This window comes from Candoia aspera, chromosome 2 (assembly GCF_035149785.1).
Source record: "Candoia aspera isolate rCanAsp1 chromosome 2, rCanAsp1.hap2, whole genome shotgun sequence".
NCBI classification, from domain to species: Eukaryota; Metazoa; Chordata; class Lepidosauria; order Squamata; family Boidae; genus Candoia; species Candoia aspera.
Window position 1 is genome coordinate 163634066 of NC_086154.1, and position 69121 is coordinate 163703186.

Sequence of the window (69121 nt, forward strand, 5' to 3'; positions counted from 1 at the left end):
GACAGGCAAAAAGGAAACCTAGAATTAATTTTATTCTAAAAAATTGTGTACTGTCCTTCAGGACCATCTCCTCCACTCAATTTCAACCCGCCCTGTGGGGATCCCAGAAAGCTCAATTAGTAGTCTCCCATTTCCAGGAGATGGGTGGATGGAGGCCCCTCCCTACCCTCTGAAGTCCATCAGCTCCCACCTTGTTAGGCTTCCAGCAATTAATAAAAACAGAACTGTTTAAGAGGGCTTTGAGTTTTAATGTCACCTTCTGCTTCTATTGCTTTTGATTGGTTGTTTTATGATTTTATCCATGCTTCAATTAGTACTTATCGTTATGTAGAATTATTTATATTATGTAGATGCTTCATTTTTGAGACTGTAACTCACTGGGCATATCTCAATTGTGGTGGATAAAATAATTGAACAAAAACAAACAAATGAACACCAGCTCCCCCACAATGTAAACTTTTGGGGTCAAAAGACTCAGCGGCACATGCTCCATGCACCCTACATAAAGTGCAAGAGTGTTGATACTGAGATACTTATACACAAATACACCTACAAAGAATTATTCAGATTTCACACCAGTATGTAGCCATCATCCTGCAGAAATTCAAAACAAGGAACATTAGCAGATTGAGTTTCCTGAGGATTTTGGCTTATATTGTCTCAAAGCAAGTTTTTAGATAGAACGCAGTAGCTTGAAAATCAACCATTTTGAAAGCAAGTAAAATGAGTGTGTGGAAAATAAAATATTGCCAAAATGGGGGGCAGGGTGGTGTTGGTTTGCATTCATATCACAGGTAATCAAAATGGTTGTACATACTATCTGGTAAAAACATTTCCTATTGAGAGTGCATGATTTTGAAGGAAGCTTACAAAACACTGTGTCCTATGCCCTAAACCTCTAGATTCAGAAAAACATCTGGATAACTCCCAATTAAAGCATGATCAAGATTAATAAAATAAATAGCATGGCAGCTTAGAGATTATTGAAAGAAGTATTGCTTCATGTGTTGCTCCTTCTGTTTCCACTAACATCCTGCTTAAGGCAGTGTGCATGGAAGCACTGAGGCAGTCATCCTCTTTCTAACTATTGGAGATACAAACTTGCTTGATGTCACAAATTCCTCAGGTTACTAAGCTATCTTCTAATTCTATCCCCATGCCACTGTCTTCTAATAGATAGGAAGAAAAACATCTAGCAACATTTCCCCAACCATTTCTCAGAGCTGCTTATGCATGGTGTAGTTCTCAGTGAGATGGTAACCTATGCCAGGCTGTCTCACTGCAGACTACAAAGAAAGGCTTACAGGACTTCATGCTCCCCCATGCATAGAAAAGACGTGCTTGCCAGGAAGAAGGCAGGTTCTAAAAATTGGCTCCCAGGTTGATAAGGATTCAGGATGTTGGAGATGTTAACAAATCAGCTTGCCTCATCAGCATATAGATTTGATCCCATGAGGCAATTTTCTATGTGCGAGGAAGCTGTTTGTTGCCACTTCCACTTCCTCTCCCTCTCTTCCTCCTCCTTCCACCGTCTAAGGAGGCAGCATGCTTTTGCAGCTCCCTCCATCTTGGCCACATGGACAGGCCTAGGGAAGGATTCTGCCCCTATCTGCATGCAGCTTTTGGCAGCAATGAGGGCTGAGAGTTCATTAAATTTAGGGAAAGAGCAAAAGAAGAACAAGAAGCCATCTCTCCATTGTAACTGGACCGAATAAAATGAGTAAGATATTCTTTTTCTTACTTTTAAACCTACTTTGTCTAAGTGTGTGATTTTTTATGCTTGGGAGGGCTGAGTGTGTAAGATCAATAACTTGTATTTCTCTGACATGCTCATTAAAGCTATTTAAGATAATATTCTTTTTCTGTGTGCAGCTTCTCTGCTGTGTTGAGCTCTGCTCCATTCAGTGGTCCTAGCTGTCCACTAATGGCTTCACAGGAGACTATACTGTTAACAGTCAGTGAAAAGACCTGCCTCCTCACCAGATCACAGGAAGGCTGTTGGAAAGAAAATAAAAAAGAATGTAACCGAATGCACATGGAGCTATGTTGTTTCTAAATGGGAAATAGTTTGGTTGGTGTCATGATCACCGTTGTGATGCTTGTGACATTGCAATGGCTCACATGACAATACAGGGAAATGGGTCCCTGGCGGATTAAGGCAAAGGCAACTATGAAACACAAAGGAAAGCAACAGGTGCAGGAAACTAAGTAGCAACCGAGACTGGCGGCACGGAAGACAGCGATACAAAGTTGCGAACAAGCAATTGACTAAACAACAAGAGAGGCACACCCGAGCTGTCAAAGGATTAAGAGCCTGATCACCCGGCAATGACTCATTACCGTTCAGGAAGGCGATCGAGGCGATGCCTGGGGCGCAGGGGGGCTTAACGACCTCTCACCTGACAGGGACGGAACCGGTGGGACTCGTGGGATGCACCTGGAATAAGGTGGGGTGGAGCGCTGACCAGCGTGGGCTATTTAAATCCCGTTCCGGCGTGCTCCCCTCACTCTCAGCTTTTTAAAGGCATGCACTCTGTTCCTCAATAAAGCCAGAACCTAAGCCTACGCTAGCATCTGTGTCTTTACTGGATCGCAGGCAGAGCCTGACAGTTGGTGGAATTCCTGTACCCCATCTCTTTCTTGAAATCAGTGACAACAGCAGCCTTGGATCAGATTGCACCTGTTTTGATTAGTTTTCAAAGGCACACAAAACAATGCCAGACACACTTAGAGCAGTGTTTCTTAACCTCAGCAACTTTAAGATGTGAGGACTTCAACTCCCAGAATTCCCCAGCCAGTATGCTGACATTAAGATTTGGTCAAAAATGCAACAGTCTACCTACAGAGGTAGTCTACCTTCATCTGTGGAGATTTTTAAAAAGAAGCAGCTAGACACCTATACCTACTCTGGGTTATTTGATTTTCCTGCACATCACAGAGATCCTTCTGGTCCCTTTCAACTCTGTGAGTCTATATGTTTTGGATAACAGTTCCAAGCATAAGAGCAGCAAGGGAAGAAGAGTAGTGTTATTGATAGGGACTGTCCTAACAGTCAGAAATCACGCTGAGATGAGGAGTAGGTCTCTAGTGTTTATTACTGCTACATAAAACAGAATCCTAACAAACTGAAGAAGCGTGGGAAAAACCCAGCCAGATAAACCCCAAAAGTTAAGGCGGGTCTGTTCTGTGTCTCCTTGAATGGCTGCTTAATTCCTCAGTACTATGCATGCGTTTTCCACCCTGGATAGGGGCCCCCTCCTGCTCGCCATCAGTGCTCATGACATCACCCTCCCTCCAGATTCACATTCCATTTCAGCCCCCTCCCTTCCAGAGGCTTGATAAGAGTCCATGTCTGCTTCTAAGCTCCCAAGGGAACTGGGCAACGATGGAAAGTCTTCAAAGGGAAACTCCTCCAAGGACAAATCCGTGCTGCTCTCCAGGTCTGATAACTCTTCTGGCCCAGGTGGCTGCTGCTGGAAAATAGCTAGATAATTAGAAGAGTTGTCCCCCCTCCCCCCTGGGAAATGCAAGCCTGAGGTGGAGGGCTGTGGTTCCCCCCCCCCTCCTCTGTTACTGGTGTCAAGGCTTCAGGCGGGGGTGGAGTCTGCCAACTTACAAACTCCTCTGCTTGGGATTCCTCTGCTTGCTCAGCCAAGTGAGGAATCTCTGGTAGAGTGCGAGGTTTGGGTTTGTGAGGGAAAAGCTGATGGAATCGATGAACCAGTGTTGGTGCATGCACATCTCTGGTATTCTCCCATGTGCGCTCTTCCTCAGGGTACCCTTTCCAGTGTATGAAATATTGGATGCCCCTTCCCCTCCTCCTAGAGTCCAGAATTTCCTCAACTTCGTATTCCTCCTCCCCCTCCACAATTACTGGAGGTGGGGGGGCAGTTGTGATCATAAGGCACTTGGGGGAGGGTCCTTGGCTAGTAAGGCTCTGTGAAAGACTGGATGGATTTTCATGGATGCTGGCAGCTTTAAGCGATAAGCCACTGGATTTATCTGCTCTACCACAGTGAAAGGGCCCACAAACTTCTTGGAGGGCCTGGTAGAGGTCAAAAACTTGGTAGAGAGCCACATTTTGTCTCCTACCGCAATCGCTGGCCCCTCTTGTCTGTGAGCATCTGCAGCTCTCTTGTAAGCACTCTTTGCCCTGTTCAGCTGCTCCTTTAACAACTCCTGTGCGGCTTGTTGCTCTTTAAGAAAATCAGCTGCCGCTGGAACAGCTCCCTGCTGGGAGGAGGTGGGCAACACCCGAGGGTTAACCCCGTAGAGTGCTTGGAAAGGAGACATCTTGGTAGAGGATTGCACAGAGTTGTTATAAGTAAATTCTGCCAAGGGGAGCAGGGCTGGCCAATTGTCTTGCTGATAAGTGGTGTAACACCTGAGATACTGCTGTAACCATTGGTTAATTTTCTCAGCTTGCCCATTACTAGCCGGATGATGCAATGATGATAGGTGGATCTGGACCCCTAATGACTGGAAAAGCGCCCTCCAGAACCTGGAAGTGAACTGAGGGCCTCTGTCACTCACCAAGTGATTTACCATGCCTCTATACCTAAAAACATGGTCCATGAACAACTGTGCTGTGGCTTGCGCAGATGGGAGGCCCTTGCACAGAATAAAATGCACCATTTTAGTGAAAAGGTCCACCACCACTAGTATGGAAGTCAGCCCCTGGACCAGGGGTAAATCAGTGATGAAATCCATGGAGATTGTATCCCAAGGCTGACTGGGGGTGGGTAGGGGTTGCAAGAGTCCTGTGGGCTTCCCTGGGAGAGGCTTGGCTCGTCTACAGGTATGACAAGAAGCCACATAGCCCTTTATGTCTGCAGTCATCTTAGGCCACCAGTAGTCTCTCAGAGCTCTATGGAGAGTTTTGAAAACACCTCCATGGCCTGCCGTTTGACGGTCATGGCAAAGTCTCAGTACTTCTTCCCTCAATGAGGGGGGAATGTATAATCACCCACTATGCCAGAGGATTCCTGCCTCCACATTGAATGGCGAGGCAGTGTCTTGTGGGCCCCTCTGGAGGTCATCCATCCTGGCCCTGGCATACGGGTCATGTTGCTGCTGAGCTCTGACTCTTGTAAATAGGTCCTCTGCTTGTCTGCCTGCTGCTAAAATCTCTGTCTGGTTCCCCCTCATAGACTGATCAAAGTTGTGAGGTTGTAATATAGTAGCCTGTACCTCCTGGTGAGTGGCAGGGGTTGCCTGAATGGATCGAGAGAGGGCATCTGCCAAGCAGTTTTGCGCCTCGGGAACATAAGAAATAACAAAATTGAAACAGGAGAAAAACTGGCTCCATCTGATATGGCGTGGGGTGAGGGATCTGGTGTTTTGTAGAAGCTGTAAATTCTTGTGATCGGTGCAAACTTTCACAGGAAAGGTTGCACCTTCTAGCCAGTGCCTCCACTCTTGGAGTGCTGCTTTAATTGCTAGCAACTCCTTGTTAAAAACATCATAGTTTCTCTCTGCTGGTGAGAGTATGCGTGGAAAAAAGGCACAAGGAAGTAATGTATTCTCAGTTTTGTTTGTATATTGCAATAACACCACCCCAATGGCAATATCGGAAGCATCTGAATGCATTATGAATTGCTTCGTGGGATCAGGGTGTTTTAACAGCGGCTGGGATGCAAAGAGTTGCTTGAATTCTTGGAAGGCTGCTTGCTCTCTCTCCCCCCAAATGAATTTTGATCCTTTCTTCAAAAGCTGTGTGAGGGGTCTAGCCCTGTCACTAAAGTTTTTTATGAACCGCCTGTAAAAATTGCAAAACCCTAGAAATCTTTGTACATCTTTCACATTTCAGAGGGGTTGCCAAGAGAGAATTGCCTGGACGTTAGAAGGATCCATGGATATGCCTTCTGTTGATACCTTATAGCCCAGGAAATGTAATTCTGTTAAATCGAAGGCACACTTCTCTAGCTTGGTGAACAGCTTGTTCTCTCTCAGTCTTTGTAAGACATTACGTACATGAGTTACATGAGTTGTAGCATCCTCAGAGAATATTAATATGTCATCTAGATAAATGACCAGATACTTATCTAGTAAATCAGAGAAAATTTGATTCATAAATTGGGAAAATATGGCTCCTGCATTAGACAAGCCAAAGGGCAAAACAAGGTACTCAAATTTACCAAACCTGGTGTCGAAGGCAGTCAGATATTCATGCCCCTCTTTCATCTGGATCAGATTGTATGCATTCCTGAGGTCCAACCTAGTAAAAATGCATGCTTTCTGTAAGTGATCCAGCAGATCAGATATTAGGGGGAGTGGGTAATTTTCTTTGACCGTGAGTTTATTGAGGGAACTGAAATCATGTACCACTCTCATGGGTGCCTCCTGGTTTGCCGGTGCCAACGGGTCAGGCTTCTTTGGTACGAAGAAGGTAAGAGCAGACGCTGGGGAAGTAGATGGTCGGATGAACCCCTTTTGGAGATTAGAATCCAAGTAATCCTTTAAGGTGGCTAGTTCTTTGGGGGACATAGGATATTGTTTCCTTGCTGGAATCCTGGCTCCTGGTATCAACTCAATGGTGCAATCACAGTCCCTATGGGGGGGTAGTGCTGTGGCCTCTTGTTCGCTGAAAACGTCTGCGAAATCTGCATACTTGGCTGGCAACTGGACCCCCCCCTGCTTCCGTGAGTGCGTTGGTTGCTGGAGAGAGGAGAGCGGCTTGAATCTTGTGGTGCTGGCATTCCTTAGCTGGGAAGGAGATTGCTCCCGTAGTCCAGTTCAACAATGGGTTGTGGATCTTCAGCCAAGGTGTGCCCAGGACTACAGGCACATTAAGTGATGCAGTAACATAAAGTTGGATCCACTCAGTGTGGTCTCCCGTTGTTAGTTGCACAGGTTCTGTGAAACTTCTAATCGGCCCTGCCTTGAGGGGCTGGCCGTCAATGGTCTCCACTTCTATGGGATGTGGCAATTCTATGGTTGGGATGTTGAAGTCTTGTACGGTCGGTAGATCAATAAAATTGGTGGAAGCTCCGGAATCCACGAGGGCCTCTAGCTTGACCTGGTGCTCTGGGTTTACATGCATTATGACTGGTAAGTAGTAAAAGGATTGTCTGGAATCCTCGGAATGAGCCCTTCTTAATTGATTGATGGTCTCCCTGCTGAGCTCTGTGGAGGGAGACCGACGGAGTTTCCCTGGTTGGAAGTAGAGGTGGAGGTGGCTCTTGTTTCAGCTGCTTGCCCTGGGGCTCTTACAGAATTTGCTTGGCTTCTCACTGGGCAAGCTTTCACCCCTGGACTCCACAGTAGAAACAGAGGGCTCTCTCTCTCCTTCTCTGTCTCTCAGCCTCAGAAGTAAGCCTCCTGCTCACCCTGATCTGCATTGGCTCCTCTGGTCCTGAGTAAGGAAGTGCTGTGGAGAGAGCTGGAAATCCTGGAAGCATCCTGATGCCCCTTCCTCTCCCCGGCTGCATCTGTCTGAGCTCTTCTAGCCTGGCATCTATGACCACAGACAACTGATATAAGGCTTCCAGGGTAGCTGGTGTTCCCTGGCACACTAATTCATTCTTAATTTCTTCATCCAGCCCGTTTGAATTGATCTTTCAAGGCACTCTCATTCCAGTCCAGATCTCCTGCTAACAGCTTGAAATCAGCAATGTAGATTCCCACTCTCTTGTTGCCTTGCTTGAGCTTCCGAATTTCCTGGCTGGCAGTGACCTCTCTGATCAGGTCGTCAAAGTGTGCTCAGAACCCTGCCAGAAAATTCTGGTAGTCGTTGAGAATTGGGCCATTGTTCTCCACCATGGGAATAGCCCATTTGGCTGCTGGTCCCTTTAGCAGACTTAGAATGAAGGTGACTCTGGTTCTGTCTGTGGGAAACTCTGCCGGTCTGCTGTCGAAAAACATTGTGCACTGTGTGAGAAAGGTTCTCAACTGTCCTGCTTCTCCTCCAAACTTCTCTGGTAGACTGCCCTGGGATCTCAAGACTATTGGTGGAGCTGCTGCTGCTGCTGCTGGCACTGGTTGTGGGTTGATCGGAGCTGGTTGTTGTAACTGCTGTAGCATGGCAGCTTGTAATGTGTTGATCTGGAGATCTACTTGTTGGTGGTGTTGTTGCAGGGCTGCTGCCAATTGTTGGATGGCTTGCCGAACTTCCTGGTTTTCCGAAGACATTTTCCAAATGTCTCTTCTTTATTTTTCTTTGTTCCTCCCTCTTTCGATGGGAGTAGGAGTTCGTTAGGATTGATGTCCTAACAGTCAGAAATCATGCTGAGACGAGGAGTAGGTCTCTAGTGTTTATTACTGCTACATAAAACAGAATCCTAACAAACTGAAGAAGCGTGGGAAAAACCCAGCCAGATAAACCCCAAAGTCAAGGCGGGTCTGATCTTTGTCTTTTTGAATGGCTGCTTAATTCCTCAGTACTACGCATGCGTTTTCCACCCTGGGTAGAGGCCCCCTCCTGCTCGCCATCAGTACTCATGACAGGGACCTTCAGAAGAAGAAGGATGGTAGAGCAGCAGGAATGGAAAGGGGTGTACATGCAGAGATATAAGGAAACGGAAGGTGTTTGATAATATGTGATTTAATCACAGAGGAGGGGGCAGACCTGGCATGTATCACCGAGACCTGGCTGGGCTCAGAAGGGGGTGTAGCCCTCTCTGAGATGTGCCCGCCCGGGTTTCAAGTGTAGCTCCAGCCGAGACACCAGGGCAGGGGAGGAGGGGCAGCAGTTGTCATCAGAGAATCTTTAGTGGCCTTCAGGGGCCCTGCTCCACAAGTGGCCAGTTGTGAGACCCTGTTTTTCAAGCTGGGATCCCGAGAACAGTTGGGGGTGTTGCTGCTGTACCAGCCTCCCTGCTGCGTAGCCACCTCCCTGCCTGAGCTGCTGGAGGCCGTCTCAGGGTTGGCAGTGGAGTTCCCCAGGCTTATGGTTCTGGGGGACTTCAATCTGCCATACCTGGGACATGCCTCAGAGACGGCCTGGGAGTTCATGGCTACCATGGTGGCCATGGGCCTGACTCAGATTATTCGGGACCCGACTCAAGACAGTGGTCACACTCCGGACTTGGTTTTCTTGTCAGAGCAGTGGCAATGTGATCTGAGGGGAGAGCTAGATCTGTCCCCATTGTCATGGCCAGACCACGCCCTGGTGACCCTGAGATTCTATTGTGCCACCCCACTCTTCAGGGAGGCTGGACCCATTCGATTGGTCCACCCCCAGCGACTGAGGGACCCAGTAGGGTTTCAGAGGGAGCTGGGGGTTATTCCCGAGGGCCTGCTGCACAGTCCAGTGGAGGACTTAGCCATGGCCTGGATTAGGGCCGCAGCCAGGGCCTTGGACAGAATCGTGCCTGTGCGACCTCTCTTGCCTCGTTCAACCCGTCACTCCCCGTGGTTTTCGGAGGAGTTGAGGGTTTTGAAGAGGGTTAAGAGATGTCTGGAGCATCGCTGGAGGAAGACGAAGACTGAATCTGACTGAACACAAGCTAGAGCTGCTATTAAGGCCTACCTTGTGGCAGTAAGAGCGGCGAAATGTGAATATTTCTCCACTCTTATTGCATCCACAGAATGCCGTCCAACGGCCCTGTTCAAGATCGCTCGATCTCTTCTGGGTCAGGTAGATCCAGGGACCCACCTACAGGGCCGTTCAGAAGAGTTTTCACAGCATCTGCAGGATAAAATCACTCAGATCCATTCTAAGTTGGACTCTAAGCATGAAGCGGAGTCTGGGGAGATGCCAGGGGAATGTACTTACCCTGTTATCTGGGAACGATTTGATCCTGTTGGGCCTGACAGGATTCTCCGGACTGTGAATGCTACCACATGTCAGCTTGACCCATGCCCTTCCTGGCTGAGAAAATCAGCCCGGGAAGTGACTTGTGGTTGGGTCCAGGCGATGGTTAAAGCATCCTTGAGGGAAGGGGTGTTTCTGGCTGCCTTTAAGGAGGTGCTGGTGTACCTCCTCCTCAAGAAGCCATCCTTGGACCCTACTATACTGGGCAATTTTCGCCCTGCCTCCCACCTTCCCTTCTTGGGAAAGGTGGTTGAGAAAGTGGTTGCACTGCAGCTCCAGAGAATTTTGGAGGAAACGGATTATCTGGACCCCTTTCAGTCAGGTTTCAGGCCAGGATATGGGAAGGCGACTGCATTGGTCGCACTTATGGATGATCTCTGGCGGGAGCGGGATGGAGGGAGTGTATCCATCCTGGCTCTCTTGAACCTCTCAGCGGCTTTCGATACCATCGACCATGGTATCCTTCTGAAGTGGCTCAGGGGGTTGGGAGTGGGCGGTGTAGTTTTGCACTGGTTTACCTCCTTCCTCCAGGGCTGTTCCCAATTGGTGGTGATAGGAGAGGAGAGATCCGGCCCTCGACCCCTCCATTGTGGGGTGCCGCAGGGTTCGATACTCTCTCCTCTCCTTTTTAACACCTACATGAAACCACTGAGTGAGATCATCCATCACCATGGGATGAGGTATCATCAATATGCTGATGATACCCAGTTATATATCTCCATCCCGGGTGAAGTAAGTGATGCGGTCTCCACCCTTTCCAGGTGCCTGAAGGCTGTGGGGGCCTGGATGGGGAACAACAGGCTTCAGCTGAACCCTGGTAAGACAGAGTGCCTGTGGATTGATGGCCCCTCGGGTTCCAGGAAGTTGTCATCTTTGGTTCTGGATGGGGTGGCACTGCCCCATTCGGAACCAGTGCGGAACCTGGGGGTCCTCCTGGACTCGCGACTCCTGCTCAAAGAGCAGATGGCAGTCGCGGCCAGGAGGGCCTTTGCACATCTTCGGGTGGTGCACCAGCTACGCCCATTCCTGGACTGAGATGCCCTCCAAACAGTCACTCATGCCCTTGTCATCTCCCATATAGACTACTGCAATGTGCTCTACATGGGGCTACCCTTGAAAAGCATTCGGAAGCTTCAGCTGGTCCAGAATGTGGCTGCACGGAGTTATCGGGGCTGTAAAATCAGCCCATGTGACACCACTGTTACGCGAGCTGCAATGGGTACCAGTTTGCTTCTGGGTCCAATTCAAGGTGTTGGTTATCACCTTTAAAGCCCTACATGGCATGGGTCCAGGGTACCTAAGGGACCATCTCGTCCCCATGACATCGACCCGTCCCACCCGGTCAGGCAGGGAGGGCATGCTACGGACCCCATCAGTAAAGGAATTTCATCTAGCGGGGTCCAGGAGGTGAGCCTTCTCTGCAGTGGTGCCCTTTGGAACATCTTGCCCCCGGAGTCGAGACAGGTTTCCTCACTCTCAGACTTCCGGAAGAAACTGAAGACCTGGTTCTGCCGCCTTGCTTGGGAGGGGGAGAGTGATAGCTCCACTGGGGATGGCTGGCGCCATAGCACCTCTTAGTGATTGTGTTCCATCTCCACTTGGATTTTACAGTTGTTTTTATGTATATTTTAATGGCAATTTTTACGTGGTTATGTTTTTAGTGCTATTTTATTGTAAACCGCCCAGAGTCCCCCATTGGGGGAGATGGGCAGTGATATAAATTTAATAAATAAATAAATAAATAAATAAATAAATAAGTTTGAAGATGAAGATAAGGACCTTGTGCTGGATCTGAGATTAGAAAAGCAACTGAAATAGCCATTTCCCTGCTGCTTTGCTTGTAATTTTCTCAAGAGCATAAGTCTGGAACAAATGGCCAAAACCTTATTTTGCTATTACTGTTGTAATGATTTTTTCAATGCATATTTCATTTATGTTTTAAAATCTTGTTGTAAGTCACCAGGTACAGACAGTAAGATGGGATACAAAAATTAACTGTGAATATTGTGCTAGTTTCAGGGAACCTTTGATTTATGCCAGAAAGGAACATTATATGAGAAAGATGCAAAAATGGCTTTCATGGAATTGATTCCAATTTAGGAATGTCACAAATATCTGTGATTATTCTGCTCATATAGTCAAACCGGTACACTTGCCACATGCCTCAGGATGCAATTCTGTGCTGAAGAGCAACTGTCTGAATGACACTGGGAAGCAGCAGAAGGCTCATTCTGCTAGTGTAGACAACTATGATGGCACATATTGCCAGTGAAATTGCCCTGAAGGTCCACAGATCATCAACCCCATGTGGCTATTCTTCCATCAGGATGCCACAGAAATGCCATGAATACTTTACAGATATATCTCTATATACAGTATCTATACATACGTCAGCTATATTGACAGACTCTTTACTCTCACTGAAGCCAAAAGGAGAAGAAAAGCTAAGGATGCTGCTTCATCAGCATCTCATACTATCGTTGTGAGTATCAGCAGCCTGCACTTCATATATACTACAGCAACTGGTGACATTGAGTTATAGGCAGCCATCTTCGTGAGTAAATGAAGACATGAGTGGAAACTCATGAAATGGCTGATGTACGGTCAGAACCTTCTGCTCAGCAGCTGTGGATAATAAAACCAAAGTCACCTCTACACAGAAACCAAATAAATGCCAAGGCAAGGAAAGAAATGTCTTTGTAGGTGGAAGTGAAGCCTTTATTGCACCAGACTATTGTGCGAAACTGGTTCCACCTGGAATGGGCAAAGACAAATTATGAGAATAACAAAATTCTCATAACAGATTTTTTTTCCATCAGATTTTTTTCCTGCATGTATGAGGATACTCATACATGCAGGAGATAATGTTTCCAAAGCAAAGATTTATCTAGAGCAGTGTTTCTTAAACTTTTTTTTCTCTCAGGACTCCTTCCCACATTTTAAAATTATGGAGGACCCCAAAAGAGCTTTTGTTTGTATGGGTTATATTTATTGATATCTACCATATTAAAAATAATACATAACGTTGTATTATTTTTCAACATAGACTGGCAAATAATTTTGATTTCACAGACCCCTGAGAGGGGTTTGAGGGGTCCCCAGGGGTCCTAGGACCACACTTCAAGAAGCACTGATCTAGATCAACACCAGATTCCTGGCAATCAACTGACCAGCTTATGGGCTTGAAAAAAGAAGACTAGGGATCTGATCTCCTTGTCTGGGATGCAAATGCACTGACATCTTTCTATATAATGGAGAAGCTGAGAGAATGGACATTTAGAGCTATGAACATCAGGCAGCTGGACATAACAGAAGCACCCTCTCTCTCCAAGAAGAACTATCACGGGAGCTTATTAATCCAAAAGAGATCAGAAGGTTCCCTCTGCAACCATGGGAGAGCTCATGTAACATCCCATCTTCTCCATCCAGCCTCACCTTCCTTTTGGGCTATCCACCCAAAGTGTTGTGATGTAAGAATGGAGGGATTGATTGAAGGACTTAAAGAATAGGTCCAATTGCCATTTCATATTAAACTCTGCTCATGCTCCATATTTTGTATTGTCTGTCTGACTCTCTCTCATCTCCTGCAATAATACAATAGTGTACCAATATATTTAGGTGATAATCTGTTGTTTGATGGTGGTGAGTACCATACCGCTTCTAAGTACTTTCTCCCCCTTCACATATACAGTCTTTTCATCCATAACAGGTGCTCTTCCAGCTGTTCTATATCTCTTGACTTACTTGTATACTTATAGAAAATATTTCCATGTTGCTTGTCATGTACTCCATATCCAGGTGGTATACAATAATAAAATCCCAATATAAACATGCATTATAAATAAAAACAAGCATAATTATATAACATAATACGTAGCCATAAATTAAAGCATTAATCTCCACAAATTCCTAACATTGAGTTGAATTTTTAAAAAGCTTTCAGCATATGCCTGAACTGCAGCTGGGTCAGCACTTGCTCTTTCTGGGGGAAGCTATTCTAGAAAGTGGACGTGACAAGAGGAGATCCACATCATAACCGCAATAGCAACTGCGCTGGGAGGACAGATTACCTTAGATATTCTGGTCTGAAATTGTTTAGGTAATCTCAGTCCCATCCGAGAACAAATCAGCAGTTCTTTCAGTGGTGGTTTATATGGCTGCAGCAAGGCAAAATGCAATCTTGTCTCTGCAGCTTGCACCAGCTGCAGCTTCCAGATTTTGCATAAAGGCAGCCCTATCTAGGGCACCTTGCAATAATAGAGATGAGAGGTTACCATCTGTCAGCCCTCTGAGGTAGCCAGGTCAGGAAACAGAGCAAGGCTTTCAGGAACACTATTTTACTGTGGTAGGGTATAACAACACAATCTTGAAAGCCTAGCAGAGTATCTCTCTGCCTCAAGGCAAAGTTATTTCAAGTCTCTTTCTCATACCTTCTCCTTTCTCAGGACTGAGTTGTCATTTACTTTCTCTTAATGGTTTTTGCATTCCTTCATCAAGGTTCTCTGTTTCTCTACATCAGCACACAGACCCGTAGAGACTAAGCTATCCCTGACGGGGACCAAAGCCAATGCTACCAACCAAGGTAGTAAAAGTTCTGCTTGTCAACACAGATCCCTAAGCCTTCAGTCACAATGATAGTTCACCTAAGTTTCCTACCTGACCCTTTAGAAGGAACCTGACAGCCCTTCGAGGTTGTCCGGATCAGGAAAGAGGCTCCGCGAGAAGACCAGAATTTAGCTTTATTGAGATAGGACTTCTTAACAGAATTTTGCAAGTCTGATTATATTTTTCCTCCCCTCCCTCTTATACCCCAGTGAATCATCTCTTCCTAATACTACCTCCTTTCCTAGGGCTCAAGGAATGCTTCTGCCATTTTTGTTTTTGTAACAGCTTCTGGATATTTCCTTCAAGGCCATCTCCACGGCTCTCCACAGAACTGTATGATTATGGAACAAGTGGTTCCATCCCAATTTCTTCTCTGTTTGTCAGTGAATAATTTTACTGACACATTTTAATCAGAGTTATACTGAGTTGGCATTTCTCATTGGTTTCATTCCTACATTTTCTGTTGCATTGGTTTAGTTTCATGGAGAGTTCTTTGCTCTTCCATTTACCTGTGGCTATTCAGGCTTGGGCTTGGGCTTAGGTTCTGTTTGGCTCACTTTGGGTAATTGCACCCTGCCGTGTTGTTCCTGACCTGTGCGGATGCAAGCTGGGTCCTAAATTAGTTTAGACATTTCCTGTGCAAATATGTTAGCTTCGTTAGCAACTGGGGAAGTGTTCAGTCTGGACTGCAGACTGCCATGGGCTTCCATTGGACAATTCCCCTGCTGTTGTGCCTTCCCATCCCTGGAGCATCTCCTTCTGGCTCTGCCTGAGGGCAGGCACGTGAGGGCTACTGTTTGCAAGAATATCTGTGCCTGTTGGCAGACCACTTTTCCCTTTCATTTTTTTCCCCTAACTTCTCTCTTCTGCAGCCTCTGGGCTGAACTGGAGGGCTGGGTGTGAGATGGCACCTGAGAGCAGGACGGTGGCTTGTAAAACAGCTTGCTTCACTTCCTTCCTAACTTCTGGGGGCCAAGGGAGCAGTTGCTAGAAGGCAACATAAGTCTCCATTCCCGAAGAGAAAATCTAGAACTTGGTATTACACTTGATTTTTCCTTCCTTACCTGCACATCTTCCTTTTCCCTTTGCTTCCTTCCACCTCAGACTTAAAAGTCCCATCTCCTTTTGAATGTTAGAGATTTCCATGTGCAAAGAGCAGAGATTACTCTCTGGAACACAATCTGTTTGCCCCTCACTCTCTCTTTCTCTTTCCCTCTCCCTCCTTCTTTTTATCTTGACTTCAACCTTTCAAAAAGAGAAAGAAGAGAATGATTGATCCTGCTCTCTGACATCAGTAAAAGGGGGTGAGAGGGAAAGTGTTTCATTGTTCTGCGTGTGAACTTGTGAAAGAAGAAAGCCGCTCATTGGTGAAGCAAGAGTAAACCACAGAGTCAATAGTCCAGGTCCAAATGGCCCTGCAGGGCAGTGGTTATTGGCCCAGGAGGGTGGGTGTTTCTGGCACTGCTACACACAGCAGCCAATCACATGGCAGGGGGTTGCCTAGGAGGAAGTAAGCCACAGCCGGCAAAACAGACAGCATCATTTGAGCCAGACTAAGCCAGAAAATACTACTTTGAACACAGAGCAGGAATATATGGGCATAGGTTGCACTTATGGTGAGCTGGGGGAAAGTAGATGACACCTACGTCCATTCTTGCCCTCCAGAAACAGTTGGTGGCCTCCGAACACAATGGAACTACTTGGCTATGTGGACCACCCCTTTGTACACTTGTCACTAGGTCCACTAATTTCTTTTTTTCAGTTTCACTGTCACATCTACACTGATGACATCTATGTGTATTCTTCTGCCCTGGTCTTGGATGAGACGGGATGTTTTCCTCTCCAGCTGCTGCGCTGGAGTTTCCGATTGGATGTCTTATCACCTCCTAAGATTCAGTCTGGGCAAGGCTGAGCTTATTGTTTTTCAACCAGAACAACCTTCTTTTTCTTTTTTTGCTTCTTTTTCTTTTCAGGACCAACAGCTGTGGATATTTTCTGTGACAGAGATTTGGGAGTTCTTATCAACAAGGAACTTTCTTTAAAGTCTTTCATCAGTAAAACAACAGGATCTTGTAATTTTCATCTTCTAAATATTCTGTCTTTTTAAACAGCTGTAAGCTAGGAAACTTTGGCATATTTTATTTATTTATTTATTTATTTTCTATCCCGCCTTTATTATTATTTTTATAAATAACTCAAGGCAGCGAATACACCTAATACTCCTTCCTCCTCCTCTTTTTCCCACAACAACCACCCTGTGAGGGGGCTGAGAGAGAGGGACGGACCCAGGGTCGCCCAGCTGGCTTTTCATGGCTAAGGCGGGACTAGAACTCCCAGGCTCCTGCTCCCAAGGGACGCCTCACCTGCAGTAGCTTTTTGATAGGCGTATCTGCTCTCTGTCTTCTGGTTCATTTCCAGCATAGCATGATTTGTGTAATCTTGAATCTCTCTTCTTCCAATTCACCTCTACTTCTTTCCATCAACCCTTACATTGGCTGGGTCTTCAGGAGCATTACTAGTTTTAATTGTTGGTACTGACCTTCTGGGTCATGCATACAGTAACACCTAGTTATCTGAATAATTTTATTACAATTCATGTTTCTGTGCGCTCAGCTCATTTGTGCAATCAGGGTCATTTCAGAATGGCCATTTCCTATCTAGTTCCTACTCTTTGGAATAGACTCCCCTTACATTTGGAGTCCAGTCTCCTGAGGTTTAGAAAGGACATTTCTGAAGTTGTGACAGAATTTGATACAGATTTAAATTATGGTAGTCTGGGATTAGAAAATGTTTTAAATTGATTATTATATTATTATACTGCTGGTACCAATCAATACTGTGTTATATTTTTATTGCTTTTCTCATATTGCACTTAGGTATATATCAAATTCCAATATTATCCCATTTAGACCAGGAAAATTACTTAGACTGGGAGAGCAACCATCTGTAGGACCCACATAGAATCCAGTCTCAGTTTACTGGCCCCATCCAGTTATTATCTGCACAGCATCTCCTAATTCAGCCATGACAGAAATATTTTGCTAGGATCTCTGGCATATCGATGCTCTATATCTTCAAATGACAATTCCTGGGATTTCATGTAAATGTTAAATAGCATTACAGATAATATGTTATTTCCTATTGTTGTCACAAGTTTGGTCTAATGGTGAAGGTGCTGGGCTAGAAACCAGGAGACTGTGAGTTCTAGTCCCGCCTTAGGCACAAAGCTGGCTGGGTGACCTTGGGCCAGTCGCGCTCTCTCAGTCCAACTCACTTCACAGGGTTGTTGTTGTGGGGAAAATAGGAGGAGGAAGGAGTATTAGGTATGTTCGCCGCCTTGAGTTATTTATAAAAGTAATAAAAGAGGGATAGAAAATAAAATAAAATAAAATAAATAAATAAAATAATATTCCTGATCCTAACTCATAGTGATGATCCAATAAGGAACCATGGTCAATGATATTACAATGAAAAGTCAAACAAGAGAAGCAGGGATGCTTCCCCTTCTCTCTCTCCCTCTCCAAAGAAAGGGCAGTGGTTGCAAAAGACATCACAAGATTAAAAAAGAGTAATAAATGTTCATGCTGATGAAGTCATCTACCAGATAAGAACTATCAGGGTGACTAAGCCCAGATCTGGAACCAGACTGAAAAAGGTCTAGAAGCTGTATGTGACAAACCCCTAGTTTTACTAGAGCACAACAGTGCTCCCTAAAGCATCAGATACACTGACCTCATGCTGAGAGGCCAAAATAGATGAAATTTAACTTTTGTATTCTAAAGGGGCCTCTCCCATTGTAATCCCATTTATACAAACAAAAAAGTTGGTGAAATGTGCCTTTATCATTCCACTAAGTATTGTTAAGAAGGTTGGTTGAACCCTAGAGAACTTATGATTTGCTGGCAGTCCTTGACTGGGCAAAACAACCATCAGACTCACCAGAGGCTGGCTTTCACTTATTGCCTATATTGTATACAACTGGGGAGAACCTTTTTCCTAAAAGTGTCTGGAGATGGATTGCTATTTCCCTCAAAATGAGGCATGGACAACTAGACAATTTCCATCTATTGCTTCTGGGACCAGAATAGTCTTCTTCAGGAGAGGTTATAGATCTCCTTTATGATGCTCTGCAGTTTCATGCAATAATGTGTTTGTCACAATCTGGACACAATGAGCCAATTGCCCTCCTGCTAGTTCAGTTGCCTGTGGTTGCAATGGACCAGGATTGAGACAATGTAGTTACAAGAACCATGTCTAATTCTTAGTCTGAAACAACTAAACTGATTTGACAAATGGAACAGCTGGAGTATTGGACTCAGCAAATTGGTCACTTCAGGCCAAGGGTTTGGACACTCAATCACTTGGGCAAATGTTAACAATCCCCAAACCATATGAAATAATTATGATAGATGACTATTTGCAGATGCGATGCATGTCTTCACCATCATCCATTCTGTTTCATATCCTGCAATTCTTCTGAATACTACGATGTAATACAGACTCTGTATGATCAGAAAGTCACTCAGGGGTTATTGTTACAATAGTCTACACCAGTACAAGACAAGTGCCATAATGACCATTTGTTACTCTTTCTTTTTATCCCTTCCCTTTTTTCCCCATAGACTGCTATCCCAGAGGTAGATGCCAAGCATGAATTTTGAAACCTCTATACAAAATTTGCAAGATTCCCACGTACATATATGTCATGATCCCACCCCATTATTCTCATGTCACAAAAGTAATTATTACACTTTAATTCTGAAAATAGTTTTTGTACATTCCTCAAATTACACCAGCATGAACACTAGAATTGTTATTCCATAGCAAAAATGTCCTCTTAAACTATTTTGGTTGATTATAGAACTGAGCCTAAAGTTCAGTGTTTAATTATTATTTTGCAACTCTAAAGGCAGCATTCTCATTTTTCTGCTTTTGATTTTTAAAAATTCTAATTATGTGATGTAGTTGCAAACATATAAATAAACCTGCTCATTTAAAAACATTATTTTTTTTCTGTTCTTTTCATTAAAAATAATGAATTATCTCCCCAAAGTCAATTTCTGTTGCAAATTCACACTTGATAAACAAAAGAGCTGAGCATTAAGTTAACTATTCTCCAGCCAGAGTGGAATGCCTGCAAGGTTTGGTGAGAAATTTCTCTTATCTTCTCCTGTCTTTGACAGCATACAATAAAACTAGAGGATTATCCATACTTCATTGAAAATCTGTTACAATTTTTGTAAAATAAGTATGGATAATCCATACAGTTTTTTCCAAAAGTAGACTTGAAGGCACATATCGCAAAGAAAACAGTATCAAAATAATCTGCTGACTAATACTTCTGAAGTAGATATTTAGAAGCTTCTTCTAATTCCTCCACTGCTGCTATAAATTGTATAAAACAAATCTGGGACCCAAGTCACAGATAAAACTGTCCAAAGATGTATTGTAAAAAACATTCCTTCTGAATAAAGATCAAGGTTCCTTTTCAGAAGTGTAGGACATCATTCCTATGAACAAGATACATCAGTAGAGGGAAGTAAATTTTCATTAATGCTCTGAAGGACAATCTATGATTCAGCCTCTGTTTTCGTTTCGCATGGAAATCAAAGTGTCATTTGACCTGCCCCCCCCCCATGGAAATCCAGACTTTAATAAGCTGTACCTCTCCCTACCCAATGCAGCCACACTTACTCCTACAATTTGTTTCTGTCCACAGATGCAGGATGAACTTCTCAGCTCCATTCCTTGAAAATAACAGGGAAAGGAGGCCTTTCCTGCCGGCAACAGCGCAGAGAACATTTCCAGCTGCTCTCCTTGAATTATTCTTGAACTGCTCCCTCCAACTACAGACTTCTGTTCCTTTGCTTGCTCCACGGGAGATGCTTAGTTAACATGGGGCTGATTCCACAAGACCCAGCATCTGCAATCCTATTGCCTGTCAGTGGCAGAGAAGTCTTACTGAAGCCATCACTATACCTGTGTTCCCAACAAAAACCACTCCGTTTGCAAGATATTGGCCTGACAGTCTGCAGATTCATAAAAGTCAATGATACTCAAATTAATCAGAAGAATATCTAGGCATTTGGATAAAAGAAATCAAATCAGCAAAAACAGAAACATTACCATTTCATTTAATTTAACTCAAGGAGAAATTGTTGTTTATTCGTTTAGTCACTTCCAACTCTTTGTGACTTCATGGACCAGCCCACGCCAGAGCTTCCTGTTGGTTGTCAACATCCCCAACTCCCCCAGGGACGAGTCCGTCACCTCTAGAATATCATCCATCCACCTTGCCCTTGGTCGGCCCCTCTTCCTTTTGCCTTCCACTCTCCCTAGCATCAGCATCTTCTCCAGGGTGTCCTGTCTTTTCATTATGTGGCCAAAGTATTTCAGTTTTGCCTTTAATATCATTCCCTCAAGTGAGCAGTCTGGCTTAATTTCCTGGAGGATGGACTGGTTTGATCTTCTTGCAGTCCAAGGCACTCTCAGAATTTTCCTCCAACAAGGAGAAATTACTTGTGTTTAATATGCCACATAAGGTAAAGGTAAAGGTTTCCCCTGACATTAAGTCCAGTCGTGTCCGACTCTAGGGGGTGGTGCTCATCTCCATTTCAAAGCCGAAGAGCCGGCGTTTGTCCGTAGACACTTCCGTGGTCATGTGGCTGGCATGACTAAACGGAACGCCGTTACCTGCCCACTGAAGCAGTACCTATTAATCTACTCACATTTGCATGTTTTCGAACTGCTAGGTTGGCAGGAGCTGGGACTAGCAACGGGAGCTCACCCCGTCACGTGGATTCGGACCGCCGACCTTCCGATCGGCAAGCTCAGCAGTTTAACCCGCTGCTCCACCGCATCCCACAATATGCCACATACTTGTAATTAAAATGCATCTGCCCAGGGCTAGGTAGCATTAAGCTGACCTTGGCTGAACCTCCAGGATCAGACTTAGTATTTGGATAGCACACTACCAGGAAATCCCTGGCCTGCAAACTAGGAAAGGGAGCTTTAAAAGATCCTTGAAGACAGAGGCCAGCCACTTTCATATTGCTGCCAAGAAAGCTCCAGGAATGGGTCAATAGAGTCATCAGGAGTCAAGCACAACTCAACTTGATTTTTACTTTCCCCTTTTCTTCCTTGCCATTCCTTCTCTAGGAATCAAGTTCTTGCATGGCCCAAGCAATGAAATAAGCTTGTTTTTTTTAAAAAAAGAAATAGCCTGAATTAAATAGGCAGCTATTATTAAATAATAGCTACATTTGCAAATATACCGCATTCTTTACAGTTTTAAGACCCATTTCCACAATAGTGATTTACAGTGCCTTCTAGCATTATCCCACCATTGTTGCACTGATATATCAGTAATAGACAGGGTTAATATTGTCACTGCACTGTCCCATCAGAAAGAATGTTGGAAGAAATACTGAAGGCTGTGCAATGCTTCTGCTTCTGTGTCAAGAAGATGCCCTGGAATGTATAGCAGGAGGAAAGAGCACCTGTCTGCAACTCCTTAAAGCAGCTGCATCATTTCCCAAGGATTACATAAGTGTCTGCATGCTCCAAGGTTGCTTCTGAATCAGAAACATTGCACAGTTCTAGTACTTAAATCATGGCCACAGATTTGAATCCAAGAGGGACGTGGTAATAGTTAACTCCATCATTAATGAGAAAATTCTGAGTTATTTTAATAATTATTGTAGTATAAGCCTTGTGTGGTGCAGAGTGGCAGGCAGCAGTATTGCAACCGAAACTCTCCCCACGACCCGAGTTTGATCCCAGAGGAAGCTGTCATGAGTAAGGATGGCGAGCAGGGGGCTCCCATCCAGACTGTTAAGCGCATGCGTAGCACTGAGGAATTGGTCAGCCATTCAAAGAGACACAGATCGGGACCGCCTTAACCTTTGGGGTTTATATGTCTGGGTTTTTCCCACACTTCTTCAGTTTGTTAGGATTCCTGTTATGTACTAGCAATAAACATTAGAGACCAGTTCCTTGTCTCAGCGTGTTTCCTGGCTGTTAGGACAGAAGCTGGATTCTCAGGTAGCTGGCTCAGGTAGCCTTCCATCCTTCCAAGGTCGGTAAAATGAGGACCCAGCTTGCTGGGGAAGGTGACGACTGGGGAAGGCAATGCATGACTCGGTGCTTGCACAGGGGTTCTTTCACCTTTTTTTTTCCATTGTAGTGTAACAACTTCAGTGCATCTCTGCTAACTTCCCTAATTCTTTATTACAAAACTATTTACAGACTTAGTGCTCGTTCATGATTGATGGACTTTACTCTGCCTTTCCATTTCCTAACTGCTTGTTCAACACAGTGAGCAAATTAATTTAAAAAAGAAAGAAAACTAAGAAAAGTCACACTTTGAAAAATAAAATATAAGGGAGCAACAACCTTGCATTAAATATGAATCCAAACACTGGTAAATAATAAGTAAAGACAAAGGGCCTTTTCCCACTGCTGAGTTAAATGGCTCTCCACCTGTCCCTCAGCTGACAGAAAACTATACCAGCTGTGCTATGAAATTTGCTGTCACTATTGCTAATCTCTATTCTGCCTCTCCATTTGTTCTGACTCACTGCTGAATGGTACTGTCCTGACTATATGTGTGCAACATGTGATAAGTAAAGTGATTGGCTGAGCCCCCAGCTCCGCTGCCCTCCCTCTTCTGCACAACAGCTGGCAGGAAAAACATCCACCAGTCACAGTGCATGGGAGGAAGGGGTTGGGTTTGAGTGCAGAAGTCTGTCCATCATCTGAAGCTCTTTCCCGTGTCCCTCCTCCATCACCCCATTTTGTCATAACCCAAATTGAATATAGGTTTTAAAAACACAACAGGTAAGAGTCATGAAAGGAGCTGAGTCACAAGCAGCAGTTTTATTTAGGATTTTTCTCACCTCCCTTTCCTTTTTTTATATAAGCAACAATTGCTGATTGTGGGATAGGAGAATTGATACCAAAGGAACCAGTCACATTCTCTGCCCACTTTCTCCTGTCACCCATGACAAGAGAGACTAGAAGAGAGAAGACACCTCTTCCCCCCCCCTTTTTTTTTTTACTGCCTTCACTGGCTTTTTCCCCCTCCCATCAGTATCAGCTGGCAGTGAGAAAAACCACACCAATATACAGAATCTCAAATAAAGTAAACAAAATCAATCTAACCAAGCTAGTTTATCTTACTTGCTTCAATGGGATCATGTTTTCCAGAGCACGTGCTGTCTTTATTGCAGAACTGATGGTCTGAAAGAGAGCATTCACCTGTTCTTCTCCTTTCAGACCAATTGTTGCATACATTTTTTCAAAAAAGAGGAGGTAAGTGAAAACCTGCATTCTGTTGCTCAGGCAAATAATACATTCCTTCTTTGATGTCAGAGATCTAGCTAAAAATCAGAAAATTATCTGGTAGTTCCAACCACTTTCCCAATGATCCTACTATTAAATGACTCACATAACATAACAGGGTCAATCTGTTTTAACTGAATAAATGTATGTGGGAAAAGAGGTTGTGTCTGAGATGCATGCTAGGAAAGAAATACATTTTGGACTGTTCTGGTTCCAACATGGGGCCAACATGCCAAACAGGTTAGAAGGCCTTGTCATGCCATAGTAACATATAAAAGATGGGCCACATATTGTAATCAAATTCATGGACAAGTGACTTCCTCACTCTCTTCCATGAATAGCCCGAATGCTCCCTCCCGGTTGCACCTGTGCACCCCAGTCCAGTATGCCAGGAGAACCTCAGATCCTTTCTGGCTTTAGCTTCCCAACATGGATCAGAAGCCTTGTAAACAGAGGCTTCAGTTCAGTTCAGTTCAATTTTATTACTGTCACTGACCAGTACAAGATACAATTCTATAAAGATATACACATTAGCCTTAGCCTTAAGATATGAGCCATCTGATTTAAAATAATTTTAAATCTGAATTTGCAAGTTCCAATTAAAATGTTAACATATGTTTAGATCACAATGTAAATGAGCCCCTTAATCAAATTTGAAAACGATCTTATTAATTGCATTATCACGACTAATATTCTATCAAATATAAGTGTCTATAAAAATATGATATGTAAAATTTTAAGAAGAGTAATAAAAAGAGTAAAATGCCATATATAAAATGTGAAATATCACATATAAATTGTATCTTGTACTGGTCAGTGACCGTAATAAAATTGAACTGAACTGAACAGAGGCTTCTGGTCCTGTCTCAGCCACGGAGTTTGGAGAGGTACCAGTACAGGGATCTAATCCTCCATAAGAGATGTGAAATCCCACAGCAGTACATAATGAACCAAGCAACAACTGCACTGTTATTCTTCCTTCTCGAAGCAGAACGCATGACATAACTCTTGAATTCCTCCAGGAGGGGCTTGGCCATGCAGCTCAAAAATGCAACAGCTTTTACTCAAAATTATTTTCTCTGCCAAGTCTTATTCTGCCCCAATTATTGCTCACTTTTTTCTCCACAAAATGTAAAAAGAGGGCAGAACAAAGAAGCCAAGTAGTCTAAATTGGTAGCTGTTTCACTTTGCAGGGATCTGAAGTGTAACAAATACTGTAATGTAACAGCTGTGGCTTGGTGCTGGTGAGTAAAAAGTAATTAGCTGCCTATCCTCCAGTAAAGGGCAACATCATGTGACTGGCTGCATATCACTCAGCTTGTGTGACTCTGTGCAGGTTAGGGAGAGTATAGAAGCCTTGAATAGGCACTGACCTTAATTCCCTTGGATTTTGTTATTTTAAAAAAAGTTTCTAGCCCCTATGGTTTTCCTGTGTGTTAGTTTTAGTGAGATGGCAAGGTGGGTTTCGAAGGCTAGCATAGTCATTACATTTAAAAAATACTTAAGAAAACAAGGTTTAAGTCAGCTGGAGAGCTGCTATGGCTTTCAGATATCTAACAGAAGCAGAGTAAATTATAATTATCACCATTGGCTTTTTGCAAAGAGTTTAGGGGAAATTAATACAAAATGCACACAGGGAATAGAAATTATTGTAAAGTTCTGACACGGTGTTTAAACAAACAATTTAGCTCTTCTAGGCATTGAAAGATTTGATACATCTTCTACCCCCCACATGGCACCCATAGGCATGGCTGGGGGAAAAAAGTAGCAAAACAAAAGATTACAAAGGCTCAAGCTTCCTGCCATGTAATTCCCCAGAATGCCTTTGGGTCTTCTGTGGGCTTCAGAGCAAGCCCTGCCAGTTAGTAAATGTATACATTTTAAAAAGGCAGGCCACTGTGCAAACCGAGGAGAAGCTCTGTGCAGAGCTAGCTGGGCGGTGACAGGAATCAGACAGTGATCAAGAGGTAGGAGGAGAATGGGCAAACCGGCCAGCCATAGTGGGAAGAACTGGGGCACAGAAAGGGCAGAGAGAGAATTTAAGAAAAAAAGAAAGGGGAGAAGAAATGACTTATACAGACAGATGAGTAAAAACTGGATACGGTAATTCTGGACTAGCCTTGCATTTGATATTTTAAGAGAATCCCTTTAAAAGCACTGAATCATAGATTCTCTCTGCTTCAGGGTTGAATGGAAAAAGTACAGAACTCACCACTGGCATTGGCATCATTCAAAAGCATGGGTTTCTGTTTAGAACTTTCAAGTCACAGACCATCTCTGCGTTCAGAGACACGGTTGTGATGTGATGGTGGGCTTGATCCTTTGGTCCTGATATTAACAATCATCAAGTTAACATTTGCTGTTTTCACCTTGGACAGTAGAGTTATCTAGCAAGCAGTACTTCTGTTGTGTGCACAAGTGTTTAGAAGCACTGAGTGTGATTAAGCTGCAAGTGCTCATAGGTGTAGGTAAGTCACAAGGCTCCAAAACATTACAAGCATATGCCACTGAAAGGCCATCCTTTCACTTCTCCCAGTTTCTAGCTTGATGCCTTAGCCCAGCATTTCTCAACCCTGGCAGATTGAAGATGTGTAGACTTCAACTCCCAGAATTCCCCAGCCAGCCATGGGGAATTCTGGGAGTTGAAGTCCACAAACCTTCAAGCTGCCAAGGATGAGAAACGCTGCCTTAACCACTAGACCAAACTGGCTCTCTGCTAACAGTATAACCAACAACATGCTGCAGTGGTTCACCATTCCTGAAAGACTCATGGCCCCAGGGTCCGTAAACAGATGTTTGCCACTTTTGCACTGCGTTTTTAACATATAAATATCTGAAGGGTCTGTTGGGGACAATGTAAAGTGACCCAACTACTTCTCAGTCTCCAAGAACAGTATAGCCGCCTTCAACTCCTGGTGATTTCAATATTTTTGTGGCCTCAGCATCTTGTCTGTTTTTCTCCTACACCTCGAATATTCCCTGGAGATCTCCCCTCCAAGAATTAGCCAGGCCAAACCCCATTAATGTCTGAGCCCAGAAGCTCCAGATGGGTAGACCGAAAGCCTGGTGTCTTCTAATAACAAGTTCTCGAGATGCTCATATCGGTATTTTAGGGGAGCCAAACGCAGTGCTGAAATCCTCCCAGCATAGCGTAGGGACCGGCCCAGACTTCGGCCTCGCCACGCAGGTTCCTTGCTCACCTGCTGGCGCGAGATGGCTCCGGCATTTCTTCCCACGGGGAACCTGACACGGCAGGTTGCTCGTTTTTGACAGGGGAGGCTTGCAAAAGAGGCAGAGAAAAGTGGAGTGATGCTTTGGGGAAAAATATTCCCTCCCACGGCAAGGCGCTTGGGAGACGTTTCTGGACAAGGGAGGTGGGGCTGGGCTGGAGGGAAAAGGCAGGACTGGAGAGTCGGGAGTCGGAGGAGCACCAGAGAGGAGAAACGCTTAGCATTTTGTTGTGCAAAAAAAATCAGAACGGCGGAGGAACGGGAGTCGAAGAAAGTGCAAGGCAGAGCTTGACGGCCGAGCTCGCTCTTCCGCTTAATTGTTGCCTCGCTAGCCCCCCTCCGCCCGTTCTTGGCCTCTTCTTCCCCTAGCGAGGGGAGGGGGCTTCAGCCCCACCCCTTCCCCAGCGGACAAACTGGCTCGGAGGCTGAACTGAGACAGTTTCAGCCACAGGTGCTGCCTGGTATGTCCCTTGGAGACGCATCGCTCCATAGCAACGCACGAGAAAGAGGCTGGACTGCCGGGGAGGATTTGAGAGAGAGAAGGAAGAGGGGCACCGAAATGAATCGGCGAGACTAGCGCGGGGGGGGGGCGGGGGGGGAGAGACCGAGGGCAGTATTGCTACACGCGGATCCTCCCGCAAGAAGTCCCAACAGGGGCTGCAGTCAGCCCGTAGCCTGTGAAAGGGAGCTACCCGGCCCCTTGGCCCTGGATGGAGGGCGGCGGGCGACTCCGTCGTCCCAAAAGCGGAGAGAGCTCTCTCGCGCTATCCAGAGGTGTGGCCTGCGGACAGCAGACTGCACACTTTGCGTGTGCTCAGCGTCATGCTCTAAAGAATCCGACCTTGCTTGAACAAACAAGCAGTCCTTTAGCAGGGATGAACTGGGGGGGGGGGGGGTTCTGTCCGTGGGAAAAGTGTAACGTTGGTTGCAAAGATGTTAGCCCCCACCAGCACCACTCCCCACGCCGTCCAGGGGAACTCCAAGCGGCGGGGAGGGAGCTCGCTTGCAACCGCTACACGCCCGTCCCCAAAAGGTGGGACCCACGTGCTCTCTGTCCCCGGCGCCCGAGGGTCTTCCCCCTGCGCCGATAACCCCGCCCGCCCCGCGCGCTCGTCCCTCTCTGCCCGCCGCTCTTCCGCCCGCTCAGTCTCTCGCCAGCAGCGAGAGCAGCAGACACCCCACGCGCGAGTCAGTCGCTCGAGGGGGCGGCCTATCGTGGCACGCAGCGCAGGGCTCAGCCAGCAGTCGGAGGGTTAACAGGGACCGACGTGTGAGCGAACCAGACAGAGAGACGGACAGACAAGACAGCCGCTGCGAGGGAAGAGGCTGGAGCAGGCGGCCCGCCACCGCCTCTGCCTCCTTAGCCTGCCTGGCCATGGAAGGCGACGCCAGCTGGAAGAAGGGGAGCGGCAGCTGGACTCCTCCAAGGCTAGCCGGGTCCCTCGGCTCGCCCGCCAAGGTGAGTTGGAGGCTGGCTCGGTCCTCCGGGCTTGGAGAAGAAAGGGGAAGGCAGAGCTCGCTCGCCCGCCGCTGCCCGGAGACTGCGAGCCCGCCCGCCGTTCTTCGCCTGCTCCGTCGGCTTCATTCGGCGAACCGCCGTCTCCTGTTTCCACAGAAGGGGCTGCCGCCGCCGCCGCTCCTCGTAGGTCAGCGTTTCCCAAGCGGGGCTGGGCGGCGTCCTCGCTTCCTCGGGGGCCGAGGGAGTGTGGAGAGAGGGGGACCGGGCGGGGGGCTCGGGTCCGGCGCAGGAGCCGCCTGAAGAGCCGCGGGGAGGGGACGTCTCCCGAGGAGGTTCGCGGAAAACGTGTGTGAGTGTGCGCGCGCGCTCTCTTCGGTGGGCTCCGCGGTTCGCTTCTGCGGGGTTTTCTGGTGTGAAGCGATGTCAGGGGAGGCTGACCGTGCGGGGGGAGAACGTGGGGCGTCTGAACGGTGGCTCTTGATAGACTGAAGAGGAGGGACGTTCTGTTCTGTGTAGTGTGTGTGCGTGTGAAAGCTGGCAGAAATCAAGGATGTTTCGTGCGATCAAGGAAAGCACGTCCCTTAAAAAACAGCAATTTGGCAGCCCTCTGGGCGGTGATACTTAGCAGTCTCATCTAGCCTTTTCCAACAGCGCTTGCCAGTCCTGCCGCGAGCCTCTTCGGCTCCATCCCTTGTGGCACAGACGCCCAAGATCGGCTGTGCCCGAGAGCAACTGTGGTAAGCAAGAAGACAGACAGACAACACAGGGGCGTGAGGGAATTACTTCACCGCCACCCCCGCCCCAGTGCCCAAGAGAATGTGCCACGCAGGTTCTGTCCAGCCAGCCATCCTGTGGGGACATCTCAAAAAGCCCAATACAGTAGCTTGTGGATGCAGATGGAAATTCAGACACCATGCAGGCTTGATTCTCGCATTTAACAGTTCTTTTTTAAACAGAAGAAAATGCTTTAGGCTTCCAGGATTTGCAGTACAGTAGACTCTAGGTATGCTTACTTAGCACACCTACATTACTCCCAAGCAGTTAACATGGAACTTACTCGCCCAAGGAGATTGCAGTGGGCTACAACTTCTTTTTTCCAAAGCTCTGGAAGAACAAAACCTTTCTGGTATTTTCTAGACGGGTCAAGTTCACAGATTTCCACATTCCGCTGTCCACCAGAAACGGAATTATGATTCCTGTTATCCCCAACTCTCTGGAGGGCTCTGAGTTGGAGAAGGCTGTTCTAAGCCATCGGATCCACTCCAGACCGCTCTGTCAGTCCTTGAAAAACATGCTATTTTTCCCTAGTAAGGCTGAGATTAACACCTCCCAGCTTCTCACAGCCAGCATCTGCAACACCATCGTAGGGCGAGAGACCACCAGACTCTCACTTTACTATTCCAGCTAGAAAATACGGCTGAATTTCTCTAAACAGCACATTAGCTGCTATCGCCAAGAAGTCACAGCCTGGCTTTGAACAATCTGAATAGCACCAGCAGTTTTATTCCACAGCCAAGCTCTCCAAGACTTCTTTGTCCCCCATATCTATAAAAGTTGCCTGCCTGTATCAAAGCAAGGCTCCATTGTTTCCAAAACTGGCTAGCAAATGCCTGGGAACCTCTTGCTGTGGAGGTTCTCAATGGCTTGTTTTTTGTTCTTTATTAAACAAATACCTACATTAAAGATAATTGCTTGCATGTGGTGGTGGTGATGAATTCTGCAACTTAATTTATTATGTGTTAGGTAAAGAATTACTTTCCATTTTCTACCCCAGACTTACTGCCAATCAATTTTGTGGACAGAAAGAAATTAAAAAAGTTTCCTGATTACGCCTACACCTCCAAGCAACATCATCTTAGGCATCTTTTTATATTATTATTTTTATTCTTTTTTTCTGCATGGCAGTATCTGTTGCAGCAACCCTCACGCACATACTTTGGCGGCTGGCTTTTAATACTCCCACAGCTCCTGATGAAGGGTAACCATCCATTCCACTCAGACCTTGCCTGATGTGGGGTTTTGAATAATGGTACTGAATCCTGCTTACCTCTTCTCAGCTGCAGGGACAGCTTTGTTTCTGCCTCTAAGACTATATTTGTATAACTACTGAACATCCTAGCATCCCATGGAAAACGCAGAAGGGATCTGAAATGGGAACTCAAGTGGTTTCTCTGACTGAGCTTACAGGAATGATGGTCTGCCTCAGACATTTTGATATCTGAAGCAGAACATCCAAATGGCACACTTCTTCCCTCTATTAATTAATATGAGAGATCATTAGCTAGAGATTTTCCTGCACAAAAACTGTTAAAAAGAATGGAAGGAGTTGTCTTTATACTGGGAACATCCCTCATTTTGTCGGTCTTGATAGTGACAAGAATCTCATGGAGGCTGGGTTCTGGAAGCAATTCTGTTGGAATAAGAATGTAATATGTATAGATTATTTTAAATATTCAAAATGCAAATCCCAACACATTCCTGGGCAAATCACCCCAGTTAATAACTACATTTCTTTTTTTTAAATGTATTTTTGTCTTGATTTTTTTGCCTCATATTGAATTTCATATCTTCATCTACTAAATTAAGTATCTGTTTTCCCTTGAAAATGCCAGAAATCCTGGAGCCTAGACAAAAACTCAAAGCATATAGATAAATATTGTTATGTCAGGAAACAGTCAGCTGTGGGATTAACAAGGGAAAATGACACCTCACTCATCTCTCCAAATTCTCTGAGGATGTCAGGCAGCCTGTAAAATAGGGTGCCCCAGCTGATTCAGTGCAAATGGATTTTCAGAAGCCTTTCAGAAAACCATTCTTCAAAGTCTCTTAAGAAAACAAAGTCATCCTAGAATGAGAGGGACTGTCTTTTTGTCAGTTACTAATGGGGGAGGGGAGGTTTGGTTAAGATGAGGATCCAGGCAACTGTATATCCAGAGCATTGGGCTAAGCTCCCCCCCCCCTTTTGGTCAGGGTCAATTTTAGCATTTTGCAAAATCTGGAGTATTTAAAGAAAAGCAGATTCCCCCCCCCCCCACTGCTTTTTGGATTTTCTGCCTAATGGACCAGTGTGCTTCCAACTCTTTTCTCTGTTTTGTTAGGGCTGCTTATGCTGAGGAGTAGAGTGACAAATGAGTAAGAAATCAAGTGGTATTCTAAAAATGTGAACAGGAGGGTGGAAAGGAAAACGTGGAGGGAAGGAAGGAAGGAAGGAAGGAAGGAAGGAAGGAAGGAAGGAAGGAAGGAAGGAAGGAAGGAAGGAAAAGAGAAAGGAGGGAAGGAAGGGAGATGGGAATATTGAACTAGAAACGTTTACAACAGGGAAAGCTTTGCACTTGAAAACAGACTGCTGTCTCGAAGGTCATTACACAACTGGGTGACTTTAGCAATAAAATGGCAGATGAAACTCGGTGTTAGGAATAGCAAACTAAGTCATGCCAGGGGAGATGCAAGAAGACAGAGAAAGAATCCTTATTGTAAGTATTTTCAGTAAAGACAAGATGGTCTCTAAACCATATGCTTCAAATGTTGTAGAATTTGATTTGTAGAAAATGGGAACAAAGATACAAAGAAAGGCAGCAAAAATAAATAGTTTCCATAAGTTGAAACTAGAAAGATCTTTCCATTGAACTAAATGACAAAAAGAGTGCAAAAGAAGCAGTTGTTAATTTTGCTTTTGTTTATAATATGAAATAAAACAAGGCAATGCCTGTCAAGGCACAGAGAGGCTCTCAGTTCAGTTGGATTTGTGAATGAGTTGTTGCCACAAAGTATTACTGTATTGTGGGAGAAATAAAAAAAAAAAGAATTGGCAGCACAATCTTGTATTCATCCACTCAGAAATAAGACCTTTAAGTATACTGAGGCTTGTACCTCACAAAGTGGAAATAGGATTGTAGTTTCAAAAAAAAAAGAAAAATAGTGTCAGTAGAAATTAGCTAGGGTAGTCTAATTCATTGAACCTTGGCAATTTTAAGATGTATAGACTTTAACTCCCAGAATTCCCTAGCCAGAACTGGCTGGGGAATTCTGGGAGTTGAAGTCCACACATCTTAAAGTTGACAAGATTGAAAAACACTGGTCTTATTACTCACAGTTCACACACACTATTAAGATTGTGTGCATTTGTTTGGTTGTGCTCACTGTCTTGTCTGAACTTAGTATGTGTGAATATCAGGACTTAACGATTTAGTGAGCATATGAACTCAGCCAATTGAGGTTTATTTTACACACCCAGGTTCAACAAACATGGTGTAGGCCAGTGTGTGAACCAAGTCACCGTTTTGAAATCTTTTGACAAGTAGAAGCTATGATTGTAAGGCAAGAAGTGAGTGGCTCTTCCATTACATTTCAGGCTTGCCTAAAACCTTCAGTCTCAGTCAGGACTGTTTGGGGTTATGTGCCTGTTTATGATTGGCCTACCTGATCCAGACAGGCAGGAGCAGCTGCCACACATAAAAAGCTGGCAGAACCCACTCCTTTGTCTCAAAGCACTGACAATGGTACCAAATTTGGTAATGAAACGTTTGCAAGAAGGTGACCAAGCAAACAGAAAGATCCCAATGCAATAATTTATAAAATTCAAACATGTAAGTTCTTCACATATGATGAACAGCTTACCTCTTAAAATATTTTTGGAACAGTGCAATAGAACCGTTTTCAGTGGCTGAAACCAGTGGTCCTGTTTGTTTGTCACTCTGTTAAACCAGGCTGGCAGCAATATCTAGGTCATTAATGGCAGTTCTAGGGATTTTATTTGTTCGTTTGTTTGTTTGGTGGCTTTGAGTCGGTCTTGACTCCAGGCCACCTCCAGGACAAGTCCCTTCAGTTTTCTTGGCAACATTTTCTGAAGTGGTTTGCCATTGCCTCCTTCTTAGGGCCGAGAGAGAGTGACCAGCCCAAGGTCACCCAGCTGGCTTTGTGCCCAAGATTGGACTAAAATTGATAGTCTCCCAGTTTCTAGCCTGATGCCTGAGCCACTACACCAAACTGGCTCCCTTCTAGGGACTATGCTTAATTTTTATATAGCACTTCTGAATATTCAAAGTACCTAAATTATATCATCATCATCATCATCATCATCATCTAAGGTAGATCAATATTATGGTGGTTTTCATATTGTGGGGAGGGTCATGAAGGGGAACAGGAACTTTCTGATTTTTACTTCAGTTCCTGAAATGAAATCTCCTTTGGGTTGAGCTTGATTCCTGGTAACTTTATGGACGCATCCCTGTAGTTTTCTTGGCAAAAAAAAAAAAGTGGTTTGCCTTGCCTTTTTCCAGGATGCCTTTTCAACTTCGTAGTCAATTTCTACAGCTCTGGAATTTCCTGGAGATTTCCTATCCAAATACTAAGCCTGATTCTGCTTAGCTTCCCAGCCCAGCCAAAGCCAGTTCTGGTGTTGCCAAGACTCTGTTTTTAAAGCTGCAGTCCTAAACCAAGGTATTTGGGAATAAACATGACTGCTTAATGGATTTTAAAGAAGGCACATAGTGACTGAACCGCCAAGTCTTGTCTCCCACTGGATTTCACCCATTGGATTGAGATATAGGCCAAGGTTCTCCCTTCTTCATCTCCCCTCACCTATCGGCCTTGGCCAAATTTAATCTAGGAACCAAGCAGAAGACCAAATATTTTATTCCACTGATTCATCCAAACAAAGAAAATGAATGGGTTAACCAGTTACCTCTCTGAAAGACATATAAAATGGGATGGGGAATTAAATAAATAAATAAATAAATAAATAAGCAAACATCCTGCGTTTATCCCAGTTACCTTTGAAGAATGTTCAGTTATCCTATAATGAAGGACACATGAAATTAATTGTCCTAAGATAGAGAACAACCACTCGTTTAGATGCTTTTCGAAGAAGTATTAGAGAAATTAATGGTAATCCTAGTCCTGGCTGGCCATGGCAGCTAAATGTATCTTCCATTAGCTAGGTCAGTTGCTAAAGTGACCAAGCTAGCCTTCTGCTTGGTAATAAACTAAGATGTGATGGGGGTGAAGGAGGGGTTGCAGGTTAACATGATTTACACAGTCCATTCAGTCTGGTCTACAGATACTCTAGTATGCCAGTGGAAAGAGTCTCCATGTATATGATTTTTTATTCAGCAGATAGATTGCAGTAGGTCTGAGGGCAGATTTTGGAAAGTCAGAATCCCATACTTATTGCATATTTTGAGAATCTCTGGAGAGCATGCCACATGGACATGGGCCTAGAAAAGGGCATTTTAAAATGATCCCGAGTCTTGAAAAAAGTTATGCAGAACTCACTATCTCTTGTATCCCCTCAGGGCTGCTTCAGACTCACATCCATACCATATTTTAATGGCTTGGAGCGGAGGAAAACTTGCTTTGGTAATTAAGTCCTGGGTTTCATATACTGCAGGGTGAACGTTTGTTCCCACAGTAGCTGTTCAGTGTGATATTACCATAGTTGGTTCATTCAGGTTAATTCCACAAGGCACCATTTTCACGCCCAAGGCTCTCCAAAGAATGTTGGAGTTGTCTATAGAGCCATCCAATATTCTGTACCTCACAACACTGAGAACCAGCAAGGAACAGCATGAGACCAATAGCGCTCCCTCCAGAAATGAATAGAAGGTTACCAAACTGTCACCCAGTTAGGGACCCATCCCTTGAGCTACTGGAATAACAAAAATCCCCTTGCTCTTGCTTCACTTAGGAGGGGGGAAAAAGCATTGCTACTAGCCCAAAAAACAGATTGGGCCCTGTAGCCCAGAGGTCATTGTGTATCCCTTGAAAGCACCTCTCCAGTGCTTTCTGTACAAGTAGTGTTCATTTGGGCATTTTAGAAAAATCTGAATTACTGGCTGTCAAGGTATCATACTTCCTGTTTTTAAATACCCAGTGAGAGCTGTGAAGATGGCATAACTTCACAGTTGCCACCCAGTGCTTTTCTCTAACAGCCACAACCATTGTAGGCTGCAGTGTAAAGCCTCTGTGTGTGTATGTGTTGGGGGGGGGTAGGATTACTAGCTCGCTTGAGCTGGAGGCAACATGAGGCAAAAGAGTGATGCGCTCTGCTTATATAAGCTGGGAAAATCAAAGAGGGATTGTGAAAATGACCAGAAAGTCATCCAGTATTTCTTCCAGGTGCCCAACAGCAGTATGCAAAAATCAGCTCAGCTCCCCAAGAAGGATGAATACAGTGGCTGAGTACTGATGAGCAAAGGCCAAAGCTGGTGATTCTCAGGCCAGACAAATCCGTTTTGTAAATATTGAGCAGATATCTCCAGTTCTTAAGGCCAAGGAAAAGAATGGCCAAGAGTCCATGAATGTGAACAGGCAGAAGGAAAAGGCCTAGCATTTAAACTTTAGAGCAAGCATATACTGTATGTTGGGCTTGATTTCTGCATACTGCAGTAGGCAGATTTTCTGTGCATATATTACTTCTTTCTTATCTGCAATAAAGCAACTTACTCAGCCATGTCATGTCTGTGAAGCTTCTGTGGTTAGCAAATTCCTGAATAAAAGGTTGAAAGTCTAGAGTGCTGAGATTTATTACCATGCCTGGTGTGAAGTCTGACACAATGCCAGATTGGTTGAAATGCCATGTGCAGAGGGGCTGTCCATATTTATGGAGGATCTACATTGGGAATAACAATTCTTTTATGGGCGCCAGGGGCTTGTAATTAACATTTTTGGTAGAGTAAGGGCCCTAGTTGCAAAGTTGTCACATGTGTGGATTGCATCAGAATGTCTAGTTTGTTTGTTTTTTCCTGAGTGCTTTGAGAGAATTTGGGGAATGTTCTTTGTTTTGTAAATCAATATAAGTAAAACTATTTTAAGACTTACCCTATAATTTTCATGTGTTACCACAAAATTATGAGGATCTGTTGCTCACTTTTGGTAACTATAGTTGCAGGGATCTCTGTGTTTGCCTACCCATGATTTACGTTATACCATTGATCGCCATTCCTTTATATTTTCCTTGATTTTTCCATCTCTTTTAAAAGTTCATAAAATCCAAACTTTTAATTAAAAGAATTGAACAGTGACATAATCTCACCTTAAAATCAGTGTTCCATCTTTTTCAAGTCGGAAGACTGATGTTTTAAGTAATTGATATTACTATATCTCTATAAATTGCCTTCTCTGTCAGTTCAGTTGTATTTATTTTAATTAATTTATTATTATTATTATTATTATTATTATTATTATTTTGGTTTCGGGGCTGCCCAACCCTATAACAACTCTGGGCTGCTTACAGACTGTAGCAGTGGAATTCATTTTTAAAATCAAAATTTCAGTTTGTGCTCATTAATTTACAGGACAAAAACTAAAATACTTGCATGCTTAAATGAAGCAGCAACAATGTGGCACAAACTAAGTATTTTTTCCAATTTTAGCAATGTGTGTACTTTCTAAACATATACTGTATATTAAATTTCTACTCTTCCTTTTAATATATATTTTAAATATTTATGCAGTAGGACTTTAAATTAAATAGCACTTTAGCCCATGTTTTAAATTAATTGTTTAAAAGTAAACATGTTGCAAAAATGTTTTAGAAACATTCTGTCTTTCCTAGTCACGTAGTCACAAGAGCTCCTTGTGTGGCAGAACATAATACAATAAATTTATAATCTGGAATGTGTGGAAAGTCACCTGCTCTCTACATATAGCTGACACTGGAAAAGCATTAAGGGTAGAAAGCCTCCAGTCTACCAGGACCTCCAAACTTCTCTGTTCTGGCCCATGGTTTCTGCACTGCTGCAAATTGTAATGCAAAATCTAGTGCACCAGTGAAATGTTGCCCCTTTGTTTCATGGGCATTTCTGAGTTTGTGCCATAGAAGACAATTGGAACCTGACCATATCTTCTCAACTTAAATAAATTTTGGAAAAATTTAGCTCCTATCGATGAGCTGCATTGTGTAACTCACTTTTTCAAAAGCAGAAGCAGGAAAAAAATCGAAATAGTCAAGATATATGTACTGGCATGGCAAAATCAGCAATTATTTGGGCAGAACTAGCATAATTTATTCCAAGTGTGTTTATTTATGCATGTCACAGGATCCAAGTAGACTAAATATTAACTACTATATGTTCTTTCTTTGACAGAGTGATAAATTTAGGTAAAGCTGATGCAGTCAGAAAAGCACTTCAGAAGATTTCATATGATGCGACTGAGCCAGAAAAATCTAGTCTAGGTTATCAACTGATAGTTTATTATGCTCAGCACACAATTGACTCACCAATAATATGGGAGCATGAAACCACGGTTTGCTTCACACATCTAATACATGGTTGGTTTAACCGTAGTTTGCTGAATAAATCACAAATGGCTGCATTTGCAAGTTATCACTTACGAAAGTTTTACTTGCTTAAATGAAGTAGCAGTGAATAGAGAATGAACAGCATGTAACGTTCTCATTCTATCAGGCAGGAACCTAAGCTTGTGCTGTGTGGAAGTACGCCTCTTATCTATCAAGGAAGTGCTACTTCGTTCTCCTTCCTCTACACACTCGCTTATCAGGAAACACACACAGCATTCACACATTTTACGAACCCGTTTTATGTAACCATGGTGTAATTGAAAGAAGATCAGTTGGCTGCATTTGAACATATACTAAATAGGTTTGCAAATTTCAGTGGCTAGGTTCACGCAATATGCTAAGTCAAAACCTCAGTGTTGGCTTAGCATTTTGTATGAATTCAAGTTTGATCTTAACTAATGTGCGAATCCAGCTACTTTGTGCACATTGCGTGAAACATTTATCCACACAGTTGTTGAGTACTTAATGTACATAAAGTACATAACTCTTTTATTCTTTAAAACATGATTGCAACTTAACCACTGTAGAGATAGGCCTTTATGAAGTTTACAATCCGATAGAGCTCCTATAAGCCTGTCTTTCACTTTAGCAAAACGATTGGGCACACATTTCATCACTTGTCTGGCTTTTCAAAAAATTAGACTTCTAGTCTTTGTGGCAGTAAACATAGGCTTATAGGATCCTTTCTGGAAATGGCTAGCACAATCTTAGAAACCACAAGAGAGAGTAAGATTTGGCGTTACTTTTCCTTCCAAGATTTCCTTGCCATTTCTCATGGCATGGAAGTGGAAGAAGTTACACAGTGTGTGAATTACGAAGCTATGTGTAACAACTACAGTAGAATACAGAGTTAGGATGTCAAAATACAATATGTACAGCTCTGTAGAGAGAACAACACTCCATCTGATACTCTAAGCCTTTCGTACATCAATATATCTTAATGTGTTAAAGCTACATTATTGAACAAATAATAACATGTTTATGACTTAAAAAGGGGATATGGAATATTTCTCACCCCAAAAAAGAGAAGCCTTCTGCAGTGGCAATTTAGAGCATCACCAGATCATTGCTGGGACACTAATGCAGAAGCATACTGCAGACAGGTTTTATGTTGCTACAGCGATGACTGAGCGATGCTATAAATTCTCAGTCTGGACGGGCTCTGAGCATGTTGAACCCAGACATAAGAAACCTGAAGGAAATTTGTGTGTGCAATTTTCCCATAATTTAACAGTGTATGATTTAAAATCTGTAAGCAGAACAAAAACTAACTTATTTAGGTCATCAGAGGGCAATGTGAAAAGGATAGATGACGGATGCAAGGTGGAATAATGAAGGTAATAAATAAAGCATCACAGAAAATGCATATATTCATGTATTTTGGGTCAATGAAACAGAAGAAGCCACTGACAGGGAAAAGGGTTGCATGCAAGTAGGAAGGGGATGGCTCAGAGTTCATTAGGGAGCCAGTTTGGTGCAGTGGTTAAGATGCTGGCCTAGAAACAAGGGGACTGTGAGTTTGAGGCTTCCCTTAGGCACGAAAGCCAACTTGGGGGACTTTGGGCCAGTTACTCTCTCTCAGTCCAGCCTAACATACAGGGTTGTTGTGGAGAAATAGGAAGCAGGAGTATTAAGTATGTTCGCCACCTTGGGTTATATATATTAAAAAGGATGGGACAAAATATAACAACAACAACAACAACAACCACCACCAGAGTTAACAGTACTAAAGCAATACATCAGGGGGCACCACACTGGGAGAACGTTACAGTAAATGAGATATATGGCATAAACAGTATGCCCAATTACATTGCCTGCTATAACAGACTGAAGGCAACTGAAGTAAGCAAAAGATACCAAATGATGCCGGCTGACAGTAGACTTCAAACAATGTAAGGATTATGTCCTGATAATGCAACTGATGATGCATGAGAACTTGAAAGTGCTCTATGCAAGTTAGGTGCTCTTTGCAAATTTGTAACCTGTTAAAATATTGCTGTATTTTTTAAAAGCAGAAGAAACAATAAAAATGCATAGCCAAGAACATGAACAGCTAAGCACAATTGATTATCCCACATTTTCCATCCTCCCAATCTCACTGCTATATAAATCAAGACAATCTCAACATCTTCAAAAATCCCAATTCAGCACCCTACAAGGACATCTGGAAAATGCAACCTGCCTCTTTCTGAGCTCAGGGAGGTTCCAAACCCTCACTTCTTCATCTGATGTTCCTGCCATGTGTGGGAGTTGGAAAACTATTAGTAGATGCAGGAACAATTTCTTTCCTACAGAATCCTGTTTAATCATTCAGCCTATAAATAAGCCCACAAAGCTTGAAATGTGAAGTATGTACTTTGTTCTAACAGTGATTTTTTTTTAACCAGCCATCCAACCTGAGTATGGATTGGAAACAGGCTTCTCCCATCCCCAAAACAAAGAGGACACTTCTCACGAAGGTTGGAAGAAATAGAGGGGTTTCATTTTCTCAACTTTATTAACATGCATTCAGTTTAGAGGCTATCTCAATCACTGTGGCGGTGCTGGGTGACATGCAACTATACTTTAACAGCTCACGTTAGTGACTGTAACCACAGACATCAATCAGACTCGAAAACAAGGTCACAACTCATCCTGCCCCACTAGAATTAATTAAGCAGCAATATATAATTTAGAAGGCTCTAATGGCTGTGGCAGTACAGTTACGGTTACTTCGTTTGCACTAACAGCAGGTATGGTGTCAACACCCTTCCTGGCTTTTATGGGAAACCCCCATTGCAACTGATGGAATCCTGTGAATACTCCAAACCACTACAGGTAGTCCTCCTATAGTAGCCGTTCGCAGTTACGATGGTGATGAAAAGGTAACTTGGCAATCAATCCTTGCATTTATGATCTTCACAGGTCTGTAAAGCAAAGGAAAGCTGAAGTAAGATCATAAGCACTGTTGCGTTTTCACTTAGCAACCACTTCGCTTAATGACTGAGTTGCTGGTCCCAATTGTGGTTGCTAAATGAGGACTACCTGTACTTCAGTGTTTCTCAGCCTTGGCAACTTTAAGAGGTGTAGACTTCAACTCCCAGAATTCCCCAGCCAGCATGGGAAATTCTGGGAGTTGAAGTCCACACCTCTTAAAGTTGTCAAGATTGAGAAACACTGCACTAGTTTATTTATGACTACTATCTAAGTAATCCTTTCTCACTGCCTCCCTCCCCTCTGCAAAAATTCTGCCTTTTCTTACCACCCCTTTCCCTAGCCCTTCTCATGGGAATTTACCAGTATTTTTGATGAAATGGATGTGATTCACCAAAGCTTATGTTTTAGCTTTTAAGTTGCCATGAGGTTCCAGGTTACTCTTTTAGTTCTGTCTGTGGAGATAAACTTTCATCCAAGCAATCTCACATCTAAAGCTTGAGGAGCACATCTTTTCTGAAGAGCCTTTTCTCAAACACTCTTATTCCACCTTCACCCCAAATATTAATGTAGTTAAAAGTAAATACACCTGCTCGGCTTCAATCGTTTCTTGTCCTTGCCTTATGCATTCTTCCCCCTCTGCTTCTTGCTGCTCCAAAAAGGGAAATCCAGAACGAGAAGTGGCTGGATGTCTTGATGCTGATGGGTCCTTGTGCTTCCACACAGGGGCATTCGTGGTGTTTTATTCAAACTGGATCTTAGTCAGAGGTTTTAGCTACAAATATTTTCAGGCAGGCAGCAGAGACCTGTCTGTTTGAGCTTAATTTGTTACACACATACCCAATAGCATGTTTTATTTACACTGGAGTATTTTATTGAATGCAACATTGTGAATGGCACTGTTATAGGAGAGTGTCACTGGCGTTTCTGAAAAGGGGTGCCACATTTTCCTTCTCTCTCCATGCTTTTGCCCCAGAAATTTTATTTTGCCTTTTTTCCTGTTTATGAGTACCTATTTTGATTTCTGCAGAGGGCAAGTGCTTCACCTGCCACACCGCTCAAACTGGTGTGCATGCATGCATCTTTTTGTCATGGTGAAATAACTCCCCAAGAAAACCAACAAACTGGAGAGGTCCAAATAAGCATTTATTAGTCCAAAATAGGTGAAAGAGAGTCTCTTGTATCTTGCATTCAGGTGAGAGAACAGCAAGAGCTGCAAGGTGAAATTGATCTTATATAGAGTATGGATCAAAGACAGTCTGAGCAGGTGGGCATGCTTACAGAAGTTCTCAAATACAGAAAGAATTGGTTTACAACTGGTAAAGAAACAAGATAACCACAAAAGTGAACATCCTTCATGGTGTGAAAACATTACAAACGCGTTCCTTGAAATGCAACATAGCAGCTTTGATATACGACGTATTCCAAGGCTCTAATTGTTATTCCAACAAGCAACCCCTGAACTTTACTGCAGGAGGAAGAGAGGTAAGGAAATGCCTTGAATCTACTGCCTCCTCTCAAGGCATGAACTCTGTAATCAGTTAGTAGGCACAGATTGGCACAATAATAAAAATTCCATTCTGGAGGATATTACATGAGAAATAGACACAAATGACTTCTATGAACCTGAAGAAACACTTGTGCATGAACATGGTTATATAATTGATTCAACTTCGGTTCTTATTCCAACCCACCACATTTTAAACAGAAAGGCAGCCAGGCCACCCCATCCTAGCAACAATGCCCCCAAAAGTCATTTTTGCAATGCATCTTCCCACTGCCTATCTCACCGAGGCTCAGCCCTCTCCTTTGCGTGCAGTGTGGAATAGAAGCAATCCTATGTATGTACAGAGAGCTCTGAGAGATTAAGAGGAGCAGAAGGGTTTGGCATCCATACCACTTTCCTATCTTCTTCGGTTAATCCTTTCCTCAAGTCAGTTTGCCTCTTCTCAAGCATGAAGCACAAGTCCTAAATATGTTTCTCTTTTTCCAAAGCAGTGATGGAGCTATCTCAGCATCTGGATGCACTTTGTCTCTCTCTCTCTGTCTCTCTCTCTCTCTCTCTCTCACACACACAAGGTTCCCTCTACACAACATTATGTAAGTACAAGAGATTGCAATGATATTTCAGTTAGTACAGCACTAAAAATGAAATCCTTCCATGTGTATCCTGTCCTCAATATATTCGGAATCTGAAGATGATTTTTGCCCTTTAAGAAACGAAAAAAACAGGAAAACCAGAAGAGAATTAAGAAGTGAACAATAGGTAGATTAAATCAGACCATGCAATCACCAGGAACTGGTGGGAATCTTTATATTTTAAGCTTTTAGCTAATATTGGAGAAAACAGCCTGTGTTAAATCAATGGAAAGGATGCTGAATCTCTACACGTGGGGAAAATAAATAAAGGGAAGAGAAAGAAGAATTAATATTCCTTCCCTGCATATTGGGATGGGCAGATGAAACTAGAGTGGGACCTGCTGATAGATTTCTGGGCAATTCTGCAGGGGGTTCTGATTCTCAAATATCTAAAATAAATACATGCATATCCATCATGCTATTTCCTTTCAAGTCAAGCAATGTTATGGAAAGCAGAGAAAAGGAGTGAGAGTAAGCAGAAAATACTAGAAGTAGGAGATAAATCAAATCTAGTTTACACAGCATGTTTCACTATACTTCTGACTCCTTTTCTTACCTTGCAAACTGTCCTTGCTTCCACCATGTTGATGCACCAATTCACAGATTACCTTTTGTTCTTACCACTCTTTCTGAGGACCTTGTCAACTCCATGTTGACATGCCTTTCTCAGTCTTCCCCTTTCTATCAGGTCATTCACTCTCGCTTCATATATTAATTTTGTGATCTTCATTTATTCCCAATAGGATCAAATCCCTCAGCATATCTACAGTATTTCCTACAGGTCACTCATTTTTGTATTCAAACCACTTTCATTCATCACCCATACATTCTTGACCCTATTTTTTCTTGCTTTACTACACACGTTTCTTAAATAATCCATTCTCATTACATGCAACTTATATTTTCTTCTGACATATCCAGCTCTAACTTGCATATAACAAACTAGATAGAAGCACACTCTTACACAGAGCTATTTTTACTTATTTCAAGATATATTAATTATTCACAACAGACCACATACTACGCCCTATCTTTCTACTAGCATTTGCATGTCTTAAATTTTATCTAACCATTTTCCTATCTACAGTGTCTGTCTGTTTGTCTGTCTGTCTGTTACCATCTATATCTACATACACAAGCACTGCTTTCAAGTCAGTCTTGACTCCTGGTGACTGCCTGGACAAGTCCCTGCAGTTTTCTTGACAAGATTTCAGAAACTGTTTGCTCTTTCCTAGGGCTAAGAAAGAAGGACTGGCCCAAGGTCACCCGGCTTCATGCCTAAAACCAGAACTCATAGTCTCCTAGTTTGTAGCCTGGTGCCTTAACTACTACATCAAACTAGCTCTCATTTCCTTATCTATTTATCCATAAATATATTAAGGAACAAACAGTATACAGCTAGTCCTCATTTAGCCACTGCCTCATTTAGTGACCATTTGCAGTTATGACGGTGATGAAAAAGTAACTTTGTGACCAATCTTCTCATTTATGATCTCCGCAGGTCTGTAAAGCAAGGAAAGCTGAAGTAAGATCATAAGCACAGTCACGGTTTCACTTAGCAACTACTTTGCTTAATGCCCAAATTGCTGGTCCCAGTTGTGGTCGTTAAATGAGGACTACCCATACATCCCTATCTTGCTTCCTGGCTATACTTGACAAACTAATCAGTTTTCCATTCACTCTTAAACTTTTCTTTTTGTATATGGGAACTATAAAAGAATTCTCCTGATTGTTAGACAAAGATGCATTTTCCACTTAGACATTAAACAGGTTTTACAGATACTCCATAAACAAACCACATCCATATTTTAATGTTTCTTCTGTTTCACTGTTTACACCTGCAGCCTTACTATTTTTCAACATGCTCACAGTGTTTATGACTTCCCTTTAATCAATTTTTTGGATGCTTATGTTTCATTCATTCCAATTTTACTCTTGACATCCACCAAAAATAATTTCATAGTTTTGATTTTTAATTGGGTTTACTTTGCTGGAGATTCCTCATTTAGCCCTGTTTACCCAATTCCCAAACAACTTTTTTCATTTCCACTAAAAGCAGTCTGCATTTTCTCTGCCACTTTTAATCTCAACTGTTCATAGTATACTTTGATTACACTTTGCAACTATCTTTATCTTTATATACATAGTAATACACTCTATCATTTACCGTTTTTGCTGTGATCATTCTGTTACATGCATTTTTCTCATCCACCGCCCCTTTCACTTCATCTTTCCAAGAGTCCTTCTTCAAGCTTCCTTTTAGTGAAATGACACCCTTGTGTGGCACTTTGTAACATAATTTTTTTTCAGTCTGTTTCTAGCAACTTTCACATCCTTTCTCTGGATTCCAATCATTCATTTATTCTGTTAAGTGATTAGTGTTATCTTCTAATATTGCAGAAGACTCATACTTTCTCTGCCTGCAATCATCCACCTTCATTCTAATTTCTTTTGCTTCTTTTATCCATTTTCCCCAAAATCAACTCATGATACTACTAAAAAAGTCTATTCCACTTCATTGCCTGTGTATCCTCCACTAGTTCTCAGACTTTCAGCATAGACAATCAAATCAATCACACTTTTAGCATGAATCATCTTTTGCTTAAATCATGTCTTTGAAACCAACATTTTTCTAAGCAGATACCAAACAAACACTATTCTCATTCATTCTCAGGAGGGCTGAATTATTTTTTCTTCTCCTCTCATTCCCATCCATTGTTCATATCATGTAACAGAAAATATTTTCCTGTGGATTCCATCCATTTAGAATGTTGTACAATTTTACCCCAAAATCATTCCTAGTTCTTCTATTATCACAGTCACTGAACTGTAACATGCAATTATAGCCAAACTATGACTTCATACTTTCATATGCACTTACAACAATGAGATCTATTATATCCTGCTCTTTTCTTTTAATTTTGCAAACACAGAGTGTATCCATTTTTCTTTCTTTCATTTCATTCATATATTAATGCTGTTTGCCATATATTCTTCTTACTTTATAACTCACAGTCTACCATATGCCATAGTCATTCCCAGATGGGCCCCCAGGAATTGACTGTCACTTCCCATAAATGATTTTGATCAATCAGAGGTTTCAAATAACGTTTTTTAGTAAGAAGACAAGACGGGGTTACAGCCTTAGTCATACCATGTCACGTGCAGCATTCCCTGTTAAGATTAAGAACAGTTTGGGCAAATTTGGACAGTATGGCACAGGAGGAGCCAAAGCCCAGTTTATCTCAGTGTGTGCTCATGGTATTCTATACAAACTAGGATCTCTAAAGTACCTTGCAATCCAACAAGCCACTGCTGCATCCTACCAACTAGGAAGTACATGCAGTGTATGTATACAGACCTACAGAAAAATAAATGGGAGGATAGGAATCAGGAACAGATTTTTGTGTGAATTGATTTGTGGATTACACATGCTTGGATTGAGTTAGTGTCCAGCAGCTCCTTCATTTTTAACATTTGTCCTCCCATACAAGCTACTATTTTGCATCTGGCTATGGCTATGGATCCTAGGTACAAATTAAAAAAAAAAAAATGGATATCCCAAACTTGTCTGTCCTGCCCTAGAAATTGAGATTTCAGTTTCAATGCTTAAGTCAGCAAAATACTGATAATATAGTGATTTCCCTTCTGAAGCCATTAGTGGACAGCTAGGAGCACTGAATGGAGCAGAGCTTAACACAGCAGAGAAGCTGTGCACAGAAAAAGAATATTAAATAGCTTTAATGAGCACATCAGAGAAACACAGGTTATTGATCTTACACACTCAGCCCTCCCAAGCATAAAGAATCACATGCTTAGACAAATTAGGTTTAAAAGTAAAAAGAGTCTTACTAATTTTATTCTTGGTTCAGTTACATCCATCTTTGGCGGAAGAATGAAGATTTTTTGTTTCTTCTGTTCCCTAAATTTAATGAAATCTTAGCCCTCATAGCTGCTAAGAGCTGCATGCAGATAGGGGTGGAATCCTGATTCTTAGGCCCACTGCATGGCCCAAGATGGAGGGAGAACCGCAAAAGCATGCATGCTGCCTCTTCAGTTGATGGAAGAAGGAGAAGAGAGAGAGAGGAAGTGGGAGTGGCAACAAACAGCTTCCTCACACATACATATGCTAAATGAGGCATGCTGATTTGTTAACATCTCCAACACCTTCTAAGTTTGGTGTGTAAGTTGTGTATCAACCATACAACTCTCTAGCACATAAAGCTGACTTCCCCAATCTGGTGCCCTTCAACTCCCATAATCCCTGGGCAGCATAGTTTCCAGCTATGCTGACAAGAGATTGTAGGAGCTGAAGTTAGGTACATTGAAGTGCAACAGGTGGGGGAAGGCAGCCTAGCGGGAAGAGGCTTTGGAAAAGTATCTTAGTCTTTGAAAAGCACTGCAAGCTTTTAATATCTGGTACTTTCCTATGCACAGATAAACTGTATGTGAGATTATCCAGAAGGCACTTGCTGAAATATATCTGAACAATTCTGGAATTCTGCAATTTGAGAATACTGTATAGTATCATGCTAGTCTACATGAACAATAGTTCAAAACACAAGCCAGAACATAAAACTCACTTGTATCAAATGTATTTTATGTGGAAAAGGAAAGTGGAGGAAGAAGAGCGAAGAGGCAGCTATGAAAAGGGCAAAAGAGGAACGTTGGAAAGCCATTTTAGCCAACCAGAAAGTAAATACTAAATATTTTATGGGAACATTTTTTCTCTCTAAATTCTTAAACAGGCTTGGAATCTTTTCTCGCTGATTCATTCCCTTTCACAAGCTCCTGTTTTTATCATTCTAAATTTATTCTTATTCCTTTTCTTGTCTGCATGCACAATTAAAGTGGTTCTTTATATGAAGTGGATTACACATTTCATACTATAAATACATGCAGGAACTGTTAAGTTTTTAAGTGCAAAAAAATCAGTGACACTAAATTTCTTTTTCAATCTCAGTAGCAGCAATGTTAATGTTGATGGTAGTGACGCTTTCACATGCTTGTCTATTCATTTTTTTTCATGTCTCTGAGTGCAAATGTATGCACAAAATGGGAAACTTGGGTCAAGTTTTCTCTGTATATCAGGCTACATCCTATGTATATTTATAGCACGTGGTATCTTCATAAAAGTTGAAAGAACCAGAGGAAAATGTAGGAAGTTTATAATCACTTGGTAATCATAAGGTTCTTTCTCACTGCCAAATTTGAAGCCATTAGTGGACAGCTAGAACCACTGAATGGAGCAGAGCTTAACACAGCGAAAGATGTGCACAGAAAAAGAATATTATCTAAAACAGCTTTAATGAGCATGTTAGAGAAAAATAGGTTATTGATCTTACACACTTAGCCCACCCAAGCATGAAGAATTACACACTTAGACAAAGTAGGTTCAAAAATAAGTAAAAAGAAGTCTTACTGATTTATTTGGTCCAGTTACATCCATCTTGGAAGAAAGGTTGATTATTCTGGTTCTTCTTTCTGTTCCTAAACTTTATTAACTCTTAGCCCTCATTGCTGCTAAGAGCTGCATGCAAAAAGGGGGAAACTCTTTCCCTAGGCCCACCGCATGACCCAAGATGAAAGAGCAGCACACAGCTTCATGCTGCTTCCCAGATGGAGAGGAAGAGGAAATGAGGAATGTGGGAGGGACAACAAACAGCTTCCTCCAGAAGTACATGGAGAATTTACATCCTAAAATGAACTCATCCACATGCTAATGAGGCATGCTGATTTGCTAATACCTCCAACAAAATTTAGAGGCTACCAGACCTTGAACTTGCAGCAAACAAAACTGGCTTAACATTTGCTACTTCACTTGGCAAACCTACCCTACTGCTGAGAAATGGTGCTTGCTTTATCGGGGACGCGAAAGAGGGAGATTGGTGAATTCCCCCAGGATTGCTTGTCTCTTCTCCCATGTAACATTTGCCACATGGGGTTGGGCTGGAGCTGGACAGGAGGCAAATTTTGACAGATGGCTAAGCTGGCAAGTTTAGCCATCTCTCAATACTCACTCTGGTTTTGCTCAAGTCTTTTGCATGGGTGTGTTGAAAGGGAACCCAACTATCAGCTGATACCATGGGCTTAGCACTCTTCCTGAATATGAGGTTAAAGTTCTTTCAGAAAAACACAGGTTAGTACTCTTCCAGAAGAACTATGATATCAACTGATAATCAAACTCCTTCTAGAGATGAGGTCATTCTTATTTCAGGAGTGCATTAAATCAGTGTTCAAAAGCAACAGATGTCAGGCACCAGAAGGGTTGTGCTATGAATCAGCAGAGTTAAACCCATCTCTTTCTCTACTCCTCCCCAAGTTCCCCATGCAGACTCCTCCTACCACTACTACTGGTCAGCTGTTGTTCAGTCTCAAACCAGGGATCACCTTGCAGGCTTGCTGATACATGGGAAGAGCCTGGCTTGAAAGAACAGGCTCTTCTGCTTGTCAGAGCAAGACAGGGCCCAGGGATTAGAGGGGGGCCGGCCATGCCCACATCAGCCTAAAGTGGCCAATGACTGTTCGTACAGTCAATCCTGTGACTGTACTAACAACAGAAGAGTATCAGATTATATCCACAGTGAAACTTATTTTGATGTAAAAGGGAAACACTATTTTAGCATTGGTACCACTAAGGGTGGCTTAAGGTAGCCTCTGTTGTTGTGCACTTTGGACAAAAAGAAGTCAACATCATGAAGACATAGCAGAAAAAAAGAGGTTGTCAGGACATGTTTGTGCTGCAGTCAGATGCATATGAGGAAAGACCCATGAGAGTGCCTAAAGGTATGGAAGTGATGGTGTAGATAACATGTAACATTCATCCCTTTTTTCTTATTCCTGGTTTTAGTGAAGAATATGAGACTCATTTACACCTGTGGAAAAACTGTTGCCTCTAGCTATGGAAACTAGTTTCTGGTAAGTCCACACCATTATTTTAGAATGTAGGAGAGCAGTCAGAGCCAGACCAGGGCATCTAAAAGACTGTTTTGAAGAGGCCACTCTAACAGCTGCAGGGTCAGAAAGAGGTGGGATTAAATACATTCCCAGTAACATCAGGTGCTATAAAGTGGCTATTCTACTGACAGTAGGAATGGGTGAGGGAGTAGCTCTATTAGGAATTAAGCTGCTTGGGAACCAGTGCCTGAATACTTTGCAGTTTCACAAAGCAAGGCTCCTCCCTTGCCTCTTCCACCCAGCAATGTATTCAGGTCAGGTTCCCCATTACACTTGGATGAGGAGATTCTGGTTTAATATTGATAATCCAGGATACAAGGATTTCTTCACCAGGGCAGAACACGTAGACATGCTCCTTAAATCATATTTAATGAAGCCGCAGGTAACTGAACACAGCCACTAGACTTCTTGGGGAGAGGGGGGCAGTACCTGCTGAACGACAGGAAATTATAGAAAAGTCTGAAAGGACTATACAAAAAAAGATGAAGGCATAACTGAATCTGAACTGGAAGGTTGCAAAATCGTTCCTCTTCCCCTTACCGTGCAACTCCTTCCAGGCATGGCCTTAATTGATGAAGGTAAAAATGGTACTTAATTCTGGTTGAGAAATACTCTGCTGCTTCACCTGCCTGGTGAGCCCAAAGCATTTTCATGTCTGAGGCAATAAACCCAAATAGAAACACATACCCCTTGCTTTTCCTCATATTAAGATGGGGCACCTCCTAGTTATCTCATGAAACTATCAGAAGCTGCACAAAAACCACTAGCTGAAGCAGAGCCGTCTTGCAGCACAGAAAGGGGAGTGGTCCAATGAGTAAGGGATGTCTCTCTTTCTTCTCAACAGCCATAGGAGGTTTCCTCTGGTCTCCTGCTTCCATTTGTTGCAATTCTGGCCATTCCTCCTCCTAGCCTCAGCAGTTCCATTGCACAGCGCCTGGTCTCTTCGGACCCGTGGTCTTCTGGCAACCCGGCCATTGTGCAGCCATCGGAGCCCCTCGGCATCCAGATCTTTTTGCATCTGGGATAAGAACCTGCCCACAGGGAAAACAGGATTTCACTCTACCTCACTGCGGCAGCGACCCATGGTTTCCGAAGGGGCTAGCCAACGCCACGCCATACGGCTGAGGCGTCAGGCCCAGGGGATCCGGCCTGCTACCCCGTCTGGCTTTGAGGATGGCCCATCCTCATCTCAGTACCCCTGGGCCATCGTTTGGGGTCCCACAGTATCAGTTGATGATGGAGGTGATGCCAGCTCTGCCAACCCTGGCTTCCCACGTCTGGATTACGCCTTTGTTTCATCAAATGGAATGGCAACAGCACAACCAAATTCTCACTCTTTGCTACACAATGAAGGGCTCAACCTGCGTCAGACCCCAGCCACACTACCACCCTTCCTCTTTGGACCTCGGGGAGAAGGTAACCATCAGCTGCTTTCCCTTATTCCTTTAGAAACTGCTTTAATGATTCCATGTAACTAACAGCTTGAGTAACAAGCAGAAATTAGGCTGGGGATATTTTTGTCATTGCTAAAACTGCCTTCTGTGGCTGCTATATTTTTGCTTCTGTTTATAGACACACAGAAGTCAGTCCAGGAAATAGCTGACCTTCCTAAAAGGAGCTTAAGGTTTAGTGCTGCTCCACAAAGTTGGTGAGGAGTCACACCTCCTTCTTTCTGATTCTGCAACCTTTGTCTGTTCCAGGTGTGGACCCCCAACTCTACGTCACCATTACAATCTCTGTCATTATCATCCTTGTTGCTATGGGAATAATACTCAAGTTCTGGTGAGTAGATTTTTCACAGGTGCAAAGAGTTGTCCCAGACCTCAGCTGAAATCAAAAGTAGTATTGTGGGATGTGGCAATGGTCCTGGGAGTGGGCTATAATTGGAGATAATGAATTCCAATGCCTTAATCAAGGAAGGTCAGTTTTTTAAAATTCTCCATTCATTTGTCTTGGAAGTGTATTTTGTTGCCCTAATTAAGTGTCTCACAAGCAGTCAGGCTATATGATAGTGCTGTCTAGCAGGGAGCATTTTGTATAATATACAAATATATTCTACATTATGAAGCCCATAATATGCCTAAGGCTGCAAATGACCAGTCACTGCCCTATCAAACTAAAGGAATTGTTAGTAGTTATTCTAATGTCTGGCTCTTTACTGTTGTGAGTAATATTTAGGCTGAAGAAGACTTAAAGGTCAAACCCAGCAACTTTTAAGCCATGGATGCTTTCCATTTTCTCTTTTGGATTTTGCACAAATAAGCTGATGTCTCTGTGGAATATTTGGAACAGATCTATATTGCAGATTGGTTTCAACATTTAGAATGAACCCTGTATAGATCTGTTCCAAATTTTTTGCCTGATACATTGTTAGAGTTACATAATAAATGATGACATGATTTTACTATTCCATTATATTGCATTGGAAGTTTTTTTTAAAAAATTGCTTAGATTCTTTTCTCAGTTAAGAATGAATTTCTGTCTTCCTAGGTAACCTCCTATGTCCTCCAGTGTGCAGCTTAGGGTGAAGGCAGTGACAGTGTTCGTAATAAGGCTGAGCAGTGATCCAGATTCAGAGGGCAAAATGTGATTTGGTATCTGCATGAGCACACACGGCTCAAACTCTGGAGAGGCATTGCCAGTCTGCGTAAAGAATATGAGCTAAATGAACCGAGGATCTGATTCGGTTTAGAGTAGCTTCTGTTCACTTTTTAAAAAGATACAGCTAGTTTACATGTAACATTAGGCCATAACTCTGAGGGTTTTTGTGTTTTCGTCTTAGTGGGATATGCACAGCCACCCATATGGTTTAGTATTATATGCAAAACAGGCCACTGTCATTGGGAAAAATGTGGCTTTTTGTTATGTGTGACCCTGCCATAAAGTAAAAAGTTAGCAGCTCACTGGAATAATGGAGACACAAGATGACTGACTGAACTAGAGTTCATCTTGATGGATTGCATTATCTGCCACACAGCTGTAAAGCCGAGAGAAAATTAGGTTGATGCTGCAGATGAATGTATAACTTCTTTAAATATTTGGTCTGTGTTCATGTCAAACACCATCAAAGTATTCCCAAGGCAGGCACCAAGTAAGTGGTTTAATGGAGTCTTTTATTCAGTTGTTATAATTCAAGTCCCATTGTAGAGATTATTTTTTTGCGTACAGTGATTTTATCCATTTCATTTTTCCTTCAGATTGTTACAAAAGCCAAAGAAACTATTTGAAGAGGTAGCTTTAAAAGTTTTGCTTCAAACTTGTTATCTTCCCTTTGTAGAACAGAGGCAGGCAGTGTTTATGTGGTACAGTATAAAATGTTTCACTGCTGGAAGCTATATTTTTTATTCTGGGTACCAAGAGAAACAAAATGTTTCTAAGTAGGCAGCACCAGGACTTACTTCCTTCCTTCCTTCCTTCCTTCCTTCCTTCCTTCCTTCCTTCCTTCCTTCCTTCCTTCCTTCCTTCCTTCCTTCCTTCCTTCCTTCCTTTCTATTTTTGGTATATTATTTTTGCATTGTGATTGAATGAATATTCTAAGTCTCAACCAACATTTTTAATTCAGTTCCCTGCAAGCAAATTGTGGAAAACTGTGCCTCAGATCTCTGCTGAATTCCAGTTTGCAACTGTATGTGGATCTAAAGGTTCCAAAAATATGATTTAGGGTTGCATGTGTGTTGTAAGCCATGCACTGCCCACGTCTAATCTAGTATGTGTAGGAAACAGAATTGATTCTCCTTTCATCCACCCCCTTGTGAGGCAGGGAAGAAAGAGGAATTGCTGTCACCTACAAGACATTTAATTCATCTACTTCTGGAGGAATATTGAAACCATTTATAGATTTGTGAACCAACTGGAGTTGAAGGGAAATGGGCAGGCCTGTTATTTTCCAGAATGTTTGGGCTGCTCACCCACATCTGTGGGGCAGTGGGAATCAGGAGCAGCATGTTCATATCTTGCCACTGGAGCAAGCATATAAAGCTGTTGAGCTCAGCCCCAGTATGGAGGATTATGGGTACGTGGGTGACCTTCCTCCTTAGTGACTAGCTTTGTCCAAGCTCATAAAGCTCTAGTAGGCAGATGGGTGGGCAGGCAGGCCAGCTGGCTGGCTGGCTAACGGGGCAATTCTTTTGTATCAGTTCCTTGCCTTGTTCCTTATCCTGCATCCGAATGCAAGTGTCAACACAATGCACCGTATCAGTCAGCAGCAGCTCCCAGGGAAGCAAAAAAACCCTTTTGTTGCTAGCTCAGCTCTTGTTCAAATTCACCACCTGCATTTCTAGCACTAATTCTAAGCCCAGAATTCTTGAAATCAGAATTAAAATTGGCAACCTTAGTTGCATTAGGCAAGATGTGCAGGCAAATGTGTTTTGGAGGCTTTGACAAATAGTTGTGTTAATAATCATCTGTGTCATGTGACACCAACGCAGGAGATCCTTCAGGCAACAGGGTAGCCTCAAGGATTTAGTTTCAGAAAATGCTGCTGAGATATTGACAGCTTTTACTGAGATTTATAAATGAAAATAAAGGAGAGAGAGAGAGTGTGTGTGTGTGTAGATGTAAAGGTTTATTCAGTGGTTGTGGATTTCTCTGATGTTGGTTGCTGGTTTGGAGCATGTGTTGAGTAGCAACTGCCTTTTTTCATAACAATGAAATAGTATGAAGCAGTTTAGTTATTTAAAATTTGTAAAACAAGTGAAAACTTGTTTTACAATTAAAGCATAAAGATTTGGTGTTACGTAATTCTGAACATACATTTGTTGCTGACAGAATACAAGAATTGGTTGTAGGGATTCTTGGCAAAATCACAGTAACCAGGTTGTGTTCAGTGAACCACCAGAGATTCATACTGTCCTTTTTTCTAAGGCAGCAAACTCTAAATGCCATTCTGATGTGTTTCGTAGGTAGGTAGGTAGGTAGGTAGGTAAGTGGATGCATGTATGCATGCATGATATGATATTCGCCAAGGTTGCTCTGGTGGTTTGAGTGTTAGACTAAGAGTAAGGAGGAAGCTCAGATTCAACTCCACATTCAGTCCTGAAGCTGACTGGGAAATTACCCTCAGTCTAAATTACACCACAGGTTGTTGTGAGGATTAAACAAAGAAGGAGAGCCCTACAAAGTGCAGTAAGCAACCTGAAGTTGAGGTAGACAAAGAGAAGCTCTCTGTGGGACTTTTATATAATAAAAACACTTGGCCATGCTTATTTGAATCCTTCTCCAGTAGCAGGGAATATACTATATACTATCCCTATGAAATAAGAGAGACTGGAGTTGGGCAACAGTGGTGTGAAGTGGAGAACTGCACCATTTCCAGATGAGAGAGAAGAATAAATAATTAAAAGAGGTCCATGAAATAATAATGTACTTTATACAGAGAAAGGGGCAATCTTAACTATATTACTAATGTTATTGTTGTCATTAAGGAAGAGAGCTTTAGAAACACTCCAATATATCTGTTGTACAATGTAAAAAAAAGATCTCAGCCTCCCAAACGAATTTGGGAAACAATATTTTCCATGTTATAAATTGCTATAGATGTACATTGCTGCTGTAGGTGAAACTTACTATTTGCTTTTCTGTTCCAAATATATAAAGTGCTGTACAATAAAAACCAATCAAATATATACAGTAAACAAAACTAACAAAACTAATAAAAACAAGAATTCAAAAATAAAACCCAGGTAAAGCTCTCTCAAATACCTAAGCTTTAATTAAACATGTTTTAAAAGGACAGATATGTTGCAAGAAGGGCTCCCATTGGCAGGGAGTTCCAAAGAACCAGACAAACTCCTTTAACTGCTGTATACCAAGTCCTGGTTGTGGGGAAAGGGCAGCCAGAGTATAGCCGTTTTCTGCTGAGCTTGGCCAACACCTCATGGTGTGCATTTCATAGGCACTGTCCAATAGATGCCCATTAGACTTCCACACACAGTACCCAGTATTATAATAGTCTGAGATGTTTGGGTAGAGAAACAGTTTTGCCCTTGTTGCACTCAACATAGAGGGAATGTTCTCTGTCAACTATACAACTGGGCTTTTAATTTTCCCAGTAATCAAAATAATAATTTGAATGCTGTAAACTATAATGTCCTTGTAAAAGATACACTATGTGGAAGGAAGATACTGGAATACCCTGATAAAACTAAGTAATGGATGATCCACTGGGACTCATCTGTTGGTTCTGCCATGATGGTAACCCCCTTCTCCACCTGCCTTAGCTGGGACCGGAATCAGAAGCGCCGTCACCATTCTAGCCAGCAAAGTGAATTGCAGCAGCAGGAGAGCCAGCAGCCATTGACAGACCTGTCGCCTGCCACAGTCAGCATCCTGGGACCCTACAGCGATTCTCAGGCTCCGACACCAGAGATGGTGGAAACTGGACAAGGATTGGAAGGCTTGGAGAAGCTGGAGGGTCTAGGGAAGTCCAGCGCCTTCCAGCTCAACAGGTAAGTAACTGTAACAGGACAATATTCGGCTTGGCTTGAGTTGGCTTTTGATGGCAGAGGAGGGGAAAACAAGTGAAAATCAGAGCAGGAAAAAAAAATCAGAGGGATGCGAGCAGCTGATTTTGCGTGCAGGGTTAATGCAGCTCTACCTGAGCCACATATCAAAAGAGATTCTACATTTCGGTGCTGGTTTTGTTTCCACTTAATGTTTATAGTCTAGACTTCCTCAGACACGATGCTTGGAAGAAACCAATGGAAAATGGATGGTTTCTAAATGGAAGGTGACTTTGTAAAATTTTGTGGATTTTGGAACACAAAGGCTATCATGGGGAATGCAACCACTTTTTCTTTTGAATCTTTTCTCATTCTTTTTTTTCCCTAGCTGTTGTTCTTTGGAAGATATGCAATTCTCCTTTTCAGTTCACACCCATTTATGCTATGGCTTTTTCCCAGTGATATGAAAAGTGATCAGCAGTAAAATTTCCTCCTCCATTCCATGACAGTAAAATGTATTATTTTTTAGTTTACAGAGACATATCTGTAAATATTTGTGTTAAGAAGGTAATTAACAAAAAAGGACTACTCTACCAGCAATATCCCTAGAGCAGGATTTTTCAAACTTTTTCAGGCTGTGGAACCTGTTAGTTAGAAAAAAGAAATCCCAGAAACCTTGATCAAGAGACAACACTCCAGTGATGGAAAACTGACTGTGTTGGAGTGATTTTTTTTTCTCTAGTCTCTCACAGGTTGAAAAACCGTGCCCTAGAGAGGACAAGTTGTAGATTGAGAGCTTCAGTTGTTTACTCTGTATGTACTATGCTTTGTCACTGTGTTCCAGTTCCATTTTAGTTATAAAACATTAGCAAATATTCATTAAAGTATTAATGGCACTGGGGAGAGGGAAGGTTGACCTTCTATTCTTGTATGTGTATAACCTGAAGTAATGTATGTATAAACCAAAAACAGAGATACAAAGACTTCAGAAACCTCAACGAAAATAGTTCAGAAGCAATTGATTGATTATGTACCATCAAGTTGTTGTTGACTCTTAGCAAACACATAGATACATTTCTTTCACTCCCTAACCTGGCCTTTCAGGTCTTCCAGCAGTGCACTCACTGCCACCATATCTGAGTCTACCCACCATGCTGTTGGTGGGCCTCTTCTTCTCCTTCTTTCCACTTTCCACCTGTCCTGAAGTAATGAATCATTGTTATAGGCTGGGGATAGGCCATGTCCCTAGATGTTGATGAACTATAGTTCCCAGTAGCCTCAGGCAACATGGCAATGATAAAGGATGCTGGAAGTTGCAGGTTGTTGGTGTAGGAAAAGCAAGAAAGAAGAAACAAAAGATAATCCTTAAAAACAGTTACGAGCTTTACAAATAATGGAAGAGAAATCTTGCTGTGTGTCACCATTCATATCACAGCAGAGTCCAATATGCCTGTAGGACAGGCAGGACCACCAAGGCAGCACGAGTTACATTACCTGAGTGAACTGCATTTTTTCCCAATACAATGACATATAAATACAATACACTGGTTTCCAAGTAGTGGGTTGGGATCCCTAAGCCAAATCATAGTAGATTAACTGCCACCATGCAAATACATGGTAACAAAATTACTTAGAGCTCTAATATATGTTGGCTGAAAGTGGGCTAAAGGCTGAAGACTGCTAATACTGTAATACATTTGATAGTGGAAAATGTGAAGTTTCTTCAACAGAAGCACCACTTCTGAGGGTGTCTTGGTTGTATATACTAAGTGTACAACAGCAGCTGGATCATCAAAAACTACAGTTAATCAGCGAGAATCAAATATTAATGAGTAGAATCACAAGTTAAAGACAGACATCTGTATGATGTGAGAGTATTTTTGATAAAGGACTTCTTCTTACAACCAATTCCTATTTTACTTTTTTGTTTTTAATTTTCCCATCCTTGGTAACTCAGAAGACATTTCTCTAATCAGGATATTCCATTCCTTGATATTGTAAGCAAGGGGAAGACTACTCCATCCTGGGTCTTCCCCTTGCACACAACGTGGGAATAGCATTGGCAGAAAGGACTGTCCTTGTGCTACCTGCGTAGGCGCTCTCTCTGCCCCAGGGGTAGTTGTATATCCTTCTTCCTTCTAAAGACTCCTGTCTATAGGGGTTCCCTCCGACAAATGGGAGACAATAGATGCAGCAATGAGAAAGCAAGAACTGAAGGTTTGGTAATGTAAATTTATTTAAATGTAATAGTCAATGGAAGTACTGTCACTTTTCCTAAAAGTTATCTATTGGAAAAGCATTTTGGCATAGTGTAATGACTTGCATGCTACCCCTTTTTATAGAGAACTAGGAAGTTTTAGGAATAATCTCATCCAGGCTATTATAGCACTGCAATAGATCAGATGAATCCACTCTATTCTTACTATCTAAGAACTGGGAATATTTTTATATATGTCTCTAACTCTCTCCCACCCCATCTCTATTTCTTTCTTACTCAGGATTCCACTGGTGAACTTGTGACTGAGTGCACTAGAAGGAATAGGGCTTGATGTCCTTATACTGAGCTCAAATGCTGAATCTTCAAGGGAGTCCCAGAGAAATGGCAGCCCTTTCTTTAGTCCCATCCTCCTGCAATGCCACTCCTGGCGCAACAGAAGAGTTATTGTGGACCCCGTTGTGTCATGTCCTTCCACCATCACTGCGGACCCGACCAAAACAAGGATGAGCTCAGGTCCAACCTGCCAGGCTGGGCTTCACAGAGCCCCTTGGTGCACGGTGATTGGGGCAGTATCATGCAAGCAAAGCCCAGGGGAGGAACAAGAGGATGAAAAAGTTACTAGCATCATAATAATTTTAATGTGTCTCCCTTGTATCTTGACACAAACAGTTGCATACAGATATTTATTACTAAGCATGCTTGATACCAAGAGGCAGAATGCTGTGTGTCTTCCCTTCCTCCCCAACTCCTGTTCTTTTCTTCTTCATGTGATCTGATGGGTCTTCCAAAAGGGCAGTCCTCAGCATCACTTTTTGGGGGGGAGGGGGGACGATGAGGATCTTTATGCATTACAGGAATAAACGCATAGGAAGCGAAAGCAGGATGAAGGAGAATTAGATACAAAGAGTCAGTAACAAACAGCACACCACACTCAGTTTCCTATGGTGGTTTTCAAATTAACCTTTTCTCTAGAATTGCCATCCCTTGTTCATCTTTTTTCTAAATTGTGTTCAAGTATCATACTGAACCATAGGATCTGGTTAATCCAAATGTGCCACTTGTAAGCATTAGTTCCACCCACCCATTTCCCTTTGAGAACCATGGCTTGTTTATAGTTAACTGAAACGGAGCAAACACTTCTGTCCAGAGTTAATCAGAGAACACAGCCACAAACAAACAAAGCCATGGCTACTTCAATGAAACATCTGCAAGAGTGGTCTGTCTAGTAAGGACAGGCTAACCATAACTGAAGCTTTGATAGGGCCTTGTGCCTCCCATTAAATGTTTCCTGGCTGCAGGTGCGGTGTGCTTGATTGCTCCATAATGAGAATAGATAGGAGATAAGTGAAAAGCTATTAATGGCCCTCTGAATAGCGTCTCTTCAACCCAATGCAGTCTTTGTTTTGACAGCAGAACAAAAATGCACTGGTGGGGTTTGTTAGTGGTGTTTTTGTCTTTAAAAAAATATTGTGGAATTATGTCCCCCCTCCTCTCCATGGCAGAAAACTAGCTATTGAGGAATTAAAAAAGGAAATTGCTAGTTTATATGGCTAGGAACTTTCACTAAACAGAACCTTTTTGTGCACAAACATGGTAAGACTTTCTTGATAGCGGCAAGCGTTGCTCCTTTTGTATTAAGAGTATGTGTAGAATCTCTGATTGATTTAATGTATTGCCAACTGCAGCAGAGCAATTCCTTAGCACCACTAATGCACTGTAGTATGTAAACAACCCATACCACCTGTGTTCTTGAACCTTTAAGCACATTCCTTGCTATAGCTATTGAGCCAAGAGGGCATTTCTTTTATGTCCCCTTCATCTGCCCTTCTGAGGCATCTCTTCCATTCTATTTCTGGTTTTCCCACCACGGTTACTGGATCAGGCTTGCCTGTCTTTATGCTCCCAGTGAAAACATTGGCTTGCAATAAGTGTGGCCTCTCAAAGCATTGTAAAGTGCCAAATGCATCTCTTCTAGGAAGGGATTCCAAATCCGATATATCGCTGCTGACAGTGTTATGTGGTGTATGTAGTGTGCATTGTGCCCTTCCAACTAGGAATGTACTTGGAATAAGAGTTTCAGGTGGAGATTTTAAGATGGACACCCCAAGAGTTATCAACCGCATGTAGCCACTGGAGCCCCCTAAACCTGCATTACTAAACATTTCAGCCTCATCATCGAGTCTCCTGGGGCCTGCTCCTGTTTTAAGGCATGGCCCAACTACCTGAACCGTCTGATGCTTCTTAGGAGAAAGAGCCACTTCTTTGCAGCGCCATCATTATCCCCGGGTGTTCTGTATTTTCTGCTGTGGATTCTACAGCTTAGAACAAATAATAAATAACAAGAGTATATGTGTATAGCTTCTGCACAGCATCTACAGAACTGTGTTGCGTAAGCGGAACAAAAGCGAAATCTGCTTTTTGAAATACAGGCATCTGTTCCAAGGCCCCAAGGAAGCACTTGCTTGTTCTTTTTATTATTTCAGTTTCTGACAAGCACAACTTCTTTATCAAACGCTCCTCCGGTAATTATATCTGAGCTTCCAATGCAAAGCCGCTTTTCTCTGACAAATCCACAAGGGGTGCGTTCCTTTGTACCCGTCTTCCCAGATACTAGATTACATAGTTATGAGATATTCTGCACAAACATTTATTACGTTTATATCTTGCTCTTCCCCCAGGAAACTCATTGAACCATTAGTAGGTGCCCTCCTGTCACTTTTAGCCTCACAACACCTCTGTGAGGTGAGAACGAGAAGAGTGGCCCAAGGTTATCTGAGCGGAATAAGAGATTTGAAGCTAGCCAGGTATTTGGGGTTTTAACCCAACTGCTACACCATACTGGCCCTCTTAAGTGCTGGAGAAAAATGCACGCGTAACATTTCACATTCCAAATCACTTCTATCATACGAACACTCACTCAGAGCTAAGTTGTACTGTTCTGTTAGGATTCCAGTCTTAGAATCACCAAGAGCTGAAAGGAGGATGGGCACCCGGTACTACTGAAAGTGGGAGGGGGGCTGTTGTAATATTATTTTAATTAAGGAAGAAATAAAGGAAACTTGCCATTGTTGTTTGTATTTATCCCTCTCCTCTCTTTGTAGTATACTTAATAATAATTAAAACGTTTGCATTCTTCCATCTGCTTAAGGATATGATACAGAGAAAATTATTTTAAAGTGCCATTTATTTAAATACGGAGTTACGTCTATTTTTAAATTAAGAATTGATTGCCATAATAAAGCCAGCATAAATTTCTTACTCAAGTGAAATAACTTTGTAGTTTATTTTTATGTAGTAAAATGAAGTTAGTAATCCCTTCTGCTTGTTTGGGGCAAAGGGATCTTCACCTAGTCGTTAAGAACTATACAGCTCTATATTTTATTAATTGTATCAATAGCACAGAGTTAGAACCTGACTACCAAGACTCCTAGTGGAAAGCATAGAGCACCCAGGCACACCTATTAAGCAGAAAAAAAAATACCATAACTCTATCCTGTTTTTCTGAGTTTGATATGCAGAAATCAGTCAATTGAGCTCTTTTTAGCTTGTTTATAAATGTCATATTTTATTGTGTATACACAAAGCTGCTCTTAATTTGGCAATTCATAAGACCTAATTCCCCCCTCCCCATCAAAATTAAAGGAGAGTTGGAGTGGATGATGCTGTAGCTTATGAAGTAAAGCAAGAAAAAGGCATGCAGAAATAATGTTAAGATTTCCCATCACTGGAACTAAAGAAAAAAATGGTGTCTATATAAACCTTGGGAGGGAAGGCGAATAACTGGTTAGGTGCTTAACTACGTAGATGTTTATCTTTTCTATTTCTGTGTTCTCTTCCCTTGATAGGTATTTGCAGAAGATGGGGAGTCTTCCTTAGAAGAACAATAGTGTTCTCTAACCTTTAAAAATATTAATCCTCATTCTGTTACAATAGAGTGATGTCAGCAAGTCTGACTAAAGATGTCTTAGCATATGAAATGGAAAATGCAAAAATCTTTAACATGGGATTCTGTTGGTGGGTAATCCACTGTGCTTACTGTTTCGGCTGTTCCTGTCCTATGCTCATGCCAGCTTGACTCTAAGCCAGCTTAAGAAGGCCTGTCCAATATATAAATATATACTGTATTTGTTTCTAAGGGCTTTTTGACTGATTTTTACCAGAACGGTTGCAATACCACAGTCAGTATAGCTCTTTGAACATTGCTGGTTCAAAATCTAACATGTTTAAAAATTATAATGTTTCTTTCCAAGATTCCTGTTTCTCTCTTGGCTTTATTTTTTTTTTTTTGGTAATAATTACATTTCCACTGATTTTCCAGTCACCTGAGATAGAAGGGTTTCATCCCCAGCTTCCCAGCAGGCTGTAGCTTAAAATAGCCCAACTGTTACTTTTAAGATATTAAACACAATCCATGTTAGCATCTGATGGGTTATTTATATGGGGGAAAAGACTGAGCAGCTGCAATGATCATAGCTAAGTTGTTCTAAAATTATTTCTCCCAGCAGGAATAGGAGGAGGTAGCATTAGAAACTGTTGGGTGGGCAAAGCAGAGGTGCCACCAAAGGAAGCAGGGAAGGTTAGGCAAAACTGAAGAGTGAGGTGGGTGAGAATGAGGAGAAGCCATGTTGTAGGCTTTCCTGAGCAGCAGGCCAGCATTCCTCCATTCTTGGTTTGGATTCATACTTCATTTTGACACAGGAAAGACCTATGAACAAGCCCTGGATCTGCTCCAAGGTTTTCCAGGGGAAAGGGGTGCTTGAAGTCCCCAGTTGGGAAGCCTCATCACCTCTTCAGCATTGCTCCTCCTGCCCTTGCCCCAATAAACCAAAGGAGCAGAAGGAGACTTCTCTTTGCACGCGTGGTTTATACACCTGAAGTGGGCAGGTAGAGAGGCAGCTCACCTAACAGGAGGAAAAAAGAAGCCAGCAGTGATTAGCTCTGATAGGTTATGGCCGAGGGCTAATGGATCTGGTCCTGAGAGAATGCGATTCTGCCTCCATGACAGTATGTTCAGCCAGTACGTTCAGCTCCATAAAAAGCTTCTTTAACCTCCCTGCATTGGAACACTTAGAGCTTTCTATGTCACTATTTATTTTTGTGAGCCTCTGCATCAGTCATAGCATATTAAATGCTGTTAATTGTAACTGCATGACCACACAGAGCTTCGCAAAGGGGGTGGTTACACTGCACAATGAATGCACTGTCTATCCCTGCTACAGTCAGAGTTCTTTGTCGGGTGCTAATTCTCTTGTTGGCCATATTGCAGACGTGAGAACTGCAATGGTACCATCAGACAAATAGCATCTGGGACCCAAACAACCCATGGAACAAAAGCCACCTGGCTTTGTATTTTCCAAGGAAAACACTGTAATGTTTCCCCTGTTTGTTTACTTGCCTTCATGCCAATATTGGTTTTTTTAATAATAATTTTATTAAAGATTTACAACAATAAAAACTAATACAAACTAAAAAAAGAAAAGAATAAAAAGAAAAAATAGAAGGTGCAGAAAAGAAAAAAAGAAAAAATAGAAAAGAAAATAGAAAAGAAATTTAAAAATAAGAATATAGTAAAGAAAAAGAAATATATAAAGAAGTGATGTTCCCCTTCATCACGACAAGTATAAACAATTTTAGTAACTTATCACCTTCTCTTAAAATACAACAAATGATCTCTTCTTCCCATATCCCATCTCTTATCTATAAACAAATCCATAAAATCTCATCATTTCTGTCCTGATATCAGCAAAAGTCCATTAAGGGTTACCAGAGATAACAACATATCTATTTTGCTCAAATAAACCAACTTTATATTCCTTCCTTTTACTTCTAACAATCTTGAACTTTAGTCCCTTCAAATGATGCCCTATAACTTGATTTCTTTTCATTTTTTCTTTGTCCCTTCTCACAAAATTCTTCAAAGCTTTAACAAACATCTTTTGTAAATCCAATATAGGAAAATTCTCCAGGTCAATCTTTTGGTTTGTTATTTGTATTATCCCTTTTAATTATTAAGACATCAGCCAGTTTCTTTTGATGTCCAGTGTAACATCTTTTTCCATGTCATTCTTGTAGCCTTCATTTTTAAATCCACTTTCAAATCAATCATGTCAGGTAATACTTGTTCCTCTTCCATAGCATCTTTTAAACACAGTCTATCTATAGAGGCAGACACTCTTAAAATTAACTTTTGGGTCCATTGTTCAACAATATCCTTCTGTATGTCCAATGTTAAAATATTTTGCTTCATTCTGTATTAGTAAGTTGAGTTTGAGTGATCTTCTCCTTTAATTGTAATCTTTAGTTCCTTCTAGTTCCCTCTGGTGTCCAATTTTTTAAAGTCTTATCTTTTTTTTTAAGAATTCAAAACAAAAACATTTTCCCATGGGAAGGATTCTTTATAATTAATTCCAAAATCTTATTTCAGATTTATCTGCACTCTTAGTCTGTTCATAACTTTCTAAAATCAAAGTTGTAATCACCCTTTTGCTGCTTATTCCAGAAAAAAAATTAAGTCCTTAAACTTTATTTAAAACTTCTTTTGCTAGGGATTGAAGGAAACTCACCCAGTGCTATAAAACTTGTTGATATGAAGGTTCCTAATAGCTGAAAAGCAGTTAGCAAGCAATTTCCAAAAGTGATTTAAAAAGGAAGTATGTGAACCCAGTGTCCTTTTGAGGTGCCAACCAGTTTGAGCAAGATGGCCATTCTCTCATCTCCCAGAGCTCTGAATCTGTTGGATACTGCTGTCTTGTGGTCTCCTTGTGAGGAACAACTGTATGGAGCACTTGTGGGTGATCTAGAGTCCTCTCCTTGTCCACAGAGGAATTACAAAGAGCCAGTCTACTCACCAGCTCTTCATTCTGCCACGGTCATTGGCTCTGCTTTTCGTGGAGCTGTCTTCAGTTTGCCATTTTTTCCCCAGAAGTCTCCAATATTTCTTTTTGATTTATATACACACTGGGTCTTAATCTGCACCATTGAACAATGATTCAGTTGAACCAAGAGAAGAAGCTAAAAATCCCATGGGTTCCAATTATTCATTTATGGATTTCTATGCTATCCTTCACCATACAGTACATATTTTCACAAATGATAAAGCCATAAAGTTCTTTTGCAGTCTGACTTTGTCCCACTTGCATCTGCAATATTAAATTCCCCTTACACCCCCCCTCATGGTAAATAATCACTTAATCCAACGAGGTCCATTGTTGGGGAAGGGGTGGGGAAGAGATTGATTCCAGGATTTTCCTTGTATTAAGTTAAAGGGCTATCCTTGGGCCAACAGAAAATTACACTAGCACAAAATTTTCAGCCCCTACTGGTGATCCCTATCCTCCCAGAAGCACAATGCCAGCTTTTATACCTCCAAATGGAACTGCTCTTATTTATGATGTACAGAGCATGTTAAGGACAGGGACTGGAGAATTCTTCCAGATTATTTCTGTGCTATTCCACCAAAGGTCATTGCCTGGCAGGAAAACATGCATCATTCACTCTCTTTAACATTGGATGAGGATAGGGCTGGCAAGGAAGGGAGTTTTGACAGATAGTTGGACCACTGGGTTTAGCCATCTGTCAAAACTCACTTGGGTTTTGTAGAAGTGTTTTATGTGGGTGTACTAAAAAGCTGCCTGATATCAGCTGATGCACAGATTTACCATTATTCCAGAAGAGCACTAAACCCACATTCAGAAACAGCCCGAACAATAGCTTAGAAGCATGGGGAGCATTGTCCCACTTCACCAGCAGAAGCCCCATCACCACTCCTAGCTGGTTGCTGTTCAGGTGTTCCACGGCATAATGGCCATGGAAAATAGTGTCCCCATACTAGCCAAGAGATCTTGAAAAAGGATTTGTGGGGCATATTTGTGCTGCAGTTAGATTCAAGTGAGGAAAGGCTCAAAGATATGCAGGAAAGAATTTCAGAGAAGGGCAGCAAGCCATGTGACCACTGGGAAGGAGTGGTAGGATCTGGTGAAAAATTCTGTTCATCCCTCTGCTTTCCCTCCAGTTCTCTTTTCCTCAAATTCCTCCACTCTCATCTCTCGCCCACTACTTCAGTTGTGACAAATGTTTTGTGCCCCTATCATTTCCATGCAGGAAATTATGGAACACCCAAGATGAAAGTGGGCAGTCAGGCATGGAGTACCAGCATGAGATTCAGCATGGGTCCCAGTCAGGAATGAGTTCTGCCATCAGCATTAAGAGGTTTTAATTATTTTTTAATGGAACCATTTTCTCTCAAGTGCGGCACTAGAAATACAGCATCACAATATAATTGTGGATTTTTGTTTTTGTTTTTCAGTTCAATGGTCTATTTCCTGAAAGACTGAGAGATGGCCAAGCATGGGGGGTGGGGGGATTGTTAACAGGCATGGTTAAAGGAAGAGCAGTGTGGCTACAAAATTAAGGGCAATTATGTGTAAGCAATTTCCTTCCACCACTGCTTCCATCACTGTCACATGTAACAAATGCCTCTTTTGCTGTATGTGCCATGGAAACCCATCACTACTTGAGGCTACTTGTGGCAGAATAAGTGTGTGTCTATTTGTAACATGTGACAGTGTACTTGCAGTTTTTCTCATGGAAGTGGAATATTTATAAAACATTTAGCATGTGTGCAGGGTCACTGTGTCTTTCTTCTCCCTCTTCTGCCCCTCGTGCACTGTATGATATATTTTTGTAGAATTCTTTTCTTCTTGTGGTGAAATTCTTAATACCTGTGGAATGTTAAGTTTCAATAATTTTAAAATAAAACTGCAAAATGCTAAAGAAAATGGCTTGTGTGTACTCTTACTGGCTGAGCTATCCAGTTATTGTGAATAACCATATTGTTATAGCATTGCTTTCTCCATCTTGGGTTCATCCACATGTGCTAGAATCTAGACCAGTGTTTCTTGACCTTTTGTCACATATGGCCGCCTTCCAACCTTGTTTTAATCCTGAGGCCCCCCTTTCCAGGTCCCATTACTGGATACAGACATGGGCAGTAACTGGTGCATTTTCTGGTGTCAAGAAGACAGTATTTGCAATATAATACACTTTGCTTTTCTGTGCCCCCCCATCACATGCTGTGGCCCCCATTACATGTTTTTCACCTGTGGCCCCCTTAAAATATCTTAGGGCCCCTAGGGGACCATATGGCCCCCAGTTAAGAACTGCTGGTCTAGACTACAGCTTCCACAGTCCACAGGAAGTACAGCCAATGGCTGCATAATTAGAATTATGAAAACTGGAGTCCCACGTACCTGGAAGACCCCATCTGGGGAAAGGAGCAATGCTTGATAAGAGAGAGTTTGGGCAAAAGGATGCTCGTGGTTCATATTATCCCAGGGTGGTCAGCACATTATTCCTAAGAAGAGCTAATTGATCTATATACTACTAAAACTCTCATGTCTGTTTGTAACCTTCAATTGGGCAAAATGATATATCACAGGGCATCAATTTTTGCACTAAGGTGCCTCAAATGGGCTAATTTAAAGGATGCATCCAAAATCCAGTACCCATGACTCCCGTGGGATTGAAATTTGGCAAAGTTGTGGCCACTTCAGCGCCACCATGCCTTCTGACTACACATCTGAGAAACCCATACGTTGCGTGGTGCAAGGGAAGATGGGAAGGATGTACCCCTTCCCTCTTTCCCACCTTCCTCTGGCCCCTGTGCCCAGTCGGCTGGCAGCAAGGCCCAATTGGCAAGCGGCAAGCGGCTGCTTTGGAACCAAGGCCGAAATCTGCAATCTCTTAATAGCAGTGGGCAGTGAGGGAAGGATGAGGGAGTGACTCAGTTGCCTGCCTTCTTCCTGCCTGGAGGGAGGGGGCCCTTGGGGACATGCCAGGATGGGGAGCAGCTGTGCAGTTTTCCTCGCAATCCATGGCTCCCTTTGTTCCCCCTCACCCCAGCAAAGTGGCAGGTAGTTCTGCAGGTTCTACTGAGGAGGAAGAGGAGTGCTTTCCAATGCTCCCTGCCAGCTTCCCACAAGCAAAGTCAAGGGGGAAGCCAGCAGGAAGTTGGAAGTCGCTCTCACTCCCACTACTTTTTTGCCCACCCATGGTCATTCTGTTTCTTCATTTAGGCAAGGAAGTATCTCTGAAGTGATGACCCAGTGGGTCACAGGTTGTCTAGTAGGAGATAGTCTTCGATAGAGATCTCTGGAAAGTTTCAGGTGAAGCTACCAAGAGGTTTGAAAAGAGGACACATCCTAGCCCACAGGACTAAAGGGAAGGTCAGTGTACTGTGTATTGAAAGGAACCTTTTGGCAGAGCCCAAGCAGAAGATTAGGTGAAAGCTGGAAGCTCTTTGTGAAGATGCTTCTCTCTGGAGTTTAAGGTGAGACAGAGGACATGCTGCCTGGCATACATTGGGTACTGCCAGAATATCGACAGGTTTGGCCCGAGTTATTTTGGTACCTTGGATGAGAAAATGGCGTCTTCTTCCTGCCAATTAACAAAGGACACAGATACTAGCAAGTACTTCAACAAAGCTTGTGAAGAAGAGTTGGGAATCCACAGAAGACCTTGCTGGTCATTTGGGCTCCATACGTCAGTCTGGACATTCTCCCACTCAGCGATACCCTGTTTTGCCTCGTTTGACCTCCTGATTGGAATGCTTCTGAATTTTCATCCTTGCTTCTATAATCGCTGCTTTTCCTGTACTGTAATGCACAATTTCCCACCATAAAAACATTTTGTAACATTGTAATTTCAGGCTGCAGCAGGCAGGGAGGAGGAAGGGGAGACAGAAATAACTGGAAGAAAAGGAATAG

General features: G+C 42.6%; 1 protein-coding gene across 2 annotated transcripts; it reads left to right on the top strand.

Moving 5' to 3' along the window:
* Positions 1-27831: 27831 nt before the first annotated feature.
* PIANP (PILR alpha associated neural protein) lies at positions 27832-60521 on the top strand. 2 transcript variants are annotated; one of them, XM_063294682.1, is made up of 7 exons: positions 27832-28390; positions 40079-40150; positions 49594-49661; positions 50545-51116; positions 51401-51482; positions 55919-56146; positions 58639-60521. In XM_063294682.1, exons 3-7 carry the CDS (start codon positions 49645-49647, stop codon positions 58658-58660), a joined length of 921 nt encoding a protein of 306 aa, XP_063150752.1. In that variant the 5' UTR covers positions 27832-28390; positions 40079-40150; positions 49594-49644; the 3' UTR covers positions 58661-60521. The 2 variants fall into 2 exon arrangements, with proteins under 2 accessions (XP_063150752.1, XP_063150751.1); XM_063294681.1 differs by lacking the exon at positions 40079-40150.
* Positions 60522-69121: the final 8600 nt, after the last annotated feature.

Bases quoted from the DNA above. Each gene is read 5' to 3' on its own strand.
- PIANP (XM_063294682.1), top strand. The intron at 51,117-51,400 runs GTAACCATCAGC...TGTCTGTTCCAG, and splicing joins CTTTGGACCTCGGGGAGAAG to GTGTGGACCCCCAACTCTAC. The intron at 51,483-55,918 runs GTGAGTAGATTT...CACCTGCCTTAG, and splicing joins GGAATAATACTCAAGTTCTG to CTGGGACCGGAATCAGAAGC.